The sequence below is a fragment of the Rhopalosiphum maidis genome, chromosome 1 (assembly GCF_003676215.2).
Source record: "Rhopalosiphum maidis isolate BTI-1 chromosome 1, ASM367621v3, whole genome shotgun sequence".
In the NCBI taxonomy this organism is placed as follows: domain Eukaryota; kingdom Metazoa; phylum Arthropoda; class Insecta; order Hemiptera; family Aphididae; genus Rhopalosiphum; species Rhopalosiphum maidis.
The window spans coordinates 62,914,092-62,986,180 of NC_040877.1; positions in this window are offsets into that span (position 1 = coordinate 62,914,092).

Genomic DNA, 72,089 nt, shown 5'->3' on the forward strand with positions numbered 1-72,089 from the left:
TTTGTTTGCTCAGATAATCGCACATATAGACTAACACACACATAAGCAGACACATACATACAAAATATTATATTATACCCTGCGAACAAATTGCTTTGTTCGAAAACTCTTGTATACACGCGGGTGTGCGTGTATATATATAGATATTATTCCGTTATTTCCTCAACCGTATACAATATATAATACGACCCAAAACACGAGAAACCGTCGCTAAAATGTGCGCGTGTGTGTGTCGTCTTCGTCTAATCAGACATTCGCGCTCGAGTCCCGCGGGATTTCTTCTAATATAACTGCAGATATTCACAGGAGAGAGAATACGTTGCAGCAGTCTAATGTTTGATCGCCGACTGCAACACGATTTTTCATTGGCGTTTTGCATGTGTTATCATATATGAAATACAATAAAGTGTTCTGTAATAATTTATTTATATACAGTATATATACTTACATAAATATTTATATTTATTGTACTTTATATGGTCACTCTAATAGTATAATGGTTATAGATTTGTAAATGACAAAAATGTTACATTACTGTAACGCGAATCACAATGGCCGAGAATCTTTAATATAAAAGGCCACTATAGTGCAATGGATTCAATGCGAGAGAGAAAAAAAGCCAACAGAAACGAACGAAATTAAAATTGGAAATTCTAAATGAGAGTTAATTTATCAAGAACGCTAAGCCGTTGGCAATGAAGTATCGGTAGCTCGATTACCCCATCACTTAGGAATAAGCATCCTCGGTGAATCACCCCATGGAATATTTTATTAAAATGTATAAATAAGGGTACTTTTAAATTCCACTCGACATTGTGTACATGTATATTATTATATTGTACTTTAATAATTCGGAATTATTTATCATGTCGGTGATTGATCCAAATACCCGGGTAAATGCACAAAGACGAATGTTTACAATTATTTACGGGTTCGTCGTATTAAAAAACAATAAACTTTTGCAAAAATTATCATACTATATTTTACATATATTATACGTAAAAATAAACAAATTTTCACTGCTTTTGAATAAAAATAAATTTACCCTTTTAAATAATTATTGTATTAATTCATTTGCACGGAATATTTTTTTTTATCTGCCTATTAAAATATAAATTATGTAAAGAACGTAATTGTCATCTGACGAAACAAGCTATACGAATCTTTCAGTCCATATATAATGGTATTATGTATATGATGAATATGTTTTAGTGGTGAACATGCACAACTCAATGACATGTCGAGTAACCTCTATTTTTTATTTATCACGATACGGAGATAATTACACTCGATTTCTGTTGGTATATTTTATCATTTATATATTGTAGTTACAACTGCAATCAGGCCATATTAATAATATTATATTCGTGACGGATGAAACGGAGACAGTATTTCACTTATGTGCTACGACAATATCACTTTAGTATATTAGGTTTACATCATTCGAATCGGTTTTACAGTGGCCGTTTCCAGACAAGACAAGGACGTAATTCAATTAAAAACAACTCGGCTAGACTTGCGACGAATATGACGAATCGATAAAGACATTTATTCTTATGGGATATAATGAAATCGATTGCAGGCCCCTCGGTGACAGTAAAGTTATTAAAAAACGATCTAGCGACCCAGTCGGTAACATGTGTGCGTTCGGAGAGTTTGAAATTAACAATACGTCAAAAACAACCAATATTCATCCATTCATCCCGACGATGATAGCGGCACACTCTGCGCACATGTATTATTATTAATACGACGCGTATACTCAATCGGGTGACAGACACTCTCGTTCGGCAGCACTTACAAGTTATTACTTATTATTATCATTATTCTCGGTCGATTCCATCACAATACTACAATTCATAAATATTCCGTCGTCGTCGTGATGATTCTCACATCGCCGGCTGCGGAAGGACCGTTTTGTACACGAAACATATCAATCATGCGACGTGCGGGCTTGTAGCTCGCGGAGTGGGTGTATAGTAGCACTGTTAAAAAGTCAATCGGATTTTTCGGTGGACGACTCGCGATAGGGCGGCGACGGTCGGGGGAAACCCTCGACGCGATCGCCACTATACAAATATACTCCCGTGCTGCAGGAGCCGCGCGGGGCTTCCTGTGTTCGATGTATATTATATTCCGGCGGCCGCGGTTATTGTTCGCCTATCCAACACGTATTACACCTGTCCATTGTACATAAAAGGCCGATTGTGTCCGAGTATTTATCGTACACGCAGTAGTGACTTCTTGTCCGCACACACGCACACATAATATACAGCGTGTTTATATTGATCGGCACGCCCACTACAGATATATAATAATATTATTATTATATTATGTACACCTATACAATCCCCTGCCGCGGACACAGTGACAATGGGTTATTTCATGGGAGCCGTCGCGCGGCGATAGACATGTAGTGAGAGCGACGAGCGTGTGCGCGAGAGAGAAAAATAGTGTGGATTGTGCGTGCGGCGATGACGATTGACGGAGAGAGGAAAAGAACCCACTTGAATAATCCGTTTTTGAGATCTTCATCACGCGCATTATAATATATATATATATATATACATATACGTGGATGCTGCGTCTCGGCTCTGCACTACGTATAGTGATAATAACAATAATATACAACAGTTATAATAATAATAATAATAATATAACACCTCGCGCGAGATATCGTGACCATCGATTGATTGGTGTGCGCGCGGCAGGTGTCGAGACGGCGCGTCAAGTCCGCGACGGACGAACAGCGGTCTACCCCTCTACGTATGTGCCCACGATATTATGTTATTATGCCCGGGTTTATATATATATATATATATATATATAGACAAATAGTTTCCCGAGGTGTTGCGCGGTTCACACGCCGTCTGAATCCGCGTTTCTATCCGCCACGATATATATCGACCTAAACGTTATTACATAACAGGATATACAGACTGGGCGATTCACTAAACAGCAATAATGAAAACTGCACATTATATTATAAAACTGCTGCAGTTCTATACAGGGAAGACTGCACTATTATATAATATGATTGTAAAATAACATGACTGACGGCTCATTTAATGAGACGGGTTGAGGGTAAAACTCTAACGACGCTTCGCGACACTTTTGAGTTTCGAGTGCACTTCGGTCGTCATTAGACGATTTCAATGACTGTGATATTTTTTCCTGTTTTTCTGTTATTATTTTATTAATTCGTCGCTAAAATGATTAATATCGAATAAAAAAGGGTTATGCCACTCGACCGCTGTCGCGGAGGAGATTTCGGGTCAGACTAAAGTTTCGGGGCGGTATCCGCGCGGTATACGGCGAACACTTCGATTTCAGGCCTCGTATCATTTATAGGCGCGCACGGGGTGGTCCATCGCGATATGATTGATGTTCTTTTGCGCATTGAGCGTGAGCGTATAATATGTGTGTGTGTTCGTGAACGCGTGTTTGTTTTAAATATCGCCCAAGGAAGCGCAGCAGCCAAAGGTGTACTTCACGTGTACTCTTTCGCACGCGCGCGCACACACACATACGCCACGCAGCCCAATGGAAAAACCGAGGCAATTAATAACGGCGTGTGTGCGAAAAGACTCGGGTGAAATTTGTGGGGAGGAGGTGATGGTGAGTGGTGCGCCGCAGTGTTGTTTTTCGGCCCCGAAAGTGCCAGACAAGAGTTTTTGATCGGCAATCATTTATCATATCGCGTGAAAAACGACCGAAGAAACAAAAAGTGTGCGAGAGAGAATATAACATATATACAATAATACACGCCTAAGGTGCGCGCGTATATTACGGTACGCTGCAGAGGCATGTACGTATACATGTACGTATATACAGGTAATGCGTTTATAAGTGTGTATAGCCGGTGTAAACGTTTTATAAAAGTTGAAGCGCGTCGACTCGGACGGTCAGTCGTATGCGATACTGTATGTGCACGGGATGATTACTATATTTTTATTCCGACCCGAGTATAAACTTTTAATCGTCCGGGGCTTCGAGTTTCTTCACATAATATATTATATTATTGTGCAAGTTTTGCGGATAACGTTCGTGGAAACGGACACCGAAGAGTTTTGATATTATACGCTGCAAGTATAACGTCATACACCGCGGCAATCATCATCGTTTCATCAACAACATTGCAAAAAGTGACGTTAATCGTCATCTGTATAGTATATTGTACACCCACTGAGAAATAATTTTACGAAATGTAAAACCATTCGTATGTCGTACGCTCTACTACCGTATTATATGATGCACGCGAGAGACCGTGATTTTATGTAGGTCATAATAATATATTAAACCTATTATCTATAAAAGCCAACTCATGAGTTGACGCGTGTGAGTTTAGACCTTTTAGAAATCACATGAATTTATTTTTAGATATGATACTATTTTAATTCCTCATTAGATTGTTTATTAAAATATTAAGCTCTTTGAGTTCCATTATATTGTTCTCAGTAGCACGGGATTTATAAATAATAACGGTTTTACTTTTAAATATAAGTATTATTGTCTATCAGATAAAAAATAAAAAAAAACATTAACCAGATGTGTTTATTATCGTCATTATATTTTATTTAAAACAGTTATTCGGTTATTATATATTATGAAATGTAACAAAAAATAATTGTTTTGATTCGTATAACGTGGTGACGCAGCGTGTGAGAAAGGGACAGAGGAAGAGAAACTAATTTGCTTAACAGTTGTATAGAAATACAGAAAATATAATAATCGTGTTTTCGATATATACGACCGTTGTTAACGACCAGTTTTTTGTGAGCCGCAGTTGCCTTTGAACGCATAAAAACGAGTACCCCTCAATATAGTCGATTCGTTTTATGGTGTTTAAATTAAAAAAATGGATAAAAAAAAAATACAGACCCGTAGACTGTATATATAGTATGATAGATGATATAAACTAATTCAATTTAAATTTTATTGTTATTATCGCCACCAAACGTACGTATACTGTATAGCATAATATACAATATACATAATATCATAATATACATATATATGCATTATTCTATACGTAATATATTTTGTATTGTACATCCGGACGAGAGAAGACAGGACTATGCATGATACTATTTCATGCAATATAATAATATTATATTCGAAAAATTCTAATGAAATGTGCGGGCGAGTATGTAATACGTATTGTCCATTAGTTGATCCACAGATTTAAGCCTATACAGTATATTCTTACAAACACGCACGAGTCACTTCATAATTGCTTCAGCGTGAACAAAACTATGGATTGATAAACCGCGTTATAAATTATGCATAGGCGTAAGAGGACAAATCCGAATAACGTTTATTATATATTATGTAACGATTTATACACGGTGTGTTTTTATGTTATTATTTTTCCCTTTCCTATTATTATTATTATTATACAATACCCCGTTTAACCCCCTCAGGTTTCCCAATAAAACGCACGTTTTCTCCCCGAAAATATTGTATTATTATTATCATACACACACAAATAATAATAATATGTGAGTGTATGTGTGTGCGCTGTACAAAACATATTAATATATACGAGCGGCTGCAGCAACAGGTTTTCGGATATAGACGGATTGAATATTCGACGGGGAAAAAATAATAAACAAAAAATACGACAGTGTAATATAATAATTTAATACCTATACGTTATTATATCGTGGGGTGCGAGTGACGTGCCGAAAATCGTTTCCCGATACGGTGTGCGCGGCGTCCGGATCAGCCGGCGGTGTGCAACACGGGAAATATGGTGCTCATTAACTGGTATATGTTTTTCGTCGTCTTAAAACACGTTGCGTTGTCGTCGTAATAATAATAATAATAATAATAATTTAGACGTCACGGGACACCGTGTATAATTATCGAGGGTTCCCCTGCATCAATGACTGTAATATATATGCGCGGCGGTCCAATGGTTCGGAACGTGCTCGTTTTTAGGGAAAAATGTATTAAAGTATGATGTTATACGGTCGCACACATCAGACGGAAGAGAGAAAAAAAGACGTTTACAGACGTCGTTTGTGACTAATAAACATGATACATATTACGGCGAGGACGCAAACGTACTGTTGCTGAGAGAAAACGACGTATAAACGTACAATCATCGCGGACTTTCGACATCCGTGAATTATTTTTGGCCGCGAGTTGAATTTTTCAGATAGGATTACTCTCGATTTCTATTGTAGTCGAAGCGATTTTTAAATAGTGAAATTGTGAGAGGCGCAGGTGAGCAGTCAGTGATATAAAGTAGATATGTCTGCGATTAGCCATAGTTGTGAGTTTGTGACGTGGTACTTATATATTATAAATGATTAGGTAGCTTGTAAGTCAACAATTCAAAACAGAACAAATTTATAGTAATACATTAAGTTCAAGAATAAATCTTAATAGCTTTTTTTGATCTTTAAAGCTTGAATAATTCAGAAAATACAGCTGAAAGTTGGTTCAAGAAACGAACAAGTGGTGGAAATTATCTATTTTAATCGCTTAATTTTATATTATTCAATATGTTTATGTTGTATCATTTTGTCCACCTGATCAGTGATCACCATGTTACTACTCACAATATGCTTTTAACGATGTTGAACAACCACTACGCTGTTTAATGAACGATTGAGATTTTGTTTGAACTATTTCACAGCAGGTCGAACGTGAATAGTGCAAGATTTGACTGATTTGAGTAAATCCTGCATTCGTCGATAGCTTGAGTATAAAAATTACCAACCACTTTATTTGTGTTGAAGTTGAACGAGTATTTTCTTTTTCAATAAAAATTAGGTAATGACGAAACGAACACGTTCGTACCGTATAAGTCTTAAATCAATCTGTGGCGTATTTAATATATATATATATAATACATTAAATCGATTTCGACAATAAAACGACCGTTCTGGTAACCGTGGTTTAATGGAATATACTGTATACAAATATACAATGCTATCAAACAAGTCGGTTACTACTTACTATCAATGCTATATGTATTTTATTGCTATATGATATTGTCATACGAAATTAATTGTTTTCGAGGTATACTATTATAATATAATATTTATTACACGTGGTTGTTTTTAATACTGTCCGTAAAAACGTCAGATGAGAAATAGTCAGCATTTACGATCGTGGACACCGTAGTACATAATATATAGGTACCTAATACATAATATTATTATACACTCCGCGTCAATCAATCGAATTCCTTAATCTTTATATACACCACAGTATATTATATTATTATGTAGCTAGAAAACAATTTTATACGAGGAAGTTTATCGTCGCACGCTTTTTAGTTTTTTCATTGTTTTCGAGTAAAGGTTTTTCAGCGGAGACTAATACAAACGATTTCGTACATTTTAAAAATATGTATTATTTTATTTTTTGTAAAAATTTGGTCGACTGCACGCGTGTGTGTCCAGATGATGGTGCATCTGCAGCCGTCGTCGGGACGACAATAATGCTGTATAGAAGTTCTGCAACCATAATATCGTCCTCATCATCATCATCATCTGCAGTCACGGCGTGGATCTATATGAGCGGGCGGGATCGAACCACCCGTAAAGTGATTTATCGGATACCAGCGTCGGCACACATCTGCGGAGAAATCGTACACCGGAAAATGGCGATCGATACAACGTCACGTGCGAGTTGACGGCAGTGTATATATAATATGTATGTATAGGAGGTACACGCGATATTTTATAATAATAATAATATGTTTTACTGTAACAGTGGTTGTATCGTAAGTGTATATGATGTATATGTATACATACTGTAATACTTAGAAACGAGAGATTAAAGGGTTCTTTGACTTTTTCAGAGGAAACGTTGAATATTATATACCTATATATATATATATATTATGCACGTCTCTGGCAGAGGGGGCCAGTGGCCTCTGCACCGAATCTATAATGCGCGCGCTCGGTAGCCGCCACTGAAGGAGTACACATATATCGTCCTTGGATACTGCAGCCGCGTATAATGCATACACGCCGAGGAGCGCACATAATATATTATTATTTTGTATATAAAATATATATCATTAAACACGAGATAGCGGTAGAGCATTAATCATCGATTTCCGATGAAGTCCATTGAACGACGGCGGCAGCGGAATTATCTAACGACTCGGCGGCGAGCGTATTACAATATAAATATATGTTATATACGGTCGGACGGTGGGTGCCGCAGTGAGTATATACTATATAGCACTACTAATCAATCATCGGGATCGCCCGAGCCGAACGACGACAAATCATTTTCGTATTAAAAATCTCTTATTCCCATTCAATTGCCGCCGATCATCGACAATAGACATACCAGCTATTCTCCGCCGCACCTAACTATATACGTAAAATACGGGCGGGTAGTACCTACGTAACGCACCGGTGACGAGACGGTTTTTATTTTTTCATCATTTTTCATTTTAGTTCACAACCGCGCAACAGTTTCGAAATAAAACAATGCACGTACCGCTACTGCAGGTACCACAAATGCAACTAAACTATAACTGCAACGACGACGGTGTTAATATAATAACAGTTAATTCTATAATATATGCAAATATATGGCGCCTATCCGGTAATTTCGATTCGAATTTAAATAACTATTTTTTATAATATTTTTAGATTTTAGTAGTTTCGAGTAATGATCAAATGATATCTATAGTCTATACCATTATATATAGGTATAACAGTTTATGCGTCCTGATCAACACATAACGAACTGGTATATAAACAGCTAGTGTTGTTAATAGTTTATTTATTTATTTTATAATATGGAATTCTGTTTAATCCGAACGAATAAAAATCCAATAAAATTCGATTGGAGGACTTATAGACTATGATGACGATATTTCGATGGTAGATTTAACTGAGGTACATGTTTATAGTATAACACGTCTTTATTTCTATATCATGGCATTGGTACATGCTTATATCTACGTATACACGGCGGCAGTAAAAATTTTGAAATGAAAAAATACTATATTATTTTTTAACGTCTAAGATAAAAGACGCATTAAACAATAAATAGTACTATTTTTTGATTCATCGTACCTAAGCTGCAGTAGGTATACGATAATACACAAATATTGTATCATATTTGGTAACAGAATATTACGAAGACGATTTTAATGCTATATTTGATCCTATATAAGCAAATACTTATATAATATAGTGTGGTGTATATCATTGATTAAATATAACATACCGTTTTGAAAAAAAAATATGATACATTTTTTTTTAAACTGTGTGTTTCATTTTTACCGTAAATACCTTTCGATCGTGTAAAAATAAATCATTCGATCGCTGTCGTTCTAACAAAACGAACAACGTAATAATGCGAATTTAATACCCACAAACATATAGTTACAACAATATTATGCGTATCAATCATCATACAATTTCCATTAATAACATTATGTCGAATATTGTGATCGTTTCGTTGGTTAACATTATTGCAGTTTATATTTTAGAAATAATATAAAAACCGTTATTCGAATTCAATCATTTCGTGTTTCACGTGTCACATACGTTGTGACTAAGTTAAACCAGACAATATTCGACCCATAACGATGCTATAGCCTATATTATAACAATAATATTGTATTTAAAGTTTCAACATCTTATTCTGTGTTTAGTGCGTACTAAATAGTGGCGAAGTCACGAATGTCAAAAATAGTTCATTTCAGACGCTGTCCGATAAAATACGGTATAATTTCTAATCTTAACGCCATAACTATACATCTATATAAATATCAAATAGGTACATATCATGTATTATCAATCTCATAACACAAGAAATGTCAATTTTACACTTCAAGTATTACGAGAGTAAAAACAATATTAGTGGTCATGTGAATACTTGTATATATATTTATAAAGAAAGCAAAGAGAGTCGCTTTCATGGTCCACTCCTAGAAAATCAACGATTGTCGCGTACGTGACACCGTCATAGTATCCCGCGGTAACGTTTTACGTCAGACGCGCTATGACCCCTTATAGCCTTTACGATGAAAAGAAAGGACGGGTAGCGCCAGGATACACAGCAGAATCCTAATTCTGCAAGACCAAACGCCGGCAGCGGGTCGTCTTCGCCACCGTCATTACATTGTGGAATTGTCGAGGTGCAGTCGGGTGAAGTAGAGGCGGTTGTCGTTAAAATTTATATGGCAAAAATTAGGAACAAAAATGTTATTAAAGGTGAAAAATAAATAAAACTGCCGAACGGCCGCCGTCGTTCCCACCGCTGCCGCCTGTATATATGCATCCTCGGTGTAAATAATTCAACCGAATTTCTCGGTACGCAGCATCGGTCCAGACGCAAATATCCGGAACTCGGTGGAACTCACATACTTAATCCTCTTACGAAAAATATTTGGCGGCATTATTAAAATATTTATACACACCCGACGGGGGTTTTCGCCAATTAAACACTTAACCGGCAGTTGCGTCCCGGCAAAGTTTATAAGACGGAGTTTTTCCAAAGGCAACAATTAAACGTTTGTACAAAGAGAGCGAGATAAAGCGAGTGTGTGAGAGAGATAGACGGAGAGAGAGAGAGAGATCCCGCCCCTATACTACGTACCGCCAAGCGACTATATATAAACGTACATATACCTCTTTGGCGGCAGCGGTGGAATAGGATGCATTTACATCGGAAGCGTTTTCCTTAATGATTTGCATACAAACGGCGCAAAAAGAGTATGTAAATTTCGGTCTACGTTTGAATATTTCCATTTTTTCCCTCTTCCTCCGCGCATACGCCAAAGTGATTACACACAATATTATTATATATCACAAGAATGAAAAAGAAGACGGAATAAACGCGTTTCACTCGCGTGCGCGTAACAGCTGATATCATGTATATATTCATTTCGAACGGACTGATATAATTTTACGCTATCGTTTACAATACATATATATATATATATATATAGGAAATTATAGACTGCAAAAACGGCCGACTTCAAATAATTTAACGTATCCCACGCACAGCGCTACTATATCGTCACATAAAGCGTCTGCTGCACTTCGTGAGAGCTACGTCCCGGTTGTCATACGCAGACAGACCGCAAAAACACGCAGATCGCTTCTTCCCTCCGGTCCACGCACCGATAATTGCTCGCACCGACCGACTGACCGACGAGCCGAATTGTTGGCGTGTCCGACGACGTGTCGCACCCTACAGCGGCATATTAACGGTACACAGGTGAGCGGTGACGGGTAAGTATATAGACGTATATTGCATATAATTTTGTCACGCGTGCATGACGTGTGTATGTGTATGTGTATGTGTGTGTGTGTGTGTGTGTGTGTGTGCGAACGCCCGAATTGCACACTTAAAACCACAACGTTCGACGGAGCAAAATGCGTCTGCGGGTGGGGAAGAGGTTCGTTAACAGAATAGTTTGTACATGCAAGTGTGTGTGTGTGTTTGTATGTGCACAGCGATGACGAATGTAATAATAATAATCGTGTATGTGTTATAATATTACTATGTATTATTGCACGGTGTACGTATAATAATATGTGTTGTTATAACCTCCCGTAGGGGATGCTGCAGCATTGCAACGACGACGAGACCGCAAAACGATGACAATTCCGCCGTCCCGCCGGAATCCCTCGCGAAATAATCCGAATAATCGAACTGAAACGATGATATTATATTATACACTATACACATAGCCGAGTACACACCTATACCCAACACGTGTACTGTATGTATCCTACACCAGATATTTGTGTACGACTGTTTCCGACAATCCAATCGTTCGGCGTTTATAATAATAATAATAATAATAATAATAATAATAGTAATAGTAATAACGATGCACCAGACTTAGCCACAGAATCGGTACAGACGAACGCATTTCATCCAGTCGTGTCTGCGTAAACCACGCAAAACACATATGTTATTTCCACGTATGTAATAAATGCATAATGCGTATACATATTATTACGATATAAATATACATAATTCTATAGCTGTACAATCCAACTCACCCGGGCAAAATTGAACAAAATAGAAAATATGATGCTATATCGGCGTATCTGTATTTCAGTGAGTCTAATAAGTTTACGCGGGAAAATCAGCATCCACGCAGGTGTATTTCGAATTGTGAATTAATTCTAGCGAAATAGCCTAATTACCTAATTATGTAATGGATTTGGTATATTTTCGAAAATTATTCAAACTACTTTTAAAACTTTTCTGATGTATTGCATTTCACATATTTTATACATAAATAGATAATACAATGTAATAAATAATGCAACGACGGCGTGATTTCGGATTTATATGTCCGAGCACTAATATACAGATACTGAGCAATACACGGAAGGATTTAGAAGGATGATCACCGTTTGTGATATTAATACTGTACGCCATTCACGAATTATGGGTTATTGGTGGGCTTAGACCAGGTCTGTTGAAATTTATAAGAGACGTTTGTGACCATCATTAAGTTCAAAATGTCAATCAATAAATTTCATGTTTTTTTACCTTAATTTTTACTCTATAATTATAATCACCATCGAGTTTTATCTTTCAAAAATGAAATAGAAGTATTTAACTTAGTATTGTTTAGGTTAGAACTATATTTTGTGATTTTCCTACTACTCGAAAAATATCGTGTTTTACATAACGTGTCACCTTTTAGAGTTTGGCTTTCAATACCTATAAAAAAACATAGACATCAGTGTTAATCTTATTTAAAGTTGAAAATAAGTCTCATGAAAAGTTGAAAGTTTTGACCGCGGCGATGCTGATAATAACTAATTATCAGAAAACCTAGCCAAGACATTACTATTTACACAAGAGTATAATATAAATGTTTAAATGTCATGTCATTCGTTATGAGGAATTGTCGCGTTAATGGATAACATCAGTCAAATGGACATTTAGAATTTTTTAGTTTTTATTTTGTTTTTTTTTTATCTTTGCCACGTTTTAACGTCTACACCATTTATCGAGTATAATGCTTGGTGCATACGAAACATACTCATTTTTACTTTATAAATATTTTATTAAAAAATGTCGAGTGTATACGAATTCATGGAAATCTTTGTACAATATTATGTCACTATATAATATATATAACAGTGTTCGATGGTTGTCGGTAATTTTCCATTTCACATGAACAAGGAGAAACTATAATCTATGTGCTATTATAAATAGATTTTCAATCCACATACAATCGTACGTCGGTGACCGGTCAAAATATCTTCGAAAAAATGAATAAAAATAAAATAACAATAATAATAATCATGAACTGTGTTTACGAGTAAAGAATATCGAATAGTCTTAACGAATAAAATTATTAGGAAAAATCATGTTTATAAAATCGTATAGGAAATATCATAATGTTGCGATGAAATTATATAGTATGTATGGCCTCTAAATCGTGATTAACGTACACGCAATGTCAGGGCAATGCGAGCGGAGTTATAAAGCGTCGGTTGCATATAATTTAAAGTACAAAGTATGTATAATACAAATTCTGTCTCTCTGTCTCGCTCTCTTTATATATCTCTCTTTCACGCGGAACGGGTGCGCTTATAAACACACACACACACACACACACTTATATATTTATACGCGTATGGCAACTGCCAAATCATTGCGTCATAACGGGCCAGTCGATTTTCGGAATAATTAATAATTAAGCAGTGAAAAGAGCTTTGGCGGATTGGGATAAGTTTGGCGCCTTCGGAAAAGAGCCTCGGAAACAACACAACAACGAGGACGACGACTTTTAATAATAATTAATATTAAAATACTGCGCGACGAGGGAATTCGACGAGCGAAAATCGTTATTTAAACCTACCCCGCCGCCGCCGCCGCAGCATCAGCCACCTCCGCCACCGCACGCCCGTTCACCGCGCTATAGCTAACGCCGATTATACACGGTCGGGGAGATCTCTCGTCGGCGCAACTCTTCGACGGGGAATTTTTTTCGGGGTTCGAGGAACGGCGGTGGTCGGAAGGGGTAGATTTATTCGAACGGAAAAAGAGAAGAATTATTTAAATTTTGCCGCCGAAAAACTTTTTGCCGAAAACCCTCAGCCTGTAATCTTATTAACGTGGTTGTGTGTGTATATTTGTCTGTGTAGCCACTTTTCCGCTTCGAAATCGAAAATCGTTTTGTCCGAGTTACGTACATTATAATTTTTGGTTTACTTATTCATCGTAGCCGCTCCTGCAACGGAATACGCGCACATCGCAATGTTATATTACCTATATTCTATAAATAATAAATTATCGATAAGTACATTACCTCTAGTATTTCATAATCCGATATGTTCCGATATAATATCATTTACACCGAAATGCATTACGCGTTGATAATGATCAATTCCATCGGAAAAAATCATTAGTAATTATCGTCGATATCGGTTATCAGCAAAAAAAAATCGTGCTTTCACAATAATTGGTATTTAATAATATATGGTCAATATGGTGTATCATTTTGAATTCTCATATTCTGATTTGGCGACATTTCATTCGTTTATAGCCTTATAGATGTGAGAAAAATTTAACGCTTATACTTATAATCGAATAGATATAAAATATGATTTTTAAATTTTCAAAGGAATTAGGGTAAGCTTTTTTAAAGCGAATCGTCAGAATTTTGAAATTGTTGCGTATTTTACATAACAGTTTTAATTCATTGAAAATTAAATTATAAAAAAAAAAATACCAAGGGATACTTTTCTATGTCTAGACAATTATATTATTATCTATTACCTTCGAATTCGGTTATAAGCCAGTTCAGTGTTGCCAAATACATACACAAAATCGATTTTTCTGGACGCTAATCTGTTGCAATGTCGTCCGTTTGAAAGACCGACCGACACCGGAACTCCTACTGCCGCGGTCGGGTCATCTTAATAGGTGGGCTAGGTACACCGGCGAGAGTGCGGCGTCGGCCGACGAAAAACGACCGTGCGGGGAAAAAAACAATAGGTATATAATTGTTGCAAGTGCCGCCACGCTCGCGTGTACAATGTGCGTACATGACATATTATATTATCATAATAATAATAATAATAATAACTATATATACAATCGAGCATACGCCGTATAATAGTATGTACGCCACAGTAGGCCATTAAACAAAAACAACATTGCCCGCATTAAGTGTATATCGTTGAACTTTTCAATCGGCTCCGTATAATTCGGTTAATTCGAGTTTTGCGAAAATTCTCAGCAGTGTCTCGTTTCCAATAGACTGATCCCGTTTTCCTATACGCACACGCGCACACGCACGCACGCCGTACGTACGTGCGTCCCTTTTACTGTAGCGCTCGCGCTCTCACACACGCTCCTGCCCACGCGCATCCACACACACACACACACACACACTCACACACACACATTCGTACGCGTATGTGCGCGCGTGTGTGTATATATATATATGCGTTGTTCCCGTATATCGGGTGCAGCCGACCTTACTTAACTCGAACTAACCCACTAGAAAGTCGAGTGTGTGTGTGTGTGTGTGTGTGTGTGTGTGCGCGCGCGTGTAACTGCACTGTGCACAGTGTACTGGCGCGCGCGTGTACCGCCTGCTCGCGCGTATAGGTTTAAAAACCGACCTATATGCGCCCGTTTCCCCGCCCTCCCCGCTAATCCCATTTCACAATCCAACAATTTGCGCCCAAAAGTTGTTTAACCCCAAAAGCTGCTCGCATTGCAGCGCATCAGTAATTGTTTTGTCAGAAGTAATTTTCGAAATTGTATTTAAATCACACAGTCGGGCGATCGCGGACTTTTGTCGTCACCGTCGTCGCAGTCGTTCGTCGTCGTCGTCGTCGTCGCCGTCGGCTCTGTCGTAGTAGTAGTAATAGCTAGTACAGCGGTATATATAGAATGTAGTGGTCGTGTCAAAATCAGAGGTGGCCCCGCGCCGCACTTAATTTCTGCGTGCGATTTCACGTTTGTGGCGTGTATAATTTACAATATACATATTATTACACAACACGTAATAATATAACATTTATAATGCATATACTTTGGCGTTTAGTCTGGAGTGACGAGGGGACAGCCCCCTCCGCTCGTTTTTTAGCTTTAATCAATGCATTATATGATATTGTTACGATTTACATCACATTGTTGTTATGTATTTTTTTTTTTTTAAGAATTATGCGTAGATATTAGAGAGGTACCTATACTATGTAATAGGTAAAGGTAACAAGGTTTATTTAATTTGTCGTCTGTGACATCAAAATATATATGTTAAATAATATTTCGTACAATACATATATATTTATATATATTGAACACTTAAAGTAATACACATAATAATGTTGTAAAATACTTGTGTAATAACTAAATATTTTCACTAGTTTTAAAATTGTATAAAACATCATGGACTGCTATAATATTATAGTGTCAACATGAATCGATTTATTATTTGTAAATTATTTAAAGAGTCATCTCCTATCCACTATATTTCAAGACACAAATTACATAATATATAGTTGATTTATGTCTGATTTAATATGTGATGATATTGTGAACGTTGGGAATGCACTGCGGAAAACTCGCGGAAATCCCATGAGTCTTTGAAAAAACCATCAATGAAATAGAGATTCTTCCGGTCTATAATGATAAGAAAATCTTGAATATTATTAACAAACCTGCAGTTTCGGCTATAGCGACTGAACATTCAGCGGTTACAGTGGTACAATATTATTGACGAGTAATTATTACACAGCGATAAGTGAGCTTATAATCTTTTACAAATCACTTTGGCAAACAATTCGTACGTAACTGCTTACCAAAAGGCGGTAAAATTTCAGAGACCTTTTTTCCATGACTCAAGCTTTTTGGCGCAGTATTTTAAGCATCGTATACCTAATACATACTATATTATATTATACCTATAACATGTGCATATATACGACGACACGTGGAACGCCTTTGATGAAAAGTATGTACAAAGTGCATATACCGGTTGTGATTTCAAACGCCGTCTAGTGACTACTGTCTACTAACCGTTTCCTAATATATATATATATATATATGAACAAGCACGCAGACATTCGTGGAAAAGCGTATACTATATTATAATGTATTAAATATATGTACACGAGTTTTTCTTTTTATAAATATCAAAGTTATTAAAATATTTCTAAATAAATGTCGCTGTCATTCGCATGTGAATGTTTTCTCTAAATGTTCTGGAATACACGATAATCTCAGCGAATTAATTGCATTTCTGACATCATTTGTATGATATGTGCTATTATGTTATACGAACGGAGTATTTTTAGTTGAAACATAATATATAGGTACTATAAGATATAAGTCAAATAATATATGCTAATACAGTTATTTAGAAAATAATAGGGCAATTCAACAAGAACTAATTATCGTATCAGAATAGTAAATGTTATAGTAAATCTTATATACAATAATAAAGCAAAATAGTTATACAAAACAGGATCGTTCAATTTTTTTTTTTTTTTGAAAGGGGCGGGGGAATGAAATTATCTAGGTATATGTGAATTCAAGCGTCTCGCATAAGAGTAAAAAGAGTTCAAATAACGCGCGTAAAATATTTCACTTGACAAAACTAATCAATTAAATCATCTATGATGTATCTACCTACTTAATCATTTCAGTAAATATTGACAATTTCGTCGGCGTGTCTAATACCTACGCCATATTATAATACACCAAAGTACAGACGTATGAGTTGACACCGCGGGCGACCAGTGAACAACGGACAACACAATAATAATAATGGTCGTAGCGCCATGCACACGGAGTGTCATCGTATTATCATTTACACACAAACACACACACACACACGCATATATATATATATATATTACAACGTCAATGTATTATTATATTGTTTTAGTCTGACTTGATTGGGACAGGAAAGCCGAGAGTTTACTGGATACGTGAACGTTACCCCCTCATACACGTAATCATAATATTATAATACACACACAGACGTGTTATAACATTGTGTTAGGTCGTAACAATCGACGGAAATCGATGTTCCGCCTTTGTCCGCGGCGCGCGCCAACGACAGCTCGATTATCGGACGGCAATAATAATAATAATAATAATAGTAATAATAACAATAATCGACTGCAAACCGCTCCGCTAATACGGGGATCCCCGGCACGTATAGCGTTTAACCCTTTTAATTAACGCCGTCGTTTGTCGTCGAAGTCGGTGAATACCGGAATGGTATAATAATAACGTACAATGCACACATCCCACAGAGCCCGTAGATAAGCCGCGCGTGCTGCTTCACATATTATTATATACACGGCACGGCGATGAGCGCACACACGCACATAGTGGTTGTACAACTGCAGCGGTAGATACATGTAGATAAATAAATGTATATATATATATATCGATACGACGTAATCGTATACAACTCCAGGTCAACACGCTGCGGCAGTTATACTGTATGTACGGTATATATGTATAGGCAATATATACGTATATGTAATTCTATAGTAATTGAAACAACGCAAATCCGCCTGTCTTCCGCCGCCACCAGGTTTCCAACTCGACTTCGATTGTGAGTGCCATTTGAATAATATGCGAAATTATGCAAAACAGCCGGCAGCTGCCTGCAGACACGCAAAGGCCGTCTCCCCCGTCGACACGACCCTTTTCGACGTAAGAGCCGACCGGTCGAGCAAATCGGAAATCGCCTTCCCACGCTACTGTTATTATATTTGCATTAAGCGGGCGTGCCGATATTATTATAGAGTATCATATACAATTTGCCTATTATGTCCATCAGCGTAAATAGTGTTTTTATACTATCTTTCCCTTTTCACTTCTTTCGTACATTCGATGTTCCTGCAATAGACGTAAACCGAAAACTATGAAAACCAGAGTTCGTGTTTTCAAACCTTTTGATTTTTGTCTTGCAATTTTTTGACTTATTAAATTATCTAGAATTGGTTTCGGTTCCTGGACGGCCGATAGCTATAAGGCGCGTGAGTTACAATAAAAAATAAATAAACTGAAAAACGGACAAAAAAATCTCCAGAGAACGGCTTTAGTTATCCGAAATAAATCACTTTGATATACGCTAGCGTATTTAATTTATTTCTTCGGCAAACTAATTGAAACAAAAGGCCCCCGAAAAGTTTCATTTTTCGGTCAATTAAACTTATTTCCATTTACCAGCCCGTTTAGTTTTTTCTCTTGCCGCCGCACTCACGTTTTTCTGATTGAAACGACTTTTAAATAAGACGGTTTTTTTTTATGCTCTAAGAAAAACGCGCACAATATAACGACTTGAAAAAAAAACCGTAGCAAATTGCAAGGAGTGCCCTTTATTTGTCCCGATTTCACCTCATTTAGTTTTTGATTGAGGACAGAAATTTTCGAATCGAACCCTCCTCGAAGCGGCGAGTAAGGTGTGTAATTGAGTTATTATTACATCGCGCAGCGGCTGTTCTATAGGGGAAAGTAGAAGCGCGATAAACCTTGGGGTGTTTAACATTCAAAAAACGTCTCTCGAAAACAATCGCCCGACCGCCAAACCCCGTCGTCGTCTTCCGGGAACGGGCTGCAGGGACGAGGACGATGATCGAAAGCCGACCGTGTGTCTGAAGTGCTAAATATATTGTATTATTATTTTACACTTTATTCATCACACCTTTAAAATATACCGATCGGGTCTGCCGTATACACTTAACAACGTACTACTAAAATATAGGTATATAGTGTATGCATACGCTCGTCGTCCGAATAACAAGCACGTGCGATGTATATGCAAATCAAGTCGATAAAATACGAAATGAAAATAAAAACCTTTAGGAGAATAAAACACGTCCCTATGTTATAATGCCTTTACCCTGTATTCGATCGACGTGAATTATTCAGATAAATTTGAAAGACTGTGGCGCTGATTAAAACAACTTCGCCGCTGAGATGACAGGACAATGTGTATAATAATATGTTTGCGTCACATAAACGATATATAATCGTTATATTATTATAATAATATGTGTAGATACGCTTTAGTATTATGTTTTATACGAAATTCTGTGTACCTACACCTACACTGTATAAGACAATTCTGTTAAATCAAAACTACTATAAAAATTCCGTATAAATTGATACTGCACAGTGCATACGCAGCATAGCTATTTATATATGATGCGAGTTCACAATTTCTTAGAACTAAATGAGTAAATTTGTCGTTATATTATAAGAATAATATTATGCCAATCAAACATTTATAAAAATATCTGTGTAAACATACACAGTAGAACTCCGATTATCCGGATTAATTTATGTCAAGGGTGGATAAGCAAATATCCGGATGATTGACGTATGATATATCAAAAGTTATATAATTGTATGAATATATCGTATGTATGTATTTATTATTAATAAATATGTAATATAATTTAAAATTCGTAACCATAAACAAATAATTTTAATATATATTTAACTGAAACAAAATAAGCCTTAATTATAATATGTGACATAGTTTTAAACCAAAAAAAAAAAAGCTTTTTCTTCTCGTCCGGATGATTGGCGTTCGGATAATCGGAGTTCTACTGTGTATATACACACTTCCATAAGTACTCGTACATAAATTAGTTAATTTTAAACGTAAATGTTTGTAAAAATCAGTCATAAAACATTTAAATTTGTATTCTATAATATCAGTTTATTGGTAAATTCAAAATTTAAAAAATACAACGGAAATTTCCAAATTATACTTGTTATTATTTTTTGTGACAGCATTTTACAATGTTAATGACTATATACGTAAAATGTCTATCACATAATTTGAAAAGAACATGTATAACATATATACATGTTATATTATATTATATAACGTTTGAAGGAGGGGTAGATATATAATGGTTGAGCTTTGTTACAAAATACTTTAGAGCCTTTTCAAAAAATCGTTGTCAAGTGGGTACCAATACGGGTACACATTTTAAGTAAGAAATTAAAAAAAAAAAATCCAAACGAGTTAGTCCACTCAAAACTAATATGCCAGTTGCGCCTTTGTAGAAACTATCAAGTGATATCTTCTCAAAAAAGTATAGTTTTCAATAACAATACATTACTGTTAATCAATTAAAATTTAGAAACTGATATTCACCCATCATTGTTTAATTTCGAGATAGTGATATTTAATTATTTAATGCAAGCTACTGTGTGTCCATATAATAGTCCTCGAATCCTATTCATAACTACACAACACAGTCAATGATCATTGATCGCATTGGTATTAAATAATAAAAGTAATTATCATTAGATATTATGCAAAGTTCATAACATATAAGTGTAGTGATGTTGTCTGTTAGACGACAGAAACGCTGAAATTATCAAGTTACGATTTTCTGAAATATCAAAGTAATAATTATTATGATTTCGGCAGGTTTACGTCTCCCGCGGGCCTCGATTTATATCCGGCACCGTAGTAACTACCTATACATATTAAGTTATTATTATATACAGTCACACGCGTCTCGTTATTTTCGAACGGAATATTTCTGACGCAGCAACCATTGACATTAATGAATCGGAAACACCGACAGCGCGACAACGGCGGTGGTAAATCCTCTGGCCATTTTTCCTTGACTTCGCTCCCCCCGCAAAGATCCTTTTAATATTCAAATTAGAATCGAAAGGCCTCTTGTAATTGAAACGATAGCGCGTGGCACGTCGGCAGTGGAATAATGATGATTCTTGGCGTGCGAAAAAATATACTGACTCCCTCTTGACTGCGCGGCGGTGCGAGAAAAAAAAGTGTCAACCGTAATCGAGTCCACTGAATTAATTGGGTCGTCAATTAACAGACTGATGAATTGTAATTAATTTTATGCCAAAGTGGGGAATGACGCCTTTTTCCGCTTCTTATTTCTATATATATTTTTTTTACGGTGTTTTTTTTTAATTAAGAGTTTCTTGATAGCTGATGAAATATCATTGGAGTCGCAGAATATCGATTTGTCGTCGGAAAACATTTTCTACTGCGTATAATAGTAACTATATAATAAAATTGTTTAGTTAGAAATAATTTAATTTTGTGTGTATTGAAACTACTGCAGAAAATCGAGAGAAATCTATAGGTACAATTGTTATTTAATAATTGTATGTCAAAATATTTATTGCATTCTTGCCTTGAATAAAATCATTCATATCTAATTCGTATTGTGAAATTATATAAGAACGAAACGTACAAATATGCTTTAATATTAATATTTTCAGTGTTATTTAATATTTATCAATGTATAAGTCACACGCCGTTGCGCCTAATTATTATTGAATCTCAAAAAAAGTGAAACAATATAATCAAATATCAGTTATCAATGCACTACTATGAGTATAAGTATAACGGTTCAAAGAGATCAGACATTAAAGTAAAATAATATTACAGACTATGACATAAAACTCGGTTATTTACTTTTCAATTTGTTTTCGTTTAAGTATTAAAAAACAATAAGCAGCAATAAAACCCTATTCAATAAATCAAAAAACAATAAAAGAGAATAAAATATTATGCAACGGATATTCGTATTCGTTTAGTTGTAAGATATTATATGTATTCAAAACCATATATTATAAAAATGATAAAATAAATATTTTACAAATAATATCGAACATGTGATATATTCGTAAATAATCCCATTAGGACAAGTGTAGTTTTAGTCCTAATTCTACATTCGGTCAATAATATTAAGTTAATCAGCATCTATAGTATACAAATACAAAATAATTATATTAATTATACTTGTAGAATTTTAATATTTTATTTTATAGTAAATTTTAAAATTTAAAAAAAAAGAATTAATATTAGATATATACCTACCTTAAATATATTAATGATTAATAGAATATAATAAAATGCACTTATTTAAAATTTACCTAAGTATGATAAATAATAAATATTCTGTACATATACCTAAAAGCTTATACAACAAACATAACTAAACGAATATTCAAAAATAATAAAATTAAATTTTAAATATAAATCTTATTAATGATTAACAATATAGGTTTTTTATTATGAAGATGCAATTTATGTCATAATATAGTGGTTTTATAATATTTTACAATAATATGTTATACAATTACATTATTTATAACAAATGAATATTTAAGTTTGAAAAAATGTTCATATTTTTTTTTTTATTTATAATTCATTTAATCACGTTTTTACTATGAGATTTATAATAATATTAAATATAAAAAGTAAACATTACATAACTGAATTATTATGATTCAAAATTAAAGAAATTTGAACTGTATACAAAAACCAAACAAAAAATAATCAAATAATGAATACCAAATTTTGGCACAAGGTTAATGGGAAAAGAAAATATAAAAATAAAAATATAATTTAATGTTTATGTTAGAAATATATTATGCTGTGACATGCATTATCGCACTACCGAATATTTGTTTTGTATGAATTATTTCCTTCTTCGCGGACCGAAGGAAAGAAAAAACTAGTAATGTTGTATTTTGTAAACATATTATATCAAAAATATTTGGAAAATGAATATGATTAAACACTATAAAGTAAAATACACAAAAAAAAGTTATTAAATTATGTATTGTAAAACGTATAATTCAAAAATATTTCACAATATATCATTATGGTTAATGCATTTATTAATTTAATCAGTGAACGGTGTACCTATATATTTTAATTTTAAATTTAAAATAAAAACTGTAAATAAAATCAATAGAAGAATAGAAATAATTATATACAAGTATATGACTGTGGCTGCTAGAATCACCTCACTTCACTGTTCTTAAAGCAAGTCAATTTGAAAAACAACAGTTCTGAAATCTTATCAAAGATTTACACTTGATAGTAAAAATTTGCACGATGTCAAATATTAATAAAAAACGTTTTATACCAACATTTTTGGTATACCTTTTTAAAACATAATACATTGTAATTAATTAAATATATAAATTATTTTATATTAACAATATTAAATTTATTAATATATAATAATATATAATATATACGAGATAATAATAATTATATTTCGAGGATTCTATTTCATTCATTCTATCATGAATCTTTTATTAAATGATCAAACCTTAACTATTAAAATTTTATAAAAAATACTGAATATTTTGATAATGTTAGTGATTTTGTACTTAATTTTCAACATTTTTGATAATGTTTAAAAATGTATCAACACTAAAAAATAACTTAGTATTTCAAAAATTTAAAAATTAAAATTTATTATTTATAAATAACTGAAAATAGTTTTAATATTTTAAAACTTTAATTGTGTAAAAAAAATAAAAAAAATAATTATTTCAGTAATAGTTTTAATAATTTTATCGATTAATGTAACAATAACAAAACAAATATAAGAGGATAAAACATAGTTGTTATACGTTTAACAATATCATATGAATTTAAATTAATTTTAATAATTTAAAAAAAAATGTTCATGGCTTTAAAATAAACTTTGTTTTTATCTCCAGTAATAAAACTTGTAATAAATTATGCATTATTATTTTTAAACTTAATATGTCAGCATTTAAAATGTTATAATTTTTTATAATTTTTACTACATTTCTTACAAATTTTAACATTACATAATATCTTTTTCTAAAAAAAAAATAATACATGATTTTAAAATTAATACATACATCACCGCATTTGAAACTAAAAAATAATTAAAAGGTTATCAGCAAAGAAGTAGAAAATGTATAAATAGTTAATGTAGTATACGATTAGTGGTAGGTAGATTGTACGAGTTAATTTTTAAATTTACACCACTAGTAAAAATATAATAGAAATATTTAATAATATATTATTTTATAATATTTTCTCCAAAATTCCATATTTTGAGAATAGTTTGAACTTGATTAAAATTTTCAAATTTTTCAGCAAAACTTTTTTCGTAAATATTGATTCCTATAGTTTTATCTTTTATATTAAACGTGCGTTTCAGTTATTTACATAGGTTAAATACGATTTGCATCCATGTGAAGCGTGTCATCATAATATTTAATTATCTTGTATCTATATAAGTAAAATAATATAATATAGACCATATGTTCAAAGACCATTTATCCTACCTTAACAAGTTTGGTTATTGATAACTCACTGTGGATCCATGACAAGAAGGGAATGGGTACAATTACTGTGGGTACAATTCGGTTGTTGATTTCTTTACAGAGACAATGACTATTGAACAACGCTTTGTGTTTGGATCAGATTGTCGTGACCGGTCTGGAATGTCTCAAATTCTCAACGATTTTTATTCACAGCCTTTGTAAGTAAAAACAATCGAGTGAACGGGATTAATATGTATATTAAATCATTATTATCGATAAGCGATATATATAATATCATAAGATCCGGACAAAAAAAACATGCAGGCAAAAAATAATTTATTTGATTATTACATTTCAGTATTTCACAGTCAATCTCATGATAAATAATGTTGAATTAATAATAATTATTAGTATTTGATGTTGGATAGAAGTTATCAGTAAATGATACAAAACGACAAAAAAATATTGAAATAAAATGTTCTTGAGAAATGACAAAAATGGACATTTACTAAATATATAGTAATTGAAAAAAAAAAAAATTAAATATTCAATAATAAATTACAGTGTTTATTTTTTTAAATTAATTTAATTTAATAATGGGATGACGTATTTTCGTGACGTTTTGTACAGTACGTTCGACTGCGAAAAAAATTTCATCAAAATATCTCATACCTATTTAAAATAAACATTACGGAAAATCCACAAACTGTTAACGATGTTATTTTAGCACACGCGTAAATCATTTTTAGGCAATATAAAGCGTGGCCTTTACGGCTTCACATAATAATAATAATAATAATAATATTGTACAATTCCCTACGTGATAAAATGTTGTATTGATAAAAATTCTGTTACATTGTCAATATACTCTTTTAGGATTTTGTATTATTACACAGGGCGCGTGTTGCGTGGGAAACGTACCGCAAAATGTTGCTGCATTGTGCCAATGCCATTATGTAGGCCACGAGTATTGAACAGTAACAACTAGCAAACTATGTATTCGTGATTATAATATGTTCGTGAAAGGGGACGGTGAAAAAAAAAATGTATACATTTCTGAGATAAAATTTCCCCGACAGACAAACGCACGCGTGGCTGGAAAGTCTGTATTACCTCGTTTTTTTCCTCAAAACAAATTGTGTAATTTTTTTTAATTTTAGCTTCCGCTACACGCAGACATGCATACCTTTACATGATACTATATATAAGCGCACCGGGCGTTATTTACGATCGTTGGACATCCGAACGTATAATAACAATAATAATAATAATAATAATAATGAAACCGAATGGAAAATAAAAAAAGGAAAAAAAAACGATATCCGTAATATAAAAATATATAATCCTTTCTCCGCAGTCGTAAAACTGCTTGTTAGCACAATAACCCTTTTGGGGTCCAACACCGTCGCCGTTTTTTTCTCCGCACTCCGCGGGGTGTTACGAATTCCGCTCGTAAATTATCGGTTTGCGCAATGTTTTGTTTTTTTGTTATTATATATTACTATATCATCATTATCGTTATTATTATTTTCAGTTTATATTCTTTTCCGTGTCGCCTTGTGTCGATGACGCGATTCAATAATATTATATTAAACAATGATAGTAATAAGTACAATACAATATTATTATGACAGTCGTAGAAAATAAAGCGTTTGCGCCTCGCGCTTAGGCATTTGAACACGCACCGATGTCGTCATGTTGCGCAGCGTTCGTTTTATTGCGATCGTTATTGGGTGTCGTTATTGTTATTTTATTATTATCGCACATACGTTAGTGTTTTCGAATAGCGCAATATAATACACGACGCCTCATCGCCGTCTCCTTTGTATTCCGAGGCCACGTCGTCCCACCCAATTTCGAAACCAATACGATATGATATTGTGACAATGTGCCATCGCAATACTATATACGTTCGGCCCGTCTGCGACGTGAGGTAGCGGTACACAAGATTGTTTTGTTCTCGGCAAACCGCGCACGACGATGAACGATCTTCGTCCGCGACTTTACCGCAGTCGATATTATTTTTTACCCGGTCGTCGAAACCAATCACAACGATAATAAAACCACAGCAGCAACTACACTATTGTCGCGTGTACACACGAAAAAGTTGTATTCGACCTGCAACAGTGAGCGTAGATCATTATTAGGTACACGATTATTCGACATTCCCGCCGAACTCTACGCGTGAGATCCCGCTAGAAAGGTCCACCGTAATAATAGATTCTCGAGCGTCAAAATCAAAACCAGTTGTCACACAGCGCACAGTTTGTTACAAAACGACTGCGGATGCTGCAAGCCGCAACAGTTTTTAAACACTGCGGCTGCTTGCAGATATTATGACGTTATGGCGGTTTGTGCATTCGTCGTGTCGTTGGATTATATATATATATCTAATAAGATTTTTCGCGATTTCAACGGACGTAATCGATTCACAATACATGATTTATACACGCAAACGATAATAAACTATGCGTATACGGTGTCGTCGTTTTTGACGATGAATTTATTATGATATATATATTATATGCGGGAAAATCGGAAATTCCTCGCGATTCGCGTACACTCGTGCGATATCTCGTGCGATCAGCATGACGTCCGTTCGCGCGTCGATCCGCAAAAATACGATATATAATATTATATATTATTATTCACGTGTAGGTATTACCTACGCCGTAGAAACATTGCATTATTACGTTATGTGTGTACGCGGCAAGTATTATTATTGTTGTTGTTGTTATTATAACACCCGTTGCCGTTGAACCCAATCGGTTCGAGTCGGAGTTGAGTTTCACGCGACTTTAAAGCATCATACAGGCACTACGCCACGTCGATCGAGTCGTAAATACGACGTGTGGACTTTAAAAAACGAGGTTTACAGTGCGAACACAATGTGCGTGTTTGAGCGCCGGATCTATTATTTTTGGCGACGAGGGAGACGAGGCGAAACAGTATATTTTACAAAAAGAACCCATTATCGCGTAAGCACTTATAAATTCAATACAATTAGAATTTTACTTAATATATATTATTATTAGTATTATTATTACGGTTGCGTTGCAGTCGTCATCGATCTCGGAAAAGACGAAATTCTGGACGTTTTACGGATTTTGTTTGAATATTGGGCATACGTGTCGACGACTCTCGGACCTCATCGGTAGTGTTTTAGTAATATCATAAAGACGAATATCCGCAACGGGCGCAACGCGGTTACGGTTATACCGAGTGAGTGTGAATTTCCGAGAAATATTTCAGGCCGGTATAATGTAATACCTATAACATACCACGCGCGTGTTTGTATATATATATATAATATGTATATATAGCCACAAACAAACGAGGTTGTTATTTACAAAGCACCAGACTGTGTTATAAAGTGTATTTAAACGAACGGCATGTGTATAGAACCACCGCGGCTTTGGAGTTAGGTATAGGTACAATTATTTATGTAATACAAGTTATTACGCGCAGCAGTACATACCTACGAGTAACGTCGTATAGTATATTATAACAGATATATAATATATTATATTTTTTATTGGCTAAACAACGGGTTGTTTATAAAAAACCATAATAATCCCGGCTAGTTAACGCCGGTGGTAACCGTATTTTTGAAATCGATATCGGTATACCTCTATAATATTTAATTGTATACATACCTATTTACGGGTACCTAAACTTATTTGATCTATTACAGTATGCCTATTATACTAGTATGAGGATTCAGTGTTGTGGAATTTTGTTCTGTCGACGAGTTGTTAATTCTTCTAAGCCATCATTTATAGTCTATAGACTATTTATTGTATTTTATTTTATTTACATGTGCTTTTAGTTAGTTTATGTTTATTTATTGATTGTGTTTTACTGTAAGTATTTTGTAATATTATCTGTAAACACTGATGGGTAATCGTATTCAAAACACATGTATTTACGAATGTAACAGTTTAAACTTATTTATATAATACAATGAGGCCTGTTTATAACGGACGATCACAGGACGATCAGAAGTGTCGGTTACAAACAGGATTTTAATGTTTCTACCTATTTAATTAAAATATTGTATATTTTTTAAGAGTTTTCGTCGTGTCGACGCAATATCTCATTTTTATTCTTGAACATTTTGTCACTTGTGTTTTTCTGATCCCAAATTGTTCATTAAATTTACTAATAGAAAGATCACTAAATAGTATTTACATCAAATAATGTCAATTAATTTTTGTTTCACGCGCAACAATTCACACGATACGGGTGATACCATTGTGAAAAACTCTGATTTCGACCGATTCTTGAATAAGAACATTTAAACAATTGGTCTTTATACCTACGTAGATAATACAAATTCAGGCAGTTAATTTTTCTGTTTTTTTTTTTTTTTATATATAAATAAATATTTTTAAATGTTTTCTATTATCTTATCTAGAAAATTTTTTTAATAAATTATGATTAATACATTTTTAATTATCTCCGCACAACATGTAACCTTTTAGATACAAATATTATTGTATGTCAGACGCGCACAGGAATCGGTGATTTTCCGTTCGGAATTTGCCGTTTCCGGTTGCGGGCCACATATGTAATTCGTTTATTTGGCAGGTATAATCTGCTTTTTTTCGAACAATAATTTAACGCCGAATGTCGGATATCCGATATCCGGTGCAGTCCATCGAACAATAATCGAAACAGCAATTACCGACGTCCTCGCGGCGATGCGACGTCCATTTGTGCACGCGAACGCGTCGCTTTTTATACAATAACGATAAATGATAATAATAATATTAGGCAGGTACGCCATACCATATAATATAATATGCCGAACAATGTAAACACGTGTGTACGTCGCTTTTTTGCCCAAACTCATTAGCCGAAACCAATTGATTTTTACGCAATCCGAACAGGAAAATATTTTGAATGTCAAAATCATTCGTGTTTGCGATTTGACTGTACAGATAATTGCGCAGATATAATGATATATTATGTATTATGATTATTGTCGTGTCCATTCGGCGGAGGTTTCGGTTGCGATTTCTCGTATCGACAATTTATTAACGTAGTCGTGTATTGTTATAATAGCACACGCCGGTCCCGATATCAAACATCACATTGACATATATCTTTTGAAGAAAACAGTGTCGTGTCGATCGCAATGGTAATAATGTGATATGCGCTAAAGTCATAAATGTATACAGCGTATACGCGCGTCGAAGCCAAATCGAAACCGCAGTCGTCCGTTTTCGGTTTTCGGCGGCACAAAAACTATACGCTTAATGAATAATACGAAAAATCAGACGCGAACATAATATTATACAAATAGAAAGAAAAAAAAAAAACCAAAGCGATAAAACGGTTTTTATACGTATTTCGCGTCCATAAACTCGGGAGACGTCGTTTCGATTATATCGCTCCGCGTGATGGTATGGTTTTATACTTATTTAGCCCGTTCGACCGCGGTACATTCGCACACGAACGCATTATGCGCATATATATATATATATAAATATATACGATTGAAAAATGTAAACCTCTCGAATCCGTTTACATTTTACACTATAAAGCGAATCTCTTCTTTATCCGTCCAATCCCGCGTCTATCCCGGCGGACTTATTAATTTCGACGTTTCCTCTTTTTTGCGGCCAGTCGCGGGGCGCAAAGGGGGGGGGGGGTTCTGCGTATCAGTTGCACAAACTAATTTGCATTTGCATGTATTTAAATGGGCTGCGGCGCGCGTATACCTTTATTATAATATGTATATATATATATAGTTATATTTTCACAGGTTGCAGCCATAGCGGTGTGTATGAAATCGAGCGGCATTCTTGCGCGTTAGTAACTGATATTAATCCTTTCAATTATGAGTCTTAAATATTCAAATTGTTATTGTTTCTGCGTACAATGTCCCCGCGTTCGGCGGATATTCTATAAAATGTGTATACGTTGTATAGTCAAATATACAATATTCATGCAATAATAATATAATAATAGTTTTCGATATCAATTATAATACGATTGAATATATTTTATAAAACTGACGGGTTTTACAATCATACACGTACCTAATAATATTATATGCTGGCTTCAGCGTATAACATTAACACGTTTATATACAGGGTGATTTACCAATTATGCTTAACTCTTTTTTTTCCAATAACGCAATTAATCAAAATCTGATTTTTGGAAAGCGTATTTACTTACTTGAGATTATTTGTACTACCTAAGAAGTGTACTGTGGAGATACAAACTTTTGTTTACCAAATGAAAATCTCACATTTGTACTGTAAATAATTTAATAGATATTTTTTTGGACATTTGGACATAATATGAAAATTCAAATTCAGACGAGTACCGTTTGAGTCTATAGATGTCTACAGAATGGAATTTGAGAAATTTGGGAGGTATGGTGATTTAAAAATTGTTATGATTAATATTAATCTACCAAAAATTATAATTTGTAAAAAATAGTTAAAATATAATAAATAATAAATCCAACATACTATCCATCTAATCTATGTTTTTGTAAAATATTTTTCAAGGACTATCTCCTTGCTGTAAATATTTCAATATTAAAAAAACTACTAGTTTGAATTTTAATTTAAGTACATCAACATTTTAAAGAAAATTCCTATTAATAATTTACATTAAAAGAGGTGTGTTCTCATTTGAAAAATAGACATTTCATCGCTATAAGACACTCCTTAAGTAAAAATCTAAATAAATTTGAAATATATTTCAAAATACCACAAATTAGAATTTAAAGACATGTATTATAAAATTATAAAAGACAAAATAAGGGTTAAACAAGCTAAACGAGCATTCTGTATAAAAAAAATTAAAAGCATCATTATTTTAAAACATATATATTTGCACATAGTACTTGGTGCTTACGTCGTTTAAATTATCGAATTGAATTATTTATAACGTTATTCTGTTTGTCTCTATACAATATGTTACATAATAATACTGCAGCTGTGAATCGTTTTCCGTAAAAATATTCGTGTGTTTGTTTTGCAGCCAAGATTCGTCATATCCAACTAAACTCAATATTTATTTACGTAAATAAAATAAAATACAATCATTATTATGTATATACAATCATTCCACGAAAACGTTCTTTACATGCATTACATGTTCGTTTATGTGAACGGGTATTACGTTTTCTCGGGCAATTCTGTGCTTTATTTTCGACAGTAAAATATTCATCTATAAAAAAATACATGTTCATATTTTATACGAGAGTGTACGCGTTAGTCAAGTGGTTTGTGTAAGCAAAAAAGCGAGAGACGTCGCCGTGGTTCTGGATACGTTTACACACGAAACTCGACACACAGCGAGTACTTACACGGCGACTATGTATAATGTTATTATATGATAATTTACCATCGCTGAACAGTGTATTGTTTTATTAAAATTAGATTAGGTTGTGTTGAGCAAACCGAGAGCATCGGCTATTATTATAATATATTATTCATATCGTTATAAATTATTATAATTGTTCCAATTCGAAAGCGAGACGTTTTTAAAAGACTTTAAAACCCAGAAATCTCCGACTAGAACCTTTGTTCCTATATATATATATATATATGTGTGTGTAATAATATCTTAGGCTATATGCAAGCACCGCACATTTAGTTTTGTGCAAACGCCTATGTAGACACCTATGTCATATATACAAAATTATGTGATCTACAGCCATAAAACCAATAAGGTATTTTGTTTTTAAACTATAAAATAAATATAGATAAGATTATTGATTATAAATGTGAACACTGTACATATTTTAAGTATGATAAAACTATATTACACATATTTCATTGTTTAAATCTATAGACGAAATGTATTTTGGCATTTGACCGGAAGAGTTTCGGTTGTTTGCTGATGCATAAGTATGCTGGATGAGGCTGCATTACAGACGTATTGGTTTTTAGGGGATGGCGCGGTGACGGGGGCAGCAGCTGCGGTAGCGGATGAAGTTTTAAATTAAACGAGCGTTGCAGAGCATCACATTCACAGACGCTGTCGGATTGATAAGATCGTCAAAAAGCGTCGCTGGAAATAACATTGTAAAACACGACGGAAACGATTTCTGACGACTGGCGAGGGGAATGAGATCGGAAAAAAATGTGGGTCGGTGTACACAACAAGACCCAGTCGAATGTATATTGTGTGTGCGAGATAAGAAGGGGCAGCGGATAACCAAGTGTCTTTGGTGCGAGGGGGAGGGAGCGATATGGTGATGCTGCACTGCGGGGTGGACGACGAGGGGTGTATACATATCGGGTGAGCCGTATAAAACGAGTCGATGGAAACGGATCGAGCGGGTGGTGGTGGATGAAGTCGGAGAAAATTAAAATAGCCTCTGGGTTTAATGTCTATTAAAGTCTTGTGCCGTCACAAAAACCGAACACAATGACGGCGAAAACGCCCGGCGGACTTTAAATTGTGTTCGGGAGAGAATGCCGTGCGTGGGACCTAAAGGAGACTGGGTGGGGGTAAGTGGCGAAAAAACCAGCAACGAAAAGTAATTGATACGGAGGGAAAATGTAAGTTTTTAGTGGTATTGCTTCTTTTGACATACTGGCGAGATGATGCGTGCGGGAGAGGGACAGGATGGTTTCGATTATTATATTCTCGGTTTCTTTTTTTTCGTTTTTAATAAATCATACTCCCACTTCACTTCACAAAGTCGGGGTTAATAATTCGAAGTATATTATATTATATATTATGTAATATGTGCAAGTATACTTATATATATAGTGCAGAAAACAAATTAAGAAAATTGAATTCTCTCGAATTTAGTATTCCGAACGCAGCACTATGATACCATATAATAATAATCATGATATAAGATATAATAAATTTTAATAGAAATCCACAAACAATTTTAAATACGAGTTTTTGTAACCGTAAATGACGTTATTATTGTCTTCATCGATCCCAAATCCAGATCACATATTACAGATTTTTTGGTTGTTATTCAAACATATAACATAATAATATCCCAAAGTATTGTACTCGATTTAAAACGATTTAAAACTATAGAATGCGCGTAAGATAGTTTTTTAAATCGGAAATCTCGATTAGCTTAGTATAACATTATCTCCACGCTATTATACTTTTTTTTTAAATGACACCCAACTTAGATGTAATAAAAGTTTTTTGTTCGCAATGTTATTCTCACTGCCACCATACTCGCACATTATTTCCAAACGATATTTTTTTAATGTATAGTGGCGATATAACACTATTTTTCTATCGATATCACGAGTAATCGTTTTGCGATTTTTATCGATCAAATAAATAAATCACAACATTTATGAGATTCTAGTGCAGCACGTGCGAATTACAGATAAAATCATATCGCACAATATTCAGACTATAATAGATTTTAATTTAATATAATAACGTCTGAACTATATATTATATAAACCTATGATAAACGTCGCAGAACATATGAAAAAACTTCGTTTCATGTACGCTTCGTGCGTATCATATCTGAATCGAATAGTATTTCGATAAACGCATATTCAGTAGTACACATATTATATTATATTGTAGTGTCTATGATCACATTATAATACGATGTATAATTCACTTACAAGGACACGAATTTATATTCTGTAACGTTGTATTATACATATATATATATGTATATATATATTGCACGCAAGATTGGTTGTGCAGTTTTAATCAAAGTTGTACCGTTAAAATAGTATTATTATATCATTTTATAACTCGAAATATATAATATATATATATATATATGTATTATGTACGGTTGCTCTTGACATTTACTATTATTAAAGTGCGTATATGTATATAGTGTTATTAAACGTAAAACTGCGTACGTATACAAATTTAACGAAAATTTGACACCTGAAACGTAATTGTTTGTATACATTATTATTATTATATAGGTAAGATTATACGTATTATATTGTATTTCATTATTATTGTTATTAAATAAACATGTAAAGTATATAGTTTATACAAATGACATTTGTGGATTATTACAAATTCAGATATCTTATGACAATGCAACATATAATATTATTATTATTATTATTATTATTATACTCTATTTACCTAATTTACACTATGACCTAGTTTCGATAAAGACAATTTTTTTTTTTTGAACTGTATTAGTTTACGAACCGTACAAAAACGAAATAATTATTTTGAAAACAACACCATTACCGCGTAGTTTTAATCGAGAGAATTGGGCTCTTTATTATTTTATTTGAATATTATTATATTTTAATGTATATCTGTAGTAGCAACGACAACGCCCTTTATAGTTGACAAACATATTTTATTACAGTAAAATATTATAATCGTGTTACATGATACTTGTCTTATAAACTGTCTAAAAATGTAAATAATGTCAAAAAATGAATAGCTTTATTGAGCCAACCATTATAATATTATATTATATGCACGTTATGATTAATAATAAGAAATAGCGATGATATTTTTTATCAGACGCAAGTATGTTATAAAATATAACACAGCAAGACTCCTTGTCATTCTGCATTCATAATATTTTACATAGCGAAATATGCTAAAATATTGGATAGTTATCATTTTTATTAACGTATTCTTAAAGATGAAATATTCATTTTCATTGACAAACAAATTATCGTGTATATAATAAATATCGTAATTACTATTATTATTTTTATATTAAATAAAAACCTGTGGTTTTTATAACGATTTATAAATGCTAATTCTTATAAAATTGTAAACATTATATGAATTGAGACAAAGTCTGATTGTACAATAAATTTTTGTTTGTAAAATGTGTCATTGTTCGAACCTCGAACACTGAGCTTAGTCATGTCGTCGTCTGTATACAATAGTGAAAATAGTCTTAAATACATCAGACCACACGCTCTTATCAAAAATACAAAAAGTAAATTTTCAAAAAATAAAAAATAAATCGCTTTCTAAAGTAGTCGTATCTACACTATAAGTACATAATGTACATCAAAGCGGAAAAATGAGTCGTGATACTACAGCACACTGTCTTCGGGGGGGGGGGGGGAGGGGGCAGCAGAAGAAACGAAAAAAATATAATGAGATAGGAAAATCCGGTCATTAGTTGTACGAGCACTTGTTTTGTATAAAATGTCTGCGACCGAGATCATATTACATAATATTCGAGTCTGAGTGTCCAATAGTCAAGAACAGCTATACCTCGAATAACGCGTATAATATAATATACCTGCTGCTATAATATTGTGTCATATATGAAAACGGCATTGCTACCGCCGCACTGCCAGTCACACGCATAAATCGTTATCGTTTTAAATAGAGTTTCGTTATCACAGAGACTTCTGCGTATTGATAAGACATCTCAATGTCATGTCACGGATAATAAAAGAAACAAATTTTCGGGGACAGCATTCTTCTAATCATCGTATTGTTTGGACTGTGGCGCATATATTGCAGACGTTGTCGTGTGGATCTGATGTAAAAACAAACCATAACGATTCGCGTTTCGTTGTTTTTAGGTGGGACGGGCGCCACAATTATCTATTATTTTGTTGCAACTATTATACATAATATTATAATACTATGTACGTGCAACCGCAGGCAAACTAGCATTGTTATAATAAGTGTTATGTTAACAGTTGTTAACATAATACATAATATGGTATCGAATATCAATGTAATTTTTGTGAGTAAAATATAATAGATACGTATAGCACACGTTTTATATTCGCTTAAACTAAACCAATTATATATATATATATTGCGATACTTATAAGTACATTAAATGGGCACTAAAACATTTTCAGGATTGCTATGTTTATTAGTTTTTACAAGAAACAAAAAAAAAAATGAAATAAATTGTATCAGATTTTTTTTACGTCTAATTAGCTGAAAGAGTTTTCAACATAATGTTAAAAAAAACAACAAGTCGATAATATGCGAATTTACATTATCACTTATTATATTGTATTAGGACTGTTCGTCGAATACATGTACCTACACCGCGTGTACCTGACCGTGACGGATGTTAGCATCCGTGGGTACTACGTTATTACACGATTCGCGTTCAAAAAGCTTTTGGATTAACGAAAAACAGTTTGATTTTTTTGTTATTCGACTAATCGATCGATTTACGTAATTGCTCTCTGCGGAGGCGGAGTGACCTCCAACCCAATAATGCATAATGTTTTAATAGTGTGGTGGCCTTGTCTCACTCGAATCGTATTTGCAGTGCCTAATATACACGTGTATATTGCTGTATCCGCGTGGAAAACGCAGACTATCGCACCATCGTTAGGCGTACGTATTATAATATTCAAAGTTCGATAAAATAAACATTCGCTACCGTGTTTTCCTTTCAGACATTTGCACCCTCGTTTCTTTTTTTTTTTTTATCCCGGTTTCAAAAGGGTTTTCCGCCGTATCGTATCTCTTTACGGTCATTCTGAAGTGTCGGCCGACGCCGTCGACCCTTAATCCCTTTCTTTTCGAACTTTTTTTTTTAAGCGGTCTTCTTTTCGAAATACTTCCGACGTATAACCTCACCCCGCTTATCACGACGTTAAGTAGTAACAAAACGTGTACGGGGAAAAAAGACCCGAGGGGGCCGCCGGCTTGTTTACAAAATCGACAGCTTTCTCTCCCCCGTCGACTGTTTTTTTTTTTATTCCTTTTTTTTTTTCGAACCCGCTGGATTTTCCGCCCTTTTGTTACTGTGCGGGGGGCGTTCAAGCGTAAAAACGATCCGCGGTCAATCTGTTGTAAATCGGTCCGAAGCGGTGGTGTGGGGAAACAAACCCACTGAATTCTTAAAGGGCTTTATATAGAGCCACGCTATGTCGACCCCCATCGACCATCGCATACACCTTGAACTTTTATTTTATTATATCGAGTTTTTTTTTTTTTTTTTTTATTGAGTAATAATGACTTCAGGACTATATTATGTTTATCAAATAATATATATATTTACGTCAATGGGTTTCTGAATTACGGGTAAATGATTAAATTTACAAGGAATATCAACGAAATCGGAATAAGTATCTCTGCGTGTATGTTTTTATTTAAACCAGATATTTTGTAGGTATATATGTATATTATAATATATTATGCATTTATCAAATAACGCCAATTATTTCAAAAAGATAAAATCGTTCTAAATAGTTCAAAGTACATGAAAAATTAAATTATTTTATATTATCGCATAAAATGTAATTTTTAAAACAACAATTGACTATGAGTTATCCAACAATAACCATATGGCTAAAGAAAAGTTTAAAATGTAAAAACGGTGTCTTAAATTGTACAAAAACAAAAAAAAAAATCAAAATGTTGGGTTACTTGAATTTTCCTGTATATATATAAGCTATATAAAGCATTTGTCATCATAATAATATTATAACTAATTAATTAGTTTCGAAATCATGATAATATACGTTCTCAGTGTAACCCAATTGTTTGAAATTTCGTCGTTACAATTTTCAAACAATCATATTTTTATTCAACCATCCCAAAACTATACATAATAATACCGTTTATCTTAACAAGATAACAATGTTTTCGTGTTTATAGTGTATGTTGATTGGGACAAAGTTTGTCCTTTGAACAATAAAATATGAACATGTATGTCTTGGGGTTAAATTTTCGAGTATAACGATGGTATATACATAATACGCCAAAGATCCATGTGCCCGTTACTATATATATGCACCGAAAAAATACTATAAACGCGCGTTGTGAGTAAACAATGTACGAACAATATGATGTCAAGCTTAGCATTCCTCGAAGTTGTCCGCAAAGGGAGATGGATAAAGGGGTTTTAGCGGTCTCTTTGACATAACTCAAATATTCGTTTTTCCATTTTAGAAAGAGAGAACGCAGAATGCTTATAAACACAGACAACGCACATACACGGAGACTGTGCATATGTGCATAATATTATGTGAACACGACGTAATAGACGGCCGAGATAGACATCGTACGTTGTTTTTGTTTTTCAAAAATTGAAGATTATTATCAAAAAAATTCATAAAATGTCAATAAATATTATTTTTGTAAATTACATCTGCAAAATATTATATCAACTTTATCAATCATAATACTGTATAATATTATTATGTTGTTATTGTATTTTCTCGCTATAATTTGATTCTGTCGACACACACAAATCACGTGAATAATCAGCAGCGTATCAACGAAAAAAAATAATTAATTTTGGGTGGCACATATTTTTATATTTGGTTTTTATTGTTATTAATCAATTGTTCATGTAGTTTACTGATAATATTCCAAACAACAATACGTGCAATTATTTCCTAATGAATTATGAGGCTACTATAGGTTGTATACGTATATGAATCGTGACATAATAATTATGATTATGTACATGTAGTATCATAGTTATACTATATTTGTGAATATTAAAATATAATCTAACAATCCTAAATATATTTTTTAACGTTACCCATTGCTATTACATGTAGATTATTCATTGTTAATAGTAATTATATCATGTAAGTTATTTGCTAATTAATGATAGTTATTGGTAAATATGTGTTTTTAATAATTTATTAAAATATCCAAAACATTTCAAATAAATGTCGATACCTGAATAAAAACTTATTCACATTTATTTGTATATATTAATATAAACTATATAACTAAATTTAATTTCACTTTTAATAGATAATATAATTGGTACACATTATTTTTGTTGAGTTAAGACAAATAGTACTTACTAAACCCAATAAACATATTATTATATTATGAATAGTATTTCCGCAGCACATTAATTTTTCATTACTTTCTCCCGGTCTCTCGGTTTTCTGATCGCTATATGTAGCATGCCAATACAAAATCTTGCTACAACAACAGTACTTTATCTGAAAAGCTTAAATAAATTTTGGCCATCGACAAACACCAAAACAAATGCGGCCACTTCAAATATCCCTCGAAGTGGGTATTATATTGTCATGATATTATCGTAACAACGATTGTCTGGACGTCTAACTAAACAGCCGATTAGACCGCCATAATTTGTGACTGTTATGTGTCTTGTGTACATTAAAACATTACTCCAATAGATCGCTTCCAAATCTGGTGTGATGTACTGCCTATGCCTATAATACAGGTACACGAAATACACTACAATAATACATACGTATACGCTACTCAGCGTAGGTACATTCGTACGTGTATGTATACGCGCAACTATTGTTGTATTTACTATAACAAAACTATAGCGATAATTAAAAACGCATTACGGCCGCCCGTGTGAACGCCCCTTCCTTTATTATCGGTCATTATTCTTATAAAAATGTTCGAATGGTAATAATGATAATAATATTAAGAAGAAGAAACAAAAAATAAAAAAAAAAAAATATATAAAGAACTAGAGGCGCCGGTATCGCCAAAGGGTGAATTCATGACTTATTATCATCATTACGGTTCTGAATCGACAGTTTTCGTTTTCCTTTCCACTATTTTCCCAACCGACTCATATAATATATTATTATATACGATTCTCGTTGATGCAATTCCCTAACTCCGTTTACACACACATACATACGATATACGATAGACGTACACGTGTGTATTATATATGTATACGGTTCATGTTTATTTCATTGAGCAATCCCTACACGACAATCCAATGCGTGTGTATGACACTGTGGCGTATCTAAAACACTATATGTATATATATATATATATATCGTGTGCACAGATATCAACGCGCGTAAGCGCATAATGCACCCCGACGGGATCTATATATACATATTGCACACTTGCTTTATTATCGGTTCTTCGAGCCCCGTGTATATTATACCTATATATTATATTTTTATACCAGCGAGGTGTCAGAAATTATTCATTAGGAAACACCCACGTCAAGTATATGCCTATAATATATACATATAAGTATATAATAATATACTATACTATGAGCATCGTGTTAGTTGAGTAGTAGCGGGAGGTGTCGTGTGTATACTATACACACGCGATGAAAAGTTTTCAGATTGAAGGACCCGCCGTCGTTATGAGCTGCGGTATAATAATATCATTATAACGTGTACACGATGATGCTTGCTCGTGTACACCGATATGAATTTCATATTTTTCTGCCACTCGATCATCCCATATAATAATGTTTATAATAATACGGAAAACTCTTCGAATTCAATGTGCCTACCACTATTTCACTTCCGCGACTTGAGTCCACCGTCCATATACTAGCGAAATGCACTCCTAATTCTTTTATTATAATATAATACGGCGGCTTGCGCACGATCCGTTTATCGTCTCACGTACGTTATTGTAATATTGTATATCGTTCAACATCATGATAATAAATTCATTATTAATATTTTATTTTGGAACGTACGTCGTACGGGGTTCACACCTCTCGATTTATCAATTTTATGCCCACATAATATTATACATATTTTTATTATTCGTCACGTGCGTGCAGAGAAATATTATTATTTAATTCGTTTCACAATTTTAAATATTGAAATATTGTTGCTGTATTAATATACATACATATATATGTGTATGTAGACTGGTGTTTTATACGGAAATACTTTGTAAAAAAAAAAAAATAACATTTGTCACTGTATATACATTTATGTAATTACGATGACTCCGTATTTCAGTTTAATAACATTAAACACGTCTACGCGATATTAAACATATTTCATAAATCGTTGTTTGGTTATTAGTTAATTATCACCTATCGGGATAATTAGACTGCAATGTACGAACAATTGAACTAATATTGATCAATTATTGCCATCGTTTATGATTAAATTATCAACTCACATAATAAATCGAAATGTTTTATTCAAATATTAAAATATAATAATGACTAATGAGACTCTTCGAAATATGAAAATCGAAATGACAGCCATTTTTTATTGAATTAACTATACTATTCTGCCGGATAATAATATACACATATGTTTTAATATACTATCCTTGGTTTTTAAAATTATCGAGAAATAAAATTTCCAATTTTTATATCGTTCTCGCGATAATTAGTCTTATATTAATATGTTTTTAAGACGTGGTATTTTATGTGAATTGTGTAAAAACATTATACTGTTAAAATATACTTTCTTAATCTGTTTTTGGGCGATTTTTAAAATCGAAAAAAAAGTTATTTGATTCCTATAATGATCTTAACAATAAGTACAGTATACGTTTATACACCTACCTATAGTTTAGTTATAATAAATTAAGGGTTTAAATACATTTATCGAACATATATAGATAATAATGGGTGGATACAGGGTTAACGTTTCATTACCTAATGATTCTTTTGTATTTGCACCATTGCCGCAGTATATATAATTACATTACATTGGTTCGAGTAGACTTTAAAGTTGTTCTATGCTATGGATTATTATTTTGGTTCGAATTTAACGCAAAGCAATAACCGGTAAACCACACCTAATCGTGTGCAAACAAATACGTATTTGTTTTATCTGGAAACCACAATAGCTATAGACACCCAAACAATAAAACGTTAGTAATTTATAATTATTGTTTATTTGATTCGAATTGTAATTTGTAGCTGTTTGAAATATTAGGTTGTATTTGTTTAGTCTATAGCAATGTACAACGTTGAATTAATAATCTCAATATCCATATTATAATTTAAAATGCGCAATTAATATTATTTTCTTTTTATGTATGTATATAATACGTACATGTAGTAGAAACATTTTAATATTATTATTATTATTATTTAAAAAAGTGATACCTATAATTTTCCTATATAGTAATATATTATACTATAGTTATTATTATAGTCGTATAATACTGTTATCTATGTGTTACAATTTACCTGGTAGTATGGAATTAATTATTGTTTTTTTTTTTTTATATTTTAGTATTGTAACAATCCTGAATTCTATATGCATATTTTATATTGGCAGTTTACCAATTGCGCTCAAAATATTTTACAATACTAAAGAGAATGTATTAGTTATTAATTATTTATAATAATTATTATAAAATAAATGATAACACTAACCTATATTTTTTTGTGAATATTAGTACAAAGTATAATAAAAATAAATAAATAATTTTTTTTCACATTTTACAAGTTATTTTAGTACTTATGTGTTATACGAGCGCAGTTGGTATATTTACCCTAAAATATAAGGAGCGCAATCGGTCCATGTCTATTATATTATGCATGTAAATAATATATTGTTCTATAGAATATCTATTCGATAAAGACTAAAATAAATACGATGTTTTATGTCTAAACGTTAATATTTTCTATCTGCATTTAGTTAATTATTTATATGAAAAGTGTAATATTAATGCATGTGACAATTATTATAAATGTAACTACTAATAAAATTAAATTTGAATGATACGTTATATTAGAGATCACACCTATATAATAAAATTTAATATATTTTATCGGTTAATTTTGAAATGAATAAAAATAAATACTAACATTGTACACACTATTCTTAAGCTTTGTGTATTGACGTTAAGCCGACTGTGTTATTATAAAATTGACTTATTGTTGACATTGTTTAAATAATGAATTCGCGTACACCATTTTTGTGATATATTATACAAACTCTTTCATGAAAAATAATGACTCGTTATTTTAACAAAAATATGGAACCCTATTAACATATGACTTTTAGTGATTAAGTGAAATTATGGTGCTATCAGTTTTTTAAATTTATAATTCTCTACCTACTAAAATTATTGAAATTGTTATCAAATTTAAATTTTTTTATAAAATAAATACAATTTATGAATGCATAGGGAAAGGAAACACTTGCACTAAAATATAAATTACATTATGTTTAGTATATCAATATATTAATTAATATGTGATTTCAGCTCTATATACTTAGTGTACTATAACAAATGTATTATATTTTGAACTCAATTTCATGATATAGTGATTATGTGATTATAAAATATAAACTTTTAATATTTAATTCGATTTTTTATTATTATTATTATTTTCAATTATGATTTAAGGTATAAGTAAGTAAAAATGTTTTATAAATGATAGATCAAAATAAGCGTTTACACTCTAAGGTATGCATTTATGTATAAATAATTATCAAACAACATTCATTAAATGCATATGAGTTTTACATTTTAATTCACACAAATACTATCAGATTTAAGTATGAAATTGTAAAAAGTAAAAATTAAAATATTAAAACAATTGTGGCATTCATCTCATAGTATAATTACTACTGTTACTAGTCATAAACCTACCCACGGACACATTGTATGTAATATAATATTATGCAAGTATTTACCTTAATCCATTAATGCTTTTAAATGTATAATATGTTTTAAGTAATGTGAAATGTAATATTAACTATACAATATAGTAGTCATTAATATAGTCCGTTGAAAGCATATGGACATTTTTATTGTACAGACATATAAATCAATATTTTATTTAAATATTTCTTTAAGCATTAAAGTTATATTTGTAATTGACAAAGTAAATTAAAACTTTTTATATTTTTTACCATTCTTTTGTAATGCATATAATATTATGTATATACATACATAATATATATATATATATATATATATTATTTTTTTTAATAAAATATTTATAATGAGCATGATGAAAAACTCAATTTTATTTATTTGACTGACAAAATAATTGAAAATCCAAGTATGCCAATTAAAAAAAAAATAACTTTAAATGCGTCTTCAGTTACCCCACAGTTAAAATCTACAGAGAGGGACTTACGGAGTAAATGTATGCCAAAATATATATAATTATGTACAATAATATTAATGCACATAACATCAATATTGTAATGTGGGTACGTCGTATCGGCGTTAAGAGTTTAAGGCATTAGCTATATATTATAGACTGGGATAAGTGAAATGTAATTAATGGTGATTGCAGCGTGCTTTGCACATCGTATACAAAGTGAGTAGGTTTAGTATAGTTATTAAGAAATTGTGAAACTAAATTTCAGTGGCAACAATGAACCGCACGCGATACGACTTGTTGGTTTAAAATATTATATTATGCATTGTTGTGCACGTTGTACCGTCTATCTTTCTGAACGAATTAATCTGATAGGTTATATATGTATCGATATACATCAAACTCGTGTTTCGTCCCCGCACGCGCGCGCAATTCCATTTCGGTGTACCCAGTATACCTATGTCGTTATGTAATCGACATTGAATAATTATTCGAAAACTAATAAAAGCCATTGTACACCTTTTTTTCTTTTGATTAATTTCCACGCAATAATATCACCTCTATATACGAAAATATTATACGGACCGTATCGCACGTGGGCCGAACGCGTTGGATTTCAGATCGATAGAAACTGTTGCACGACAAAATGACGAGGGAGTATGTGGTGTGTATGCGTATTATAATGTGTGTCTCTATTTTTTTTTTTTTTTTTTTTTACACACAGATAAACCATTCACACGTCGATGAAGCTTAAATTATTTTTACATTTATATACCGACTCCTCGTTCAGCCAGCTGCACATGCCAGCAATAATTTACGTGCGCGTCATTCGGTGCCTACAATAATACAACTCTAATATAATATAATTTCTTTTTACGTCAGATATTATAAATCACCCGATATACATGGCGATGATGTGTGGTCCTCGGCCGATAAGACGCGATCGTTTAGTGGGATTTCTATACACGATTTCTTTTTTATATACACGCGGTTGTCGACGGTAACAAATTGTTGATGTTTTGTTTTTTGCGATTTATAACCAATCGAAGCGCTATATCAGTGTATATTATGCACCTGCTCGTTTCATTATTTTACTATAGCAGTAAACCGCGCCGCACAAGGGATATACCATTATTAATATACAATTTGAAATAATAATAATCACGAGCGCTCAGTCCGCGATCGGGCCCTAGTCGCGCGCTAAAATCAAGCGGAATAATAATGTATGGGTGTAAAAAAAACTCCCATGGTGTTTCATTCGACTATTCGAGTCGTCTTCCTACCGCGGGTATCTACTGTGAGAAAAATTAATCGAAAACCTAGTAGATACGACACGATGGGCAACGAAGCAGTAGTAATAATGATAATGTTAATATGTAATAATAACGATTGTCCGAATTACCAAAAACAAAAAAACCGTAACACAAACGGAAATTTCGACCGTTAATTTATTTCATTACACATATGTGCGAATTAACGTACAGTCTTATTCTATCGGCGAGTATAATATGTTTGTGGCTAATTAAAAAAAAATCTCTATGAGAATCATGTGCCCTAGATATTTTATCGTAACCATTGTTCGTTAAAAAATTGAACGAAAATTAAGTTTCTTAGTTAGTTTCTCACAATTGATCCAATGTATTAAATTCTTCAGTGATTCGTGGAAACAATTTATTATTGTTTTGTTATTAGTTTTATTTTTTAAATTCAATTGTTATGCACTTTCTTTTACATTAATTGTGTTAGCCGCGTACATATATTGTACATAATACTACCAATTTAACTAGTTTACTAGAAAAAAACATTTACATTTTACATATAGTTTAACCAAATATTAGAGAGCCAGAACAGAAATGAAAAAAAAAGTTTATAATAAATTAATTTATAATTTATATAATTTTCTAAAAAAAAATAAAGCTCAATCGTATGATCATAAGCACAAGTAGGATGTATGTGCAGTTAGTGAACAATTTAACAAGATGATACTTTTTGAACATTACACAATGATAGAGACGCTTTCATTTATTTTTTTCGAAAATAAAATGTATACAATACACTAATACAGAATAAGCTAATACTTTCTTATTATTCTTTTAAATCATAGTGTTAAATAAGATTATTGTTGTTTACATTAAACTCAAAAAACACGATTTAGTTTTAATTTGATAAAAGTCAACTTCAGCGGACTTAAAAATAAATTATATCAGCGCACGAAAAACAATATTCTTGTTTTTTTCTCGATAATACGGTTTATCTCCAGATTTTTAAATATCGTACAAAATCGAAGTGTTAGTGTGTTTCGAACGTCTAAAACAAATTAATTTCGAGTGAGCGTCAAAAATCCACCCGGGACGCACGAATATTTTGTCAGGACAAAAATACATCATATTATACATATACATATATATATTTATTTTAATTGGACACACTCATGTGGTCTTTGATTTGGTCCCCACGAAGACGTACACCGGATACCGCCAGATGACGGCGTCGCGTATGTGTAACTAATAATTTCCAAATGTCAATACACGGTGAATGTCGCGCCACAAAACGTGTGTCTGACTCTTAGAAGAGGGTCTTTTTTTTCTTCAAAAAAGATACTAGTCATCGTCATTATAGGAAATAATCTAAAATGATCGTTACGACTACACACACACACACACACACACTCACATATAGGTATAGGCATATACAATAAGCGTATTCGAAAAAAAAAATAATGTACTGGAAACCATATTTTTGTCAACATAAATATTACCGGCGGGAAGATTCTAAATCTGTATTTGAATAATACACGGGGGGTGGGGGACAAAACACTGCGAGACATTAGTGCGGGAAAACACAACGTGTTCGTATTATTATTATAAATGCGTAAGTATAATACGTGTACCTATATAATATGCGCGTGTACACCTACGAGGCGGCGGCAGCCGTTCGATTGATCGGAGGAAGACCCCGCCGGGTGTGTGTGTGTCATTAGAATCGAATTAAGATCACATTAGGAGGCGATGCCGAGGACCGGTCAAGATTGATAGGTAACGGTGGAAAAGAGAAGAAAAAAAATATTACGAATGGTAATAATAATCGACTCTGTGTTGAAGGTTCGGAAAAAAAATAGAACGGAATACAAAAAAATGTAGCTATATGTATGTATATATATATATGTGTGTGTAATACGAATCACGGTTGAACGAATTTATATATATATGATATTTATAAATATATTTAATCATACGGTCTGTAAATATTACTCGATTGCCTGCAGGACAACACGGGGCGAAGAGGAAAAATTAGACATCAGCCGATCCGCCTCCCACCTCACCGCGACCAATACCCCTCATCACTCGGAGAGGATGTACGGTCGATTAAGCTCTTATCCCGACTATACATAACGACGGTCTACGGTATTTCCGCGTGTGAGCGTTTCCATATCGGACGATCGACTAGTAATATTCTGCCGTCGTATATTAAGTACATAATATATAGAAAACTCGGGATCGTCTTAAATAAGTAATAATATTTGATTACACGATCGTTTGGTCGCAGCAGAGCAATAACCGAACTGAAAATGTATAAATCATCCGTAATCTATTAACCGTATGGCTTACGAATAAAAGTTAACCACAACTATATGTGCATTATTACGACGCGCCTAACAAAATATTAGATATTTTTAGTTTTTAATTTGTTTTTTCGAGATAATTATTGAATTACATTTTTTTCATTTTTCTACATAACATTGTGTCGTTTGGTTACTAATAAAAATAAAAACGAAAATATCCCTTTTCGCGTTGCTTAAGCTCGCACCAGCTTTACGATAAAACAATCGTTCTGTCTACATATTTTATACTCTTGGTTTCTACGTTACTATTTTGAAAGGCAAACAGTATTATAAACGATTGGCGCGAAAGATAACCAGAGCTGTCGCTATAACATAACATACAGACGAAAACGGCGGGCCGAGTAAGTATTTTTTGAAAACCATAAATGGCTTATTCACATGCACGGGGTGTAACCGACGCCGGTCGACGAAACGAAAAACACAATGCGCAACGGAAAACCGCGGCTGTTCGAAGAAGGGACCTGCTGGAACAATCGTTATTTTTTTTTTTGGGAAATTGAACAGAAACAATCGGCTCTCGGTCGTTAAAACAACGGACCGATTTCGGGTCGTGTGAAAAACGCCCCAAAGACGCGGCCCGTCGGAAAACAAAAGAAACGTCTCCTGGACATTTGCATATGCTAATTATACCGACGACACACCGGCGTGTTATTGTGTTGTTACTGTACCTATATTATGTTGTGTATATATATATAGGTGCGCATTGCGATACAGGCGAGTACATATAATAAGAGCTGCGAATACGCTTTTATCCCTTTGCGTTTCGTGTACCTGCACACATATGCGATTTATTTATTATTATTTTTTTCTTTTTTTGTCCGCTCATTCTTTTCACTCCGAACCGGTACGCGTAATAATAATATCGTGTAGGTATATAACTACGCATATAGGTACAATGTGTATATATATATTCATATAGGAGGATATATTATAATACATGAGAGTTTCCGCGTCCCGGAATTGATTAGCTGCTGCCGGCAAACGCGCGCGGCGGCGGCAGTAGTAGAGAGACCGGTTATAATTAAGCATGCAGATCGTGTCCATTGATTAAAAAGGGGTAATACTAATCAACCCCCGGCCACACCGCCAGCCCGCCCCTCCGCGTCACCCGGCCCCCGGTATATATGCAAACGAAGTAGTATTATTCTTAAGGGAAGGCTGAACTTAAGGGATTCAAATTCCTTCTATCCGTGACTGCCCTTAAACTAAAACTAACGAACCCTTTTAATTAAATATTCAGCCTCGTTTTGTTGTGTATACGTATATAACACTGTATGCGAGGCGCGCGTAAGCCCCACCCAGCAGCGGCGGTGACGGTGGTGGTACCCAGTACCGGCCCGGTACATTATATATATACGTATGTAATGTTTTAAATTATCGCCAAAGGTATACGCGCGTTGGTATATGGAGAACGGTACAACGTATATGTGTGTGTGTGTGTGTGTGCGTGTATATACACCGCGGCGGAGGATGACGCGTCGGGAGGAAAAGAAGCAAACAAAACGAAACGGAAAAAAATTACATAATCCGACGGGGGTATTGTTCTTTGGGGACGAATTTGCATTATCTTCGGCGTACATATTATAAACTATACACACGTTTATCGAGAATATGAGCCACGTATATACAGATATGGTACAGCGTCGGTGTGCGTTTGTGTGCCCCTTTTTGCCATCGCATAAATTAATACCGTTTTCCCACGGCTTAATTTATGCATCGGTAACGTACCCTCCGTGTGTTCTTTTATTATTAATCTCAAATGCTAATGATCATCAAGCATTCACACACGTTAACACGAACGCACATACGCATTTTCGTACGCACATACGCGCAGCGTATACGAATTTCGAACCACTTAAACGGTTATTATATCGATATCGATTAGTTTCGCGGGAAAACTGTGCAGCATCCGCATACCTGTATAGGTGCAAGTGGTCCATAATAGTGTGATAATATTATAGTTACCGCACGCACATCTATGGGTTGTGATCGCCGTGCAGATTTTAGTTGTATATATATATACAATGTATAAAACACACCAACGAACTAATGGTTTTTCTTTAGATAACAACCGCTATTATAAAAAACAACGGACGCAAATATTGTTCATCGAACAACAATATGATCAATTAGCGTTTGTAAGGGGAGATGACTACTACGAAAAATAAACAGAGAGATTTCCCAAAAGGGAAAGTTATAAATTATAGAAATAAAATTAAAATTTTTCCTTACCGTCGTTTATAATCAAATTATTTAGGATCGTCCATTATTCCGCTATTGAACTTTAAAATTAATATTTTCGACTAACATAGAGCTTAGGTATACTGCTTGATTATTTTTTAAATTCAATAATAACAAAAAAAAAAAAATAAATAAAATAATGTTTTTAATAAAAAGTTTTCAAAATCTAACCATATAATAAAACTGTATAATTAATAGCAAATATTGAAATTATATACATAATATATATAAATTTAAGAAACAGTTTTTATAATGGTTATTATATTCGTTAATGGTGTTTATCTATAAAATACCATTTAATGCAGTTATTATGATAATATCTGTTCATTATGTCAAAAAATAAATTTCTACTTTGTTTCCTTTTTTTATTTTACCTCGTAGTGATATGAAAAGATGAAATAATATCATTATACGAGTAATTATTTTTAATAAACTGAGCTAATGGTCTTTGATGTATTGTGCCGATAGATGATATTTTTTGTAGTTAGATGTTAGTAGTGAATAATGATCAATACAATTTTTTCAGTTTTATATTTATAACAATAAAGTCTGTATGTTTTTTTTTTTATTTCAATAATTAATGCTAATTTCAAAAGTATTTTTCATTGAATCAAATCACTATGGTTATTTAATTTATAACCATTTTTCATTACTATATAGTAATGTGTGGGTAGCTATGTAAAATATAATATTCTCCATATTGTATTTGAATATATTTTGATTGCAATGAATGAGAAATTTCTTTAGAAAATTTTGAATGATAAACAGTCGAATGAATTGAAAAACTCTTTTACTTGATTCATAGAAACTATAAAATATAATATTCATATCGCAATATACCATATCATATTATATAATACATCGACAATTTTATTCTTTTATTTAATAATTTTCCTTTAGTTTTCAATAGAAGAATATTTGAAAATAAAAATAAAACTACAAACGGGTTATTTCTAAGTATAGGTCTTAGCAAAGTAAATGCAATAACTTAACAGTTGTGCGGAATATGGGCCGTAAAATTTTCTCGTATTAAAAAAAAACGGTATCCGTTTTGATGTGGATGAAAAAAATTCAGTACTTTGATATTAAATGTGAATATGATCCTTCGTGATACTTCATTTGGAAGAGGAGCAATGTATGATTAAGGTATACTTAATGCGGATATTAAATTATTCAAAAGTACATAATATATGGGTATAAAAATTAAATTGACTATGTGCAGTTAAAAAAAAAAGAATAAATTCTCACTATATATATATATATATAAATGTACACTATTTAATACTCTACAAAATGCATTGGTATCAGTAGTTATATTTATATCTATCTATATAATCATCTATATAAAAACGAATGAAATGTTTCATACATATTTTTATAAGCAATGAATTGAATTTATGTTGCGGACTATATTTTTATGTATTTTATTTGACTCTTTCAATTTAATAATATGCATAATGAATAAAGTATTTTACATTTTTTATTATTTATATTGATTAGAAAATTGACCAAAATTGTATTATGTAGATCAATGTAACAAAATACGCACATCTTATCATTAAATTATTTGACGTTAAAAGTTTAACTGATCCAAAAATTAGTAGAAGTGCGTATTTAATTTTATACTCGTAAAAAGTTAAGTAACATAATTTGAGAGTATTCCAAAATTTCAAGGATGGGCCGATTAAAATATTTTCTGTGTAAAAGTTAACAACCCCGTATAACTTTATACTATATAATCCCCGTTAAATATTAAGATTTTTGAGTAAATGTATATTGTATTTTCAATTGAAGATTAAACAGTTTATATAATGGCCATGTTTTGATAAAACGCAAATTATTTTTCGGAAACAAACTTGCTATAATTTTATTACATAATTTGATTTTTCAAAACTAAAATATATCTTTTATGAATACGAAAATAATAACATTACATTGGTAGGCCTTACCTAACTTATACTAACCCACCTATCGTCGTATAGTTGAGTAACACTGAACCTCTTCTAAAATCATATATGTCGCATATATTCATATTGCACAAGTCGTAGTAGAGAATACTGCCATCGTGTAATCACGCGAGGGTGATATAATATATAATATTCTCCCTACTCGTTACGAAATCAACGAAATTGTTAAATTACTTTCGACAAAGAATGAAAAAAACAAGAAATAAAAAGAGTTATTTTGGAGGGTTGGTTTGAAAGAAGTCGATCGCCACACTGGAACGAAGAAAAATAACAATTCGAATAATATACAAATATGTAATCGTTATACTGTACGCATCGTCACAGCAACTTCGTCAAACGAGCTATATTTATTTTTCCTTCACATATTATTATAATGATATAGCTGTGCGTTTCGTGACGTTTCAATTATATATTGTTTGATTTGTGGGTGAATTCGTCCGCTGACGCGAACAAAAATCATATATATATATTATTGCACAATATATAATAATTTATATATATATATATAATATGTACAAAGCTCGATTAAATGGGATATTATATATATATGTATATATTATTATATTATGATGTTGTGTACGTTTTAAGGGGAGAGAAAAAAGAGAACCCGAAAGCTCGCGCGCCCCGACACGCCACAGCCACACCGCCGCGGCCTCGGCGAGCGGACAAAACCGATGGATGGCTAATGCGAATAAGACGTTTACATAATTTGTCAATGTTTCGAAAACGGACAGGGTAAAACGTCGCTTTATCATTTATCAAACGGTCGGTCGCGCGCGCGACAACGCGTCCCTTGCTCGGCATGTGGACCTTTGGAAGCCCTGATCCCGTACTATTGTTCGGTCGTACGAATGCGGGTAGGTGGATGGATAGGTGGGTAGGTGGGTGTGGGACAAATCGCTCTTAAACGATACCGCCGCCGCCGCGGTCTCTTGCAGCGGGGCTGAGGTCTCGGGAGCGATCTCTTTTGTGCGCGCTCGAGTACGAGACTTGTCCCTCCGTCAAACCGTCACCCCCTACCCCCCGCACGTCATCTCGACGTGCCCCTCCGGCCCGGCGCTATATAATGATACGGTCAATACCAATGGTCGTATAATATTCAAATTCGCATTCATCAATCCTCGTTCGGGCCCATTATCTTAATCGAATTCTACAGCGACCGGGACCGCTGGGCGATCCCGCAGGACTTTTTCACAAATGCATGTATAAGTGCGTAGACGCGAGACGGCCTGAACGCGAGTACCCAGCGTGACTCAGCCACGGTTACATTTAAGTATACATACGAGATAAAGCGTGTGCGATCCGCGAGTACAGTCGTAACGTCATTTTTCAAAGATTTCATACATCGTTTCTATTCTTCTCGACTCGAAACTATTCGAATTCCATAGTATAATATTGTACTTAAGTATTGAATCATGGTACGAATAATACATACTGCCGCAGTATCCGTGTATTTATCTAAACTCATCACTTAAATTATTTATACTTTATGTTTATTTATTTTGAAATTCAAGTAAGCGACTTTAAATGTATACGACTATCCGCTTATGAATTATTATTAGGTGCTATAATAATCCGCAAACGTACATTTTTTTCGAAAAATGTCGAAATTAAATATGGATATTTTATGGTTGATTGCACTATTCAAACAATTTAAAGATCATCAAATATTTGATAACAAGTAGTGTTTGTTGTATAACTGGAAATAAAAGTAAAATAAATCTACTACTAAAATAGTAACTGTATGATCTATACTATTATAGTAAAACTGAAGAGTTTGTTTGATTTTCATTTTATTTTTTTGATGCGCTAATCTCTAAAACTACCGTTCAAATTGGAAACCATATTTTTGCATTTGATAACTTAATTTTTAAGAGAGGTTATAGATTATTTAACATTAAGCTGCAATACTTAGAAGCCAAACAAAAATAAAAAAAAGTCAGAAAGAACGTTAAAGGATAACGAAGTAATAGTGTGAGCGGACAATGCGACGTGGTGGATCGGAGACTGACAATGTCCACAATGTCAGTTAATTATTATGAAATAAGTTTTAAAAAGTTGGTGAAGTTTTATTCGACAGTCTTAGATAATCATATAAGATATCATAATTTTTTACAAGCAACGAAGTACCTACAGGGAGACAACTTTTGAACGTAATTGTAGAATTCGTAACTTATATTTTTAGAAAAAGCCACTCAAATGACTATTCTAAGTATGTTTAGTTTCAGTTTAACAGAGTTCTAGACGGAATAAATCTACTGACATTATTTAATTTGTCACGAGCAACGCCGTAGGGAATCAGATAGTATATGTTAATAATCACAATTATTTATTACGTTTACGAAAATCAAATAATATATTGACCAAGTTTGCAGCCAACGACTATTATAATATCATAGGCGAAGAAGGGCCTTTGTTGAAAATGCTCTTATATATACATATGGAATAATAATACTCATTTTGTTCTTCGACTATAGTTTATTTAAGGACGTATTAGCGTTATTTATCGTAGCTTACATGTATAATAATATATGCATATAACGGACGTATAAAATATCATCCAAATATTCGGTCAAAACCCCTTGGAAATATATTATGATAAACGTACGTAGGTATATGGTTTCTACACAGATTTATTTATAGCGTTTGATTAATTATTATTTATTATTCCCGAATTAAGAAAAGATTATAGATGACTCACGTTTTACTGCATTATGCATACACGAGTATTAACATATTATTATACCACATTGTGTACACGGAAATTATATGACCGATTATATTATATTAATGTCTGATTATTGAATTAAATAAATTGATTATGGTATATTACACGTATAAAATATATAATAGTTACAAGATTTTTTTAGAGGGAAACAGAGTACACTTGTAAACTAAAATAATAATTTATTTTTTGGATGTCGATTCACCGTAACACTGTAAAACTCAATATGTTATTAACTCTTGCAAGGTCAACGTACTGTTTAATTGAAGTTAAAAAATCCAGTTAAACTTATAAAATAAATACAATTGTAACATGTTCGAGCTCTATAATGAGTTATTATAATGTCGTAACAATTAAAGTATATTACGTGTTATAAATAATAATGATCCTGATATTGTGAATACACCGTAATAATTATTTCCTGATATTATAAATAATTATAAGAAGAGTGTGCGAAAGTGACTTATTTAATTCTTGCTAAAATAAAACGTTATTGAAAAAATGTGCGATTTATCATTATCATACCTTATTATTATATATTACAATTTACAAGTTAAATAATTATATAGCCGACTAAAGTACAAAGTAAATTATTTTAAGAAAGAGCTATCATGGCTCTCGGTGATCAAGCAGAATATTTTTATTTTTATAATAATCATTATAATTCACGTTATGCGAAGCGGGAGATTCCCTAAACGATCATGTATACAAACGATGCGCACGTATAGGTGTACTTCCTACATCTGTATTTTATTACATCTTCGATGTTTCATTAGCTTTTCAAACTCATAAGGTCTGAACTATATTTTAATGGCACCCATTACTTTCTGATGTTATATAAGTCACTCCAAGTCATTAAAACACTCTGGGGGCATTTAAAAATTACCATAATCTAATGACTAATTCAAAACAAACGGCGACGAATAAGAACGTATAGAAAAAAAATGTCGAGGTTATTTAAATATTATTACGTTAAATATTTATTGTAAAAAAAAAGGTTTATTTTTTAACCACAGTATAATATTAATATTATGATAATACATATATAATTATATATATATGTAGATATCGAATTAAAGCAAAATATAAAAAGTTTTTCAAAACACAAGTAAAATTATATGATTTGTAATGAATGGCGAGGGATATAATATGTTTTAAAATATAAATAGGACGCATGTTCAAAATACAATTTTTTTTTTCATATTTAAGTTAACTTAGATTTCGTCAGACGAATGTTGGGTTAGTAATATTATAATTATTTAGTTAATAAATCAAACAGTGTGTTACGCTGTGTGATGTAGGTACATGGAAATATGTTACATCCTCAAAATAAAAGAGAGTCATGTGATGGCATAAGAAAAAACGTATTCTAAAACCATTTGTATTTATGGTATATATAATGTATTATGTTTTTTAGAGGAAATTATCCATCTTGATATCCTGATAAGGATCTAACCCTCGATAATAATAATGATTTCCTGCATTATATATTTATAGAACACAAAGTTCTATTCTATGCCACGTTTTAATATTTGTCTTTATGTCGTCGCCGAATACTGTTACGATAATAATTTGAACTCCGGTGCAGTGTTAATATCTTATATTTAATACTTAAATTATGTAATGGGGATGGTCAAATTATTGCAATAATCACCTTTTACGAATAAGGCAAATTTTAACTAGTTGGAACAAATCATATAAAAAAATTGCAACCCGTTTTGTCCAATTTCTAATTTTTACTAAATACATTTATAATTGTTGATTTTTTTTTTTATGATTATAATCATATGAATAATAAAAAATATAATTTAGGTTCATAACTCATGTGATAGTCCAATTAAAAGTATTCAAAATTATACACGCACTATATATATATATATAGAAAGAGGCAGACGATAAGGTTTTATTCATCGATAGTTGAAAAAATATTGATTTTGATATTCAAAAGTTCGATTTAAATGAGAATACAGTTTATAATTTCTTTTTTTTTTAATTTTTGAACCATAATGAATCCTAAATATAGAAATAATCGAATTTCATTTGGGTTAAAATCAGTTTACTGCATCCATGTCTGAAGATATAAATTATACCATTTTCATATTCAAATTAAACAAATATTTTAATAAACAATAATTTTTCGAATAACAGAATAAGAATACAACTTAACGATCGATTGGTCCACATGAAACTCAAACATTACCATTTTATACTATTATGGAAAAAATATTAAAATAATTAGGCACCTATACAGTCAATACAAGATTCAAGGTTGGCTCCAAATATATAAAATTACATAAGTGCAGCAATATCATGATGGTGGTCAGCTAAAATCGCCATATCACATTTTATTCCATCCCTCTTTTATTATTATTATTATTATTATTTTTTGCCACTACCCTGTCACAAACATTCGGAAAACGTTTGTCACACGGTCGTGTACAAAAACCGCAAGCCGTACACCAAAACAGACATTGTGAGCAATCAATCAAAAAAAAAAAAAGAAAAAAGAAAAAAAATGCCGTTTCCCATATTATATATTATTTTCTTTCTTTTTCCCCTTTCGACTTATTCCTCCGCCCCGTCACCCGAACACGATGCTCGTGCGTCATTCGAACAGCGGAAATAATTAACCGAACACCGGTTACCAATCAAATTCAAATTACGATTTGTAATATTCGATTTACATTAGTCTCCGCATCTCGCGTGTGTTTGATCCGCGGCCGAAACGCGGAACCGGTTCCCGTGTCATTAAGCACATAAAATAACGTCAATTCGATAGAAGATATAAACACAATTTTTATTTTTATCTCTCAACTATATAATTTACAATAATATTATCGTATCAACATTCGATATTAATGATTTCTCATTCACCGAATATGTATTATGTATCCCCAACACACCGAACGATATATTCTTGTATTATAATATGGGTAATAATTTATCGTTTAATTTAATAATATTTTCGAAGTGACACAAATATATGCGTATAATATTATATTGTATACATATTATTATAGTGTTAGGTCAGGCCCACCGGTTATTGTATTTGATCCTTTCGATTATATTGAACTTTATTTCTACGTATATATTTTTTATACATTAAGTGTATATTTTATATTTATATTATTCTGTATAATGAACATAATGTTTTTTGATTTTCACCGTCCTATACTTATAGATATTATTCATATATACATAACCTGATGTCGATATTCAGATAAAAAACATCTATTATAAATTATGATTAAAAAATAGTGAAACGAGAGGACGAAAATTATTTTAATAAGATTATACAAACATAATAAAATGGTATGATAATTCTTGTATCATACACATTCATATACATTTGAAATAAACACCGGCTACTTGCTTCGACAAATAAATGTCCTTTCGCCTAACCAGCTTCATCTACTACAATAAAGGACTGTTGCGGGTGACGAATGCGGTTGATACAATTTGTCCAACTAGGACTTTTTTTTAAACGAATTTTCGAAAGCTTACGATACATTTTTAAGAAAAGCCAATATTTTATTTACCGGTTCGGCCTAAGTGCTACCACCATTTCACGGTTAATAATATTGTTACGTATCGACCACGTTAAAATAGATGGTGTAATGTATTATATTATATACGCATATACTATACTGTATGCCTACGGGCTACAACAACGTAGTACCTATATTATATTATATTTCTATTATATAGTCGGTAGATACTTGTAAAATTACAATGTCTCGGAAAAAACTCAAGACCAAAAGATTATGTTACGTTTAAGCATACCAGCGATCTCTTTAAGGCATTAGAAAATTAACGGGTTAAGCCTATTGTAGTACGACCGACCTTTATAGGTCATGGGCTTTCCATCTAAATTTCGCGTTACCCCGAATGTTAAAGTCCATTAAAGGTTCATATCGTATATTATGAACTAAATGGGTGAAGGTAAGAGGGCCATCTTCAAAATCACCGTTGATCGTAATATCATATTATGTTTAGGTAAGATACCTATGACTAAAAATAGTAAAAACCCAAAATTCAAACGATTTATTATATGCATTATAATAATTATTTTTTAAGATATAATTTGTATTAATACATATTTTTAATATTGTGCTAATATAAGCTAAAAACCTGTGTAGTTGAAGCCTTAAAAAAAAAAAAAATGATTTACTTTCAATAAAATACGAGGACATGAATCATTGTTAAATTAATATCCAACGTATCGGTATTTTATAAAAAGTGTTACAATTTGTTGAAATTGACGTGAAATTGTGTGGGTAATTAGAACTTATTTGTTTACATTGAGTCATAATTTATTTCAAATTTATATTGCAGGCAAAAAAGTTCTATGATTAGGTTAAATATAATTAATTACCTAGACAGCAATACAATTTCTATAATATATAATAATATGTATTATTAATATTACATTAAATTATAAGAAAAATAAGTCCTAATAATTCTTAATAAATTGTTTCTAATTAAAATACATTGTAAATTTAATTATTGAAGCATTAAAACAATATTATAACTATATTATTTATTTAGGTAGGTATACACAGCCAGTACAGATGTTGCATATTATAATATGGTTCAATTATTAAGTTTTCAGTACTTTTAAAAATTAATTGCACAGTTATTATTTATTTATAGATATATTTTGAAAATATAAAAAGTATAATATTTCAATGCGGTTATAAGCGTATATAATTTTCATTTAAGGCAACCATAATTTGAATTTTAATAGACGTTTTCAAAAGTTGGAGGTATTATCATTATTATTTTTTTTTTTTTTTGTGGTTTCTGTTCCGGTATGTACCTACTCAATACTCATAGGTTTATTAGGTATGTTTGCTTATACAATAAATTTATATACCGTTGATACCACAATCGTATATGAGGTTATTTTTTGGTTTATCTCGTAGCTACATAAACACAGAAAATTCCTATTCAGTTGTATTGCTCAAGTATGTTCTGTTCGTGTGGATACAACAGCATAATACATATCGATAATATAATAATAATTATAAAAAAAATTATCAGCACAATATAATATAATCATTGATTACAGTCACATTTCGGAAATCTATTATGCATACTCACATACACATGGACGAACAACGAGGGTTATATATAAATATGGACCAGCGAGAGGGTGCTATCGACGAACCAGTTTACCGACACCTGAAAGAATGTCGCGTTGCGGCTTATTCAAATAGCGTTGTCGCACTGTAGCAGTCTTTAAAGGCGACATTCATCGAAATGAATCAAATCGGTAACTATACGCATATATAAATATAATATAAACGCGATTGCGCGTGCGTGAGTTGTATAAAAAATAAGAAGACGAGGAAAAAAAATAATAAGAAATAAAAAAATCGTTCCGATATTATATCGGCTGGCATATATCAAAGGATTTTCGGTATTATAATATCGTCGCAGCGTATATATACTAATTATATGAAATATTCAATGCGCGTGACTTGTCGCTTTTTAAATCCCATAATAAATGATCGGATTGCAGATGAGAGGGTTATATTCGTTCGGATTTAACGTTATCGAAAGCCACTGGTCTTGCGCGCGCGCGGCCCGCTCGCTCGCAATCGTGTGATAATTCTCCGGCGACATTGCCGTGCACGCACTGCACACGGAGAGGAGAAGAAAAGACGCGTCTAATACAATGGAGAGAATAAAAAAACGTAAGGAGACGTAAAGGAGTTGAAAAAAAAATATCGAAACGAAATATTCCAATTTCACCGCTCGTACGATTATGCTAATATACTGAACGGCCATCTGTTCGTTTCTCGATACTGAAATAAAATAAAAAATCCGTGTCGACTACATATTATAATATTGTACTATTATAAATACACTATCAGTTTCGTGTGTATTATACTACCGACTACTGTTATGATATTATGTATTGTATGAGTTATAACGCGTGTATTATTGTTATTAATATTATTAGACGATGTATAGAATATGTTTTCGATTAATATTTTATGTAAAGATATATTTCTGTGTGTGTGTGTGTGTCGTAACGACCAGTATTCGCCGGGCGGACAGACATTATGTATCTGTATAGGTCGAGTGACTTTTTAACGAGATCGTCGAGTATAATATCGTGTACTGTTTTATTATCTTTGTGTCGTGACATCGGATTACGATTAGTTCTCTAAAGATCCGGCCGCATGTATACGAGAGAGACATAGAGACATTGATAGAGAGCAGTTCGAACGAGCACATTTGACATCATAATCGATGGCGTACAAATAACGAGATCCGACACGTACCTGCTACTGACAATATACGTATATACCTATTTATTATTATCGTTATTACACGTGACGTCGCGTACACCTACGAAGACGAATTTTAAACATCATTATGTATCGTATCAAATAATGTTAAATTATTTACGATACCGTGTTGCAAGTAATACCGTATATAAGTATGTAGGTACAACAATATTTGTCCACGGGGGACGCGTTTGGTTGCATATACCTATATAATAATACTACACCATCTCCGCACGCGAGCAGTTCAAAACGCCATACGCAGGGTAGGAACAAATACAAGAATTTAGAACACGAGTGCCTATACAGAGTTCGAGTAGATATGCGAAATAAAATACATGTCTACGATATCATATATATATATATATATATATATATTATAATGTATAGGGGAAGATACGACGACAAACGGCGATGAAACTATATTATTTAAGTAGGTGCGATGTGTTGCGGGATTCGCGTTGATGTTCGTTATGTTGTGCGTATATATGTTGTTTGTGTATGTGTTTGCACACCGAGTCTGATTATAATGATAATTACCGTTATTCCTGTTTGCGACGAGAGTGTTGACGCGCACATTACAAATGGATTTAATTAGAAGTTATTATGGTTAAGCGAAAAATCGTGTACACATTGAAATATGCGTCACTGTTATATACTTAAATATATTATTATATATATATTATATGTACACCTATAACCTATTCAGACGCAGTTATGATGAATATTTATGTGTGCCTTGTAATTCCTTTAAATATAGCTCGATTGCGTGGGACATCGTATTATTATAATGTACGTATATATGTAACTATTGTACCAACATAGTATAGATATATACATATATATGACGTATTGCAGTGCAATCGTCGTGAATTTACGATATTTTCTCCTATACCATTATATCGATCGTTTTTTACAGAAGCGAATACAAAAAGTGTGATAATCAAAACGTGTATATGAAACAACACGATATAATATAATTCGATTATATAATTATTTATGCACGAGACATGTGAGATACATGGGGTGGAAAAGTCTTGTGCAATATAATATGCATGCGATAATTATATTCAAGATAGAAAAACCATGAGGTGTAATCGAGTCTGCAACAATGAGTATTTCAACGAATTCTATTGTTTACGACGGGTCTTTCGTATTACAAATCGATATCAGCTTATGAATAATACGGTGTAAATTAGAAAATTACAAGGATACTATTCGCATAAATTACCTATCACTACAGACGATATTTACGGAACCGAAATCTGTAAAAATTATTTTTATTGAAATCTCATAACGGAGGGTGGTCGGTAAGAATAATAATTATGTAACCGTCCGTTGAATCGGTAGCACTATTATTTGGCGGGGGTTCTATATACACGCACACACACACACACACTAGTCCGCGGTCGAGTGGAAGAAATAACGATCGTGTGAATGCGCACAGACAAAATATGAACACCAAAAACAAAATAAAATGTGAGTAGGAAAATATTTAATACATACATATATATATATATATATATATATATATAATAGCATGAGGAGACAATATTCACGAGACGCCTTGCCACACGCAATAGCCGAACCGGATGTCGGGTCCGGAGATGCTAGGCGCGCGCGACTACCAAAGACCGGTAGCTGCATCAGCTATGTGTATACAATAATATAATACGCGTCCGACTTAATTCGTGTGCGGTTTGGCCCTGTAATCATAGAGCAAGCGAAGATAGTCGCGCCGCGGCGGTTCGATTGTCTTTGACGAACGGTTATATTTTTCCATTTCACATCATCCCACCACTCTGCTGTTCGTCTCCTAAAGGACAGATGCGATGTGTGCGCGCACACGCGTAGCGCAGTGACGTCGTGAATGGAGTAAAAAATGAAAAAAAATATATATATATTTATATATGAAAAAAACCGACCAAACACGAGAAACCGGGCATCGGCGGCGCCAATGTAATGATCGACTTCACACATGACTGGCCATTACGACTAATAACCACCGCCGAGATGCCGCCACCGACTGCAGGCACGAATGACGACGACGTCTATAACGTCTATGCGTGTGCCAGTCAGTGTGTGTATGACCCGAACGCGATTTATTACGAGTCGATCTTGCGGTCCGGGTCGGAGGCGGAGATGTATCGATCCAAAAGGTATTTTCTTATGCCGTCAGCGCCGGAAATGAACGGTCGTACATCATCGAGACGGATATACGGTCTTCCGTGTCTTTTTGCACATTAAAACAAAAGTGTTATACACGTATAGATAAATAATTTACGATAATAATAATATATATATATATATTCGTAGGTACAGCGGCTGGAGACTGTGGCCCGTGTTGTAGTATAGAGCAAAGGCCGTGGCTATATTATCACCGTCGTCGATAATAGTGACGGTATTATTGTACGATACAATAATACGTATTATACATGCGCTGCGACTGTATAACGACTACTGCTGGAGATATTACTAAATATCGTATACACCGTGGGATTCGGCAATAATTACTATACTTCGGGGAGGGCAGATGAAGAAATATATTCAACTGATGGTCACGTCGTAACCGCATGTGTTTAGCATCGTAATATCGAACATGTTGATTGTTTTTTCGACACTACAGTATGGCGTGTGTGTGTGTATGTTTTTATTTGTAAAGAAACCAAATTTCCAGAACTTGCACTGACTGATAAGATAAGAACCACTACTAAATCCCGTGACCACAACTAAATTATGTGAAAATATCTTTGAAAAAAAAACCGATAAGTGTGACATTAAAATATAACAGACAATAACAGATGCAGTAAATGCTGCAGTATTTATAAAATAAGAGATAAAAAGCATCATTATGCCAACAATACTATTGCTGAAGTGGGTGGAATGGGTTGATACTTGTTTACGCTAATCCACAAATTATGATCGATAAACTGAAAGCGAAATGCACGGTATGTATATAATGCGCGGTGCCGGAATTGAATAAACTCTATTTTGTAAAATCGTAGACGATATTACGGGAATATTAGTTTTTAAAAAAAAAATCTTATGTCAAAAATATAATTTGAAAAAAAAAATTATTAACTTAAAAATATAAAAATATTGTATGGCATTTGAAAATTACTTTACCGTTTTTATTCTACAAATGTAATGATTTGAAAAAAAAATGGCCTGGAAAATGTGTACAATATCGATGGTATAAGCCACAAAGTATATTAGCCATGTTACCGATCTTATTTCCATTGAAGTCCTGCTGCTGATGCTTTTAATATTATATATATATCATTGTGCGGTAATTGTATTAACAAAAAAAAATAAAGTAGGTAGGTATTACACCTAATTAAATTCAGCTGCATGAATTATATTAGTATTTATTTAAGTAATTTATTAAGGTTACAAAATATTTGCATAATTATGTATAAGAAAGTAGTAATTTACTTTAAAAGTATGTTATGTTAATTTTTCGCCAATAGGCAATAACATAAGCACAGCGTACAATTTACTGCATACAACGCAGTAGTTTATAAAAATAAATAACGATATTATTGAATAAATCATTGTCACCTGTTGTATTCTTGTAATGAAAATCTTTTTTTTTTATCATTAAATAACACCTCGATTACAAAAGTGATATATAAAAAAATATTTTTAAATTCACTCCTATATCCGTTAGGTTAGGTTAAGATTATTGTCTGAACCATTGTTATTTATTGTTATACTCTCATATGTAGAGTACATACTGTAGTAAATCTTAATACAAAATTACCATATAATAGTCAAATAAATATTAAAAACAGACCAACAATTTTATTTAGACTACATAATCAATTATTAACGTATAAATAAAACACATTCAAATTAAATTGAACTATATACTTAATAATACTAACGCAATTAAAGCAATAAGTTTACAACACTATTATTAATTGTATGTAGACGTATAAAAACTGTGAAAATTAAAATTAAATAGATAAGTGAGAAATTGGTACTAGTAAGTATCTAGTGATCAATTTAATAGCAAGTTTTTGAAAAATATTATCTTTATATGTTTATTCACAATATCCAACAATAATAATACTGCTATTTGAATTCCACGGGGGGAATGTTAAAAATAAAAAGTATACTATTTGATAATTACATATTTTTATTTTTAGTCGGAACTAACTAAAATATAATAACTAAATTAATGAAAATGTTTATTAAGTATGAAGTTTTATCATTTGTGAAATAAAGACAATTAGGTAACAAATGTTATTGTTGTGCAAGTGATAACTATAATAGTAAATGTACTGTAATTTACTGTTGATTCGACTGAAAATGATTGTATTTTTAATAAATTACTACGAAGAAAAAAATCAAAGCAAACAATGTTTTTCTGAATAAACCAATCATTATATAATGATGGTTTGTTTTTACAATTTTTTTTTGATATTACATAATAATTATTATAAACTAGATTCCTCATTCGAATTAATTAATTGTAAATTCAAAATGCTCATTTTTATTCAAACAAATAGTAATTTCATAACATATGCAAATTAATTATTATTTTAGTTATAACAAAAATCAATATTTGAACACACGTAAAAAATATATAGTATGCCCATCAACATAAGTCATCATATCGTTGGTATATTCACTATATTGTATGTATTTATGCTTCTATGCATGTACATTTATATTTTATTGGCATACGAGACTTGTTTATTAGTATATAAAACGAAAATTAAGAAAATACATTTATATTTATTTTTGTGATTAATATATATTTTTGTGCATTTCTAAATATTATTACAGTACCAAATCAGAACAAAATAACTAATAAGAACAGTTATCTAGGGCTAAGCACTGAAATAATAGTACAGAATAATGTTGTTATTAGTATTTAATTAATCAAGTAAAATTATAAATTGTACCTATTAACTTTAATAATTATTATTAATGAATTGGTTTCCTGTATGACGATTAGATTGTATAAGATTTTATTAGAGATATGACATTTATGTCTTATACCCTGGCTTAAAATAATTCTTTGTTATTGAAATTAGCATTCAAACATTTAAATTGATAAACAAAAATATGCATTATAATTTTGTCATTTGTTTCAATTTACATATATATTTTTTAATTTAATATATGTTATTAAGTTTTTTTTATACTATAACAATACTTGGGCTCACACAGAATATTTGAAATTTGAATTCTAAAACCTGACAGTTATAGTATAAATTATTACATTACTATATGGTTTTTGGCTGCCAGTAGAATAGTCGGAATGATTATTTCTCTGTGTTTGTTGGTGTATAAGACTTGAACTTTGATGACAAGTCTGGAAAATGTTTTACTCTATTCGGAAATGTGTAGGCAAATGGCAACCATGTGTCCATTAAATCCCACCGTTTCAAAATACAACGTGTTTCGCCCGCCAAACTTGATAATAAGTTGATAATTGTTCATTTATTTAATAGCTCGACAGTATAGTTATTTCGAAAGCCAGCTGTGATTCGCATTAAGGAACACTAGGTAAAATAGCATACTCATCGAAAGGATTTCCATGTAACTGTTAATTTTCGGTTCATTTGACTCTAATCACACATTACATGGTAAAATATAACGATCAAATATTATTAGTCGTACTATACTGTATATTATTATTATTTCCATCGTATTCATCGACTACAGTCTACAGTTATCATTATACTTATACTATTTATTCGGTTACTACACATTATAATAAGTTGTCTTATCATAAAACATTGCAACACATAGGTAAGACGTATATTATTATATTATATTATTTACCCGTGAACTTTACAACAATAATATCAATATATTACAATGTTTGATAGTCTATTCAGAGTTTTCATTGTACCCTACCACCCACCTACTATAGGTATACCTAATACCTATATGGCTATGTTGTATACTATATATTTAAATAATTTAAAGTACTTATGTAAATTAAGCATCGCTTAATTATGATAAAAAAAATTATTTTCTTCAATGTTATTTTCAGGGGAGAATGTCAAATCAATAATGATTATATAATTATAAGCAGATCTATAAGATACGTGTAAATATTTTATTATTTGTAAAATATTAAGAATTAATATTATTACTTCTATAGCTTATGATAATATATTGTATTTTCTTTTATATTATAATATTATATACCCTTATTTTATCATTTGTTGTTATTGTATATTATAACAGTGTATTCTGTGTATATTATTACCTATTAATTAATTTTAATCATATTTTTATTAAAAAAATATATATTATATAATGATAAAACAAAATATAAATAGTGTTGTAAATTAAATTAAATTATTTTTTTTTTTTTAATAATTGTAGATTTAAAAAAAAAAATTTTCAAATAATAAGTAATGTATGGTTAAATAAATAATAATACAAATTAATAAGTGTTTGATGGTGAAAAAAAAGCAAGTCGGCAAAACAAATTGTATGATAATATTATCATAAAATTAAACTTTAATTATATCGTTCAACTGGCTGTTGAGTTACAGCTTCCACATAATATTATATTGTTGTAAATACATTTTATATTATGTATACAAAATATTATGAAATTAATTTGCATACGTTTGACTCGACCGATGTAATATCATACCCTAGATATAAGTTGCATGCAATTCGTTCTGTACGATATATATATATATATATATATATATATATATATAGGTATATTGTATGTATAATACTATAGATAATAATATACAACGACATTTCGGGTTTGGCCTCGAGGCCCGCAGCAAAAGAACCACCGGAAACTACCCCATCGGAAACCAATCTACGGCCGTAGCACTTAGCCGTGAGAACTCGGGCGCCGTCACCGTTATCGAGATAATGGACACGCATAATACATATTATTATATACATAAGATGAAACGAATAAAAAACAATCGGAAATATTAATTCACGATCCCTATCCCGATATATTTATTGTAACGGCGCGGCGCGCATGATGATAAACGGCCGGTCGGCGGAGTCCTTTTGTTTCATATGCAAATCGAATGTGAGCGCAGAGCCAATCGAAGGGATACGGAGGAAAGACAAAAAGGAATTATTATTATTGTTATTCGCTGGCAATCTATGTAAATCGCGTATCTGGCGGCCGTTGATGATAATAAATGATATTGTCTAAAGGGATATGTGTACACGCGCGGTGCCGTTCGATGTGTGCTGCGGTCACCGAAAACGCACAAATGAAACCGACGAATTTCTATAATATTATAATGTCGTGTAGTTCGCGGTACGTATAATAATGTTATATTTGCGACCGTTTATAGACGATGATATTATTATTATTATTATTATTATAAATAGTGAACATCTAAACGATATAACAAAGCGAAATAAATATGCCATCGGCATCGCGGCAGACGACGACGAGTCGTGCGACGTTGAAAAAAAAAACCGAAATGGAATAAAACCAAAACACTAAAGAGTCATAAATATACGTATACGAGGTGTAAACTCTCGCGTACCCAAACATAATAATATCGCGTGCCTCCCCCTCGTCGGGGATTTAATATTATTACATAACTCGGTGGCCGTATATACGTCGGGGAGAAGTTAAAAACGATTATTATTGTAAATCTATACACCCCCGAGGAGTATAACTTTTTATGTTTACACCGTAAACGCCTATACGATTTACATACATGGGATTTTCCGCGCTGGCTGTACGCCGCTCATACGACTCGGCTGTATAGGTACGCCGCTCACGACCGTTCTGTCCCCGTGACTTTATGTTATAATAATATTATGTGTTCTATATAATATTCAGAATGTGTGTATAAACATTTTTCGTATTTTATATTTTTAAAGGACGCGGTGACAACGGCGGTGGATGGTAAACACTATAATAATGTATAGTATCGGAATCATAAACGGCAACTGCAGGCTACGACTCTACGTGGATATTATGAACGTGAATAGCAATAATACCTATAACGCGCGTAGAACGGCTGTGCAGCGTCTTATACGAACCACTTTTTTTCCATCAGTCGTTTTACGACTTTTTACGATCGAACGCCACTTTAAAAGCAGCTGATTTTCAAGGTCACTTTTTTCTCTACTCCCCTCACTCCATCTTTCACACTATTCCCCCCCACACGACCACCAAATATACATCGTACATAACAGATGCACGCGCATAACCCCACGGATTGTTGATGATGTTTATGCCCACTGTTATTATTATTTTTTATTATTATTATTATTATTATTATTATAGTATGACTATTATGTATTAATATTTTTGTGCCAAACCTCGTATGAGTAACTCGACTGTAACTGCTGACTAAACGTACGCGTGATAAAGAAAAAATATAAATCTTACACCGGAGACGAAATAATTTCGATAAATGACGTCCATTGCTATTACTTTTGTCTCTTTGAAACGTGCCGACAAAACCTGAGGACGAAATGCGACCGCATCATCACCTCCACGCGCGCTGGATCAACAACCCATTCCACAATGTACATATTATAATAAATTTCGGACGACGATGAGAAGCGATTCTTTAATTAGAACTGTAATTACACATAAAATAACAGCCTAGAAAGAATATTAACACAATTTATATACACATATATATATATATATATATATATACTGTGTGATATGAAAAATGTTTTTTTTATTATACACATACCATCATCCATATTAAGTTTTCTTGTGTGTTAAGTATGTATAAACGCAATAATGTCCATCATTAGTATATAGTTTCCTATTAAAAATATAATATGTATCTTTTATATTCATGACCGTTTTTTTTTCCTGTAATCGTTTTCATTCCGTAAGAAGAAAGTGTTCAAGTTATTTGTAACGATTTAACAGAAAAAACAATTGATTGAAAGAAACATTTTTTTTATTATTATTATTATTTAATTACTTTTGTTAAAAAATGTAAACAGGCAATAAATACTAATTACAGCACCTTATTTCATTCTTAGATAGGTACGAGTAGATTTTAAGAATTTTTTTTTATAAAAAAATAGTTCCATTATAATACACAGCTGTTTTTCTTTTAAATTTTAATAAACATATTATTGGTAATAGTAATATTGCGACAAGTCGGCTCATACTTTAATCAAAAACTTAATTAAAAACAAAACGGTATCATCACTGTATACTTCATAATCGTATACCACGGAAATATGTAAACAAAATAAACTTAAAAAAATGAAAGTTTATTACGGTTTTAAATAATATTAATAATATATATATTAAAGGTAGGTAAAAGTGAATTAGCGCATGCCGAAATGTTTTGAAATAGATATACCTACATAAAATTATAATTTAGCTTCTTTGAGTTTTGTATAAGACTATAATATATGTATCATGTATTATCCATATCGCATTAAAATGTCTGTGTGTTAAAACCATGTTCTATGTTTTAGACCCACAAAAACCCACAATGCTTTAAATTATCCAAAATAAGAAAAACATTAACTATATACCTTATTTTGAATAAAATTACTAGATACTCGTACATTTACTTGAGTAACAATTTTAATTTGTTTTTTTTTCAAAACATAATGATTGTCTTATAAAATACCGTACAAATCACTTCAAATTAATTATTTATAGAACAAATTGTAAACATATATATAGAGTCGATAAATAACATATAATATGTATTATTTGAATATTGATACTCGTATGTTATGTTATATGTGCTTACATCAGAATGGGTGCGTACAAAGTTTTTAACATTTAGTAACATTCGATTTTTCACTACGTCTGTAAATAATATTATCTTCAAATTTTAAATATGTATACGTCGAACAAAATCGTCAACGGTAAAATTGGTTTCTATAATGTACGAGTATACGTTGTATACAAACAAACCGTTCTTTTGTCACACAAGGTAATATAATATTATAGTTCGCAAACATTCAAATAAGTGATTACCAAGGGGTTTCAAGTTTATACTCTAAACGTATACAACGGCGGCACCACAACTACGGTAACAAAGATTAATATTTGCGATCAAATGCAAAAGCAACAAATCGTAGTCTCGATATCCATACCGTGTCGCGTCCGGTCGTCTCGGTATGAAATTGACGGGTTCCCTAGAGGGAAATAAACAGATTTTCCTTTTCCGTTTTGGCCTCCGGTAGAGCTGTTAAAAATCGATCTCCCTTCTAGAAGTGTGCAGCGAAATCAACATTACTTTTCTTTTATTCGAAAAAAAAAATATATATATATATATTATTTATACATGTGTATTTGATTAAAATAGCCCGTGGCAGTGTTTTACGCAGATGTTCTTTGAGAGCCATTTTGCAATGATTATATTGATACAACGTGAAAGGGAGCGATGCTGTAAAAAACTGTCGACTTTGAAATATTCTAAAGTGTTGAAAGATTGTGTTAGTTTCAAAAGTATATATACTATATACAGCAGGCTTATTATTTTGATTGAACGAGAAAAAAACCAAATAATTAAAATCAGTAGTT